Source organism: Sceloporus undulatus, chromosome 1, assembly GCF_019175285.1.
Source record: "Sceloporus undulatus isolate JIND9_A2432 ecotype Alabama chromosome 1, SceUnd_v1.1, whole genome shotgun sequence".
NCBI classification, from domain to species: domain Eukaryota; kingdom Metazoa; phylum Chordata; class Lepidosauria; order Squamata; family Phrynosomatidae; genus Sceloporus; species Sceloporus undulatus.
In genome coordinates, this window is record NC_056522.1 from 87958300 (window position 1) to 88030388 (window position 72089).

Genomic DNA, 72089 nt, shown 5'->3' on the forward strand with positions numbered 1-72089 from the left:
GTCTCCAGTTATTTCTGGCTCATGCGGACCTATCAAGGGGTTTTCTTGGCAAGATTTGTTCAGAGGGGCTTTACCTTGGCCTCCCTCTGAGGCTGAGAGAATTCAAAGACTGGGAAATGTAGGGGATCAAGAGTGTAAAGCCGTGGCCGCCAAGCTGTGCTCTTTAAAAGGCTTTTGGAATTCACCTGAGGCTTCTGGGAGCTGGAGTCCAAAATCTCTTACAGGGCACAGTTTGGGACCACTGGTGTAAAGGGATCTGTAGTACCATTCAGGCAGACTGAAAGAGAAAAGTTGGTAGCATGAGCCTTGGTAAACGAAAGATCCAAAACACACTGCAGAAACAATCCAGTTTGAGACCGCTTTAACTGACCTGGCTCAATGCTAGGGAATTCTGGGAACTGTAGTGTTTGTGAGACATTTAGGCCTTCTTTGTCAGACAGAGCTCTGGTGCCATAATAAACTACAGTTCCCAGGATTCCTTAGCGCTGAGCCAGGGCAGTTAAAGCGGTCTCAAACTGGATCATTTCTTCAGTGAGTTTTTGGACCCTGAATCTACTTTCTCAGAAGCATGTGGAAGTGGGCTCAGGTCTACCAAAGCCAGAGTGATCAGAGGTCATAGCCATGAAGGAGGACGAGGCAATGCAAAATGTAGGACCTTCAAGAAAAATGGAGGACATGACCAACTCAGAACCAAAAACACTCATAGAAATGTAAATTTGTGCTTCTTAAGCCATACTCAAAATAGAGGACATTTTGGAATTCCTTCTGGACAGAAGGCTAAAATGTAGGACAGACCCTGGAGAAAGGAGGACCTCTAGTCATGCTACTGACTTCACAGACTCTTTAGCGAGTGCTTAAGTGCACTCATAAGCGGTATAGAAATGTACTTGCTATTGCTATAACTCTTCTCTTTTGGTTAGTCTGAGGCTGAGAGAGTATGGCTTGCCCTGGGCCACCAAGTGTATTAGGATTTGAACCCTGGTCTCCAGAGTCGTAGTCCAATGCTTTTCTTATTAGCGCTTCTGGTCTGGAACAGAACTGGAGCACCACTGTATTTATTTTATAATGTATTTATTGTACTTGTGTCCCGCCTTTTTCTCAGTGTGGCTCCTTCGTTTGTTTCCTTGGAAGTTTTGTACCATTAACATTTACAGTGCTCCCTTATTATTCACTGGCATTGGGTCCCAAGACCCTCCGTAGACAACAGAATTCGTGGATGCTCAAGTCCCATTAACTACAATAGCACAGCAAAAAAATATCCCGTATATAAAATGGGAAATCAAGGTTTGCTATTTTGAATTTATACTTTTTGGGGAATATTTTCAAGACATGGATGCTTGAATCCATGGATAAATAATCCGTGGATAAGGAGGGCTGGCTGTACAGTTACAATAGCATCCCAAATCCACAAAACAGTTGTTACAATATCATCCAATATCCACCTTTATTGGACCAACCCAATGCACAACATTCGTGCTGCAAGCTTTGGAGGCTTCAAGCTACAGCTCCAATGAGCAGAAAGGTGGGCAGGGAGGCAGAAAGTTCAAATCCCATGGCTCCATTCACTTGAACGTGGTGAGGGTCTGAGAGGTGACACAGAGGATGCTTCTATACAGTAAAAATAATGCAGTTTGACACCACTTTTAGTGCTTGTATTCCCTATTACCATCTATAGATGTGAGAACTGACTGGACAGTTAAGAAAGAAGATAGGAAGAAAATCAATTCATTTGAGATGTGGTGCTTACTGAGGATCCCATGGGCAGCCAAAAAGACAAACAGATGGATCATAGAGAAGATCAACCCAGAAATTTCCCTGGAAGCCAAGGTGACAAAACTGAGGCTGTCTTACTTTGGACACACCATGTGAAGGCATGAATCACTGGAAAAGACAATAATGCTAGGAAAGGTGGAGGGAAGTAGAAAGAGAGGAAGGCCCCATGCTAGATGGATGCACTCTATTAAGGAGTTCATGGGTCCAAAGCTGCAGGACTTGAGCAGAGTAGTGGAGGATGGGATCTTGGAAATGCATCACCCACAGGGCTGCCATGGGTTGAGATTGACTCGAGGGCAGTTAACAAGCTCCATACTATGGAATCCTGGGATTTGTAGTTTCACAAGGCCTTAGGCTTCTCTGCTAAAGAGTGCTTGTGTCTCACTAAACTACAAACCCCAGGATTGTGTAGGATGACAGTTAAAATGGCGTCCAACTGCATTATTTACAGTGTAGATGCACCCCGTAGACTTGCCTGTATTATCTTGGCATGAGATTTGATTTTAATTTTTACCTTTTTGTTCTGCGTGATTTTTTAAAATGTGTCCCAACTGCAAAGGAAGACAAGGCACTGCAAAATGTGGGGCATTCAAGAAAAATGTAGGCCATTACAAAAAAAAGCTAAAAACATTCATGTAAATATAACTTCATGCTTCTTTGCTATGCTAAAAATGGAGGGCATATTGGAATTCCTCCTGTACAGAAATGTAGGACATGTCCTTGAAAAGGAGGATGTCTGTTCACCCTGGATGGATGGATGGATGGAAGGATGGATGGATGGATTGATCCACAGGCATTCAAATAAGGCAGTAGCAGGATTGATGGTTTCACTCACAACTGCCCACATTCCTGGTGAGGGAAAGAACAAGAAACCTCCTGCTAAAATAAATATGCTAGTCTGAAAGTGCCACAGAACTCTTTTCTACACACGCACAGCAACAGACTTACCTGGCTACCAATCTAAAAGATATAGTGACAGTTGTCAACTTGAACAGCATTAAAAGGGGATTAGATAAATTCATGGAAAGTAAAACCATTGCTGGCAAGATAGCAGCGTATCACCTATGGTAGCAGAGGTAGCATGCTTACATTTATCTGCTTTAAGATATGTGAAATAAAAGTATAGCTGCACTCATGCCTTACACGTGCGCTTCCTATAAGTATCTTATTGGTTGCTCTGCAAACAGAATATTGTTGTCATCGTATCTGTGTGCCTTCAAGTCATTTCCAACTTATGGCAACCCTAAGGCAACCCTATCATGGGGTGTTCTTGCCAATAATCCCATTGGGGGAGAAAGATGGGATATAATTCCTACAAATAAATAAATAAATAAATAAAGACAAACTTGTTCAGAGGAGGCTTGCCATTGCCTTCCCCTGAGGCTGAGCATGTGACTTGCCCAAAGTCACCCAGTGGATTTTATGGCCAAGCACGGAATCAAATCCTAGTCTCTAGAGTCATAGTCCAACACTCAAACCATTACACCACCATGGATCCCCATACATGCATATAATTTTCAAGACAATACTCTTGCCTTGAGATTCCTTTCCCGCATCCTGGGAGCCAGAGATGAGGGTCTGGGTGATGATGTTTAACTACAAGCCTTTGGTCTGGTCCAGCCTGACTCTTCAGCTCTTATGAACTTCCACATGCTACGACCTTATTCTGATACATTCACAGACCAGCCCTAAATGGACACAATAAGAAATTGTAGCAAGTTCCAGTTTTGAAGGGTGATCAGGCATCCAGTGAGATACTACTCACTGTGAAAGATGTAATTTTCCTGGATTGTGAATCACTCGTTTTATTTGGTGTGCCTTTCTTTTAAATTTTTCTAGTTAATGGCTACAGTTCTGGTAGGGAGGGAGGGCAAAGAAAAAAGAAACATGTATTGGCTCACCTTCTGAGGCTTGTCCCCTGATAACTCATGAGGTTAAGTTGAAGCAGATATGGAACGTTTAGGAAATAGAGCAACTCCTAAGAAATGTCTCTCATCTTAACAATAGTATTTCAACAACAACAAAAGTAACAAATTTAGTTGGAGACCCTGGACAAATACATACAGTGGGCCCTTTGTATCCATGGGGGTTTGTATTCCCCATGGATACCAAAATCCATGGATGGTCAAGTGCCATTAAATGTAATGGTGTAATAAAAATGGTCTCCCTTATATAAAATGGCAAAATCAAGGTTTGGAATATAGCTATATCTATCTATCTACATATATAAAATATCAGTGGATAAAAAAAAAACCATGGATACGGAGGACCAACTGTATTTTACACAGTGTGCTTTTTAATAATAAACACATTTTCATTTGTTTAATTACACATGATGGTTTAATATCTTATACAGTAAAAAATCTAGACTGATAAACAAATATATACCTAACTAGTTGTAGTCAATTGACATAGGATAACCAGCACTTTGTGGTGGGAGAGCACTACATTTTTGTGTTGTCTGAAAGCAAATGTATGAAAGTAAATTTTAGAAATGAAGGGTCTCTATAAGAGCAGAAGTGAATTTGAACTCTTGTTGTTACTGTGTGCCTTCAATTCATTTCCAAATTATGGTGGGTCTAAGGTGAACAGGGTTTTCTTTGCAAGATGTATTCAGAGTGGGTTTGCCTGTGCCTTCCTCTGAGGCTGAGAAAGTGTGATAAGGTCATTCAGTGGACTTCCTGCAGTTACCCACCTCTTATGCAGACAAAGGTGGGTTCACTGGTAGGAGTCATCATGCCTTCTGTACATGCCTTCTGTAGCCAAGATTACAATGTCTCAAGTCACTCTCGGCAAACCAAGTTAGTGATTCAAAAATTAAAGTTAAGAAATATGGAAAGAGGATGCAGTCAACATTGCTTGAACTCACCTTTTCCCAGCAGTCACAAAAAACGGTAAAAAGCTGTACAGAAATCGTATGCTACCTATGGCTCTGTTGTTTGAAGTTCAGTTGTTGGGTACAGAATTTAAGTTCAACTGCAAGTATAAGGAATTGTTTTTAAAATGAAAATTTATCTTAAGCTGAATGCTGCCACTAATATTGTATTTCAACACATACAGGCAGATCCAGGTATCAACTCTGGTCAGTATAAATTGAAATACATCATCATGTGATGTTCCTTTGAATGTCATCTCTTAGAAGATTCCATAAATAGAAAAAGGTTTTGACCAAACAACATATCCCTAAAGTTGGGGACCATGGGGCTCTACAGACTGCCCCTAAGGAGCGACATGAGGCCGCCCCTTTCCTGGCAGGATCGGGCCCTCGGCAACCTCACACCACAGTCCCAATCTGGCCTTTGGAGGGTGCAAAAAAGGAACCACAAAAAGTGGCTCCTTTTTGCACCCTCCAATGGGTGCCATAGCTGCCGTAACACGAATATATGGCACCCCTTTGGCGCTGCATCATCTGGATGCAGTGCCAGAGGCACGCCATGATGCTGCACGCTGTCTGGAATAGTGTGCGGCATCATGATGCCCTGGGGCGGAGTCAGGGCATCCATAGTCAGGACGCTGCGCGCTGACTCCGCCCACAGGCCAGCCTTTTGGTCTGGTCTTTATATGGCTCAAGTCATCCTTTACTATTTTCATCACTCCAGTCATCATGATACTGAACTTCTGAATGTTAAAGTATTTTAAAATGTTTAAGCTAATCAGGTCTTCAGTTTACTAATTTCACTGTCATCAGAAAACACATCTTAAAGTGGGCAAACTGTGATCCAGCCTCCCCAGTTTAAATTTCTATGGAAATGTGACTACTGAATATACTCATACTGTATATAAATCGAGAAATTTTAGTTAAAAAATTGACACAAAAATCCTGGCTCGACTTATCCACAGGTCAATGTAAGTACTGTACTTTAACTCTTATTTAAAGAAAAGAACAATCCCCTTTTCTGAGTAGAGTGGCAAAAGGTAAGAACATGTCCTGAGAGCATCAAAGGAAGAACCACCCTTTAGGGTGAGCACAGAGATGGCAGCCCGAATTTTCTAAGTTCTTTGGCATCATTTTTCTTTGTTTCATCCTTTACATCCTTTGTTAAATGCCTCTAAGTTTTAGCCTTTATCCATGGGTCATATCAAAATCCATAATATTGGCCTGAAAACCTGCTCTCGACTTATACATGAAGTCAACTTATGGTTGAGTATATATGATAATAATTATTCATAATTAGAGAAGTAAGAGATGTCCTGATTAAGGAGCTGTGCAGACCGGCCATTAAGACCGGCCTGGGGGTGGAGGTGAGGCATGGCATCCACAGGATGCGCACCACACCACATGGTGTGTGGCATCACGGCACTCCTCTGGCACTGTTTAAATGATGCAGTGCCAAAGGAGTGCCATAAAGCCGTAGCACTCGTGGCTATAGATCCCTTTCCAGGGTGCAAAAAGGAGTTGCTTCTTGCACCATGGAAAGGCCAGATAGGGGGCGTGATATGCGGTTGCCACGGCCCCGATCTGGTGAAGATGTAGGTGGCTCCAGGCTGCCCCTTCAGGGGTGGTCTGCACAGCCCCTAAGTAAATATAGTTCCATAGTTTCTCATCATGGACCAGAAGTATGCAAAATCTAGTTTCTCTTACAATTTATTACAGCATCAGCTCGACAGTATCAATATAATGCATCTGTCATAATCACCAGTACATGAAGCCGTTATGCTTGTACAAATACAGATCTCCACTGCCATGAAAACTGCTGTGTTAAAATCTCTTTATATACTAGTGAAGATCTCTCCATATATTGTACCTTCAAATATTAAAGTTACGTTTAACTGGGCATGCTTTTTTCCCAAGTAAGTAAGGGTACACACATTTTCTAGCTTTCATAGTGTATGTATTTATTTTCTTTTATAAAGCATACAGTTTGATTTTTAAAACAAACAAACACCATGAGTTACTTGTGTTCAATGCAGAGTATGCACTCAATGTGTTCCAGTAGCATTTTCTTTATTTTAAATAAAAAAGTAAACAGGAATGGCAGAACTGTTAGGCAAATCACAATTAAAAGATGCTGGACCTTAGGGGGCTTTCAGCAAAGGTAATGAAGGCCTAGAACAAAAGACTAGCAAGAATGAGATGTGGTCTTTGGAATTTTTTTTAAGTGACAAAGTGCCAAAATGTATCATATAAAATCTCTAGATCTTTATTTTTAAAACAAACAAACAAATCCCACTTATATGGCATTACATCTACCATCAGGCACATAAAAATGTATGGTCCAGTTTAAACCTGTAGAAAGTTTGGACTAACATATTTCAGGATATGTAGCAGTTGGTAGGCTATGGCAGACTAGAATAATGTGCAGATTTAAAACCTTACTAAAGCAGGTTTAACAGAAGCATGCAATTAATGAATGTATTTCTCAGAAGACTTTCCTACACACTTCCACAGGTACCATCAGAAATAGTTAACCCCCCTGCCCAAAATAGATACATTAAATCATTTTCATATTTTTACAACCTTAAGGCTGGTAACAATAGTTATAAACCAAGAATACATTACACATTTAGATGTTGTTCTGGTGAATAAAAGATATGACACCATTATCTACTTTGAATCCTTGTGTCAAAAAAATAAGTGGCGAGATACATGTATTCCAAAAGCACCATGACTGAGAAAAGGTCTTTACCAACACCACAACCAATAAAATAAGGAAAAGCCACCAATATTCTGTTTAACAGTCTGGTTTCATAAAACAACGCGACCATTTAATCAAGGACATTAGTTAGTTCTGGCCCAAGAATTTAAGAATTTCTGAAAGATTATTGTGCTTGTGCAAGAAAATTTAACTTGTCTTTAAGATTTAACTGGGTATAATATTACTTACCATGTACAAAAGTACTAAAGTTTGCATTATTTCCATTATCTGAATGTGAGAAACAGAAATTATTTGTTACTCATATGTCAGATGGATATTACTAATATTCTTACACCAGCTTAATCTTTGTGTTCTTACTTTCCAAGCAATCCATTCTTACATATTTTAAAAGGCACTTTAGACAAGAATGGCTTCCATCACTTAATAGTAGTCCTGTGTTATTCAAAAATAAAGAGTTTGGGGGTTGCCAGGTGTCTCACAAAAAGTTTGTGCTGGCATCCTGTTACTGAATGGAGATTTGAATGAGGCAGAAGAAAGGCAAATGGAAATTGGGTATATTATAAGGGAAACAAGCAACAAGGAAAAATAGTGCTTATCAAAATGAACACTTCAATTCAGAATGACAATTTCCGTACTGAAATTGCACTGTGAATGACAAAAGCTGGGGCAAAGTCATACTGACTTTTGCCCTCAACTGCTTCCTGGCAGATAATTACCTTTTTGTTGTTGTAGTTGGACACAAGCTTTGAGACTGTGCTACATAGTTCACAAACACAGACCTGATGTATAAGGCAATATTGAAGTCCTGCTTGATAAGAAAAAAAAGTGTAAACACCCTGGAGTGTCACCAACTCAAAAGCAACAATACCTCACTAGGATTGTCACATGGGAGCACCACAGTAGCTGTCCAACATGAAGAGCAACCACCCTTGCTGCTCTTTCATGGTATGTCAATGCAAGATAAAACTGTAATTAACAGCACTGAAATTTACTCTCTGCTTTCAGGGGATCTGAGTCCAGTTTTAGTTTTCCCACATCATTCTCTTCATTAGGAAAGGTTTTGAGATTTGCAAGAATGTTTTCAACCAAGAACCGAGCAGCTTCATCTATATGGATATTATCCTGGAAAAACAAGACAATACATTAATGCTTTCCTGAACAGAAGAGTCCAAAATGTGACCGCTTCAACATACAGGTATTCTACACATGTTGCTATGTTTATTATAGGCACTTCTGTAAAACCCAAGAGCCATGAATAAAACTTTGGTGCCAGTGACTTTAGTATTTAGTGATGAGTGACTCATCAACAGCTAGAAAGCTCCTAGAGGCCATATTAGTACAGATGTGAATGAATATAGCCAGAAAACAGAAGTCATCAAAACAAATCAGCTCATTGGACTCACGGCACTGACTGAGTTTCAGCAAGAGGAGTACCTTAAAAGGCAAGGGACTTGGTAATTAAAGATCATAAGCCTGCACAGGTTCTAGTGAACATAATCTTCATATTAAGAGCCAGCGTGGTGTAATGGTTTAATGTTGAACTAGTAATCTAGGAGATTATAGTTTAAATCTCCACTCAGCCACTGGGGAACCTACACCCTCTCTCACTCTTAGAAGAAGGTAATGGCAAGCCTCCTCTAAATAATTCTTGCCAAGAAAAAAACCTATCATAGGGTTGCCAGAAGCCTGAGTCAACTTGAAGGCACATCATAGGAATCATATCAATCATCATATACTGTTGAAATTTTTTTTTTATAATTACAGTGGACCCTCGGTATATGCGGGGGATACATTCCGGATCCTCCCATGGATGCCAAAATCTGTGTATGCTCAAGTCCCATTGCCCTCAATGGGCCACATGGCTGAGCGATTATTGGAGACAATGGCACTTTGCCTTCCCAGCCACCCAAAGCCTACCTTGCCTTCCTCTCCTCTTCCTCCAACTCTTCGTCCTTTTGTCACTCTGTAGCATGGCAAGGCCTGGAAGGCAGGAAGCAGAGTGGTGGAGCCTCAGTGTGATGGAGGCAAAACAGACCATGAGATCATCCAGCCAGGCCCCAGAGCCCCTCCAGGAATGGGCACTCTGAAGCGCCACCCTGAGACCTTCCCTCAGTCCAGGTCTTCCTTCCAGCCAAGGGATACCCAAGGCCCACAGGTCCTGCCACCCTCGTCAGACCTGGATGAGCGCATGACCACTGGGGCAGTCAGAGACAGCAGAAACTGTGAGCTTTGGGTGTCCCATGGCTGGAAGGAAGACCTGGATTGAAGGAAGGTCCGAGGGTGGCGTTCCAGAGTGCATTCCTGGTGGAGGCGGGGTTCTGGGGCCTGGCTAGATAACCTTATGGTCTGTTTCAGCTCCATCCCTGTTGAGGCTTCACTGTTCTGCTTCTTGCTCTCCAGGCCTCACCATGCCACAGAGCGACAGAAGGAGAAAGAGTTGGAGGAGGAGAGGAAGGCAAGATAGGCTTTGGGTGGCTGGGGAGAAGCCCCTTGTCTGGTCTATGGCCCCCCGGGCAGCCTCGTCCTCCTCCTCCCACCACCATCTCTACCTCCTCCTCCTCCTCCTTCCTGCCACCTCTTCTTCGCCCCTCCTCCTCCTCTTCCTTTTTCCACCACCACCTCTACCTCCGCCTCTTCCTCCTCCTCCTCTCTTCTGCCATGCTGTACCGCACGTGGTGCCTCTTCCAAGTCCAAAGATAAGGAGGGCCCACTGTATTTCAAAATAGTTCTCATTTAGCACCCTTTGGTTGTATGCTACAGTCAGCCCTCCTTATCCACAGACTTTTTATCCACAGATTCAAGCATCCACAGCTTGAAAATATTCAAAAAAAAGTATAAATTCCAAATAGCAAACCTTGATCTTGCCATTTTATATAAGGGACACCATTTTGCTATGTCATGTATTTAATGGGACTTGAACATCCACAGATTTTGTTATACATGGAGGGACTAGGAACCACTGTATTTTATAGTAGAGGGATGTTTGGTGGCTGTTTAACAAATTACCAAAACAGTAATGTGTGGGTATGTATCCATCCCCCAAGAAAATCCTGTTGTAGGGGGACTGATAAGTGGAAAATTACTTGAAGGCATACATCATCATCAACAAAAACAACATTATTCTCAAAAAGCCTTTAAAATATATATAAAAGGTAAAAGATAGTCCCTTGACATGAATGTTTAGTTGTAACCGACTGTAGGGGGTAGTGTTGATTTCCATTACTAAGCCAAAGAGCCAGTGATGTCTGAGGACTGCTCTGGTGGTCATGTGGCCAGCATGACTGCACCGTACATTGTTACCTCCCACTGAAGTGGCACCTATTTATCTACAGTAGGCCCTTGGTATCCACTGGCGTTTGGTCTGAGGAACCCCGTGGATAAAAAAATCCGTGGATATTCAAATCCCATTAAATACAATGGCACAGTAAGATGGTGTCCCTTGTATAAAATGGACTTTATCGGACTCTTAATGAGCATTAAATGCTTTTAGCTGTGTTCATTTGACCATTTCTACATTTTAAAACCAAACAGTGAAGCTTTTGCCTAACAACTATGCTAAGAAATTTGAAACCAAGATGATGTCTATCTGGCACAGGTTAGAGTTAGTCATTTCCTGCTCATTGTACATATTTCACAACTTAATCCTGTACTCATTCAAAGCTGCTACAATTGTAGCCAAGCAGTTACAAAAAAACATAGAACACTGCAAAATTCCATAAAAGCCTTGTCAGATCAATATCAGTTAAGATTAGCACACTGAATCAAGGAACTGACATGAAAAACCAAAAATGATCTTTACTTTTTATGGACAGAAATGTCTGGGACATTTGGCTTTTTACAAAATGAATAATATGTTGTCCTTATTGATAAATATTCTATGTAATTGTATTTGGCTTCAAGTGAACTTCAACGTATGGCAACAGTTAATGATAAGGACTCTTGTAGGTCTCTCATTCATAGGGATAACATAAGTTGAAGTAGACTTGAAGGCAAATAGCAACAACAAAAATGTTGATCTAATGCAGTACTTCTCAAATAGTGGGGCGGGCCCCCCGGGGGGGCGCGAGGCTCCGTAAAGGGGGGCGCGAGGTTCTGTTATGCAGAGGTGTACTTATAACAATTTTATAGACAAATGATACTATTTGCAGTCGCGCGGGGGGCGCAAAATGTTTTCTTCTTCCTAGGGGGGCATGACAGAAAATAATTGAGAAGCACTGATCTAATGAGAGAGTCAGGCCTAATGTGTTCTAAGACCTATTCATTTGTCTTTTTTTATCTGTAGAACTCTCTGCCTGCACCACATTTCAAATAAGATAAAAATTTGCAGTGGATGATAAATGTTTCTCAAAAAAAGTGATATAGGAAGACCTCAAGAATTTAAGTGGGAGCACTTTATTACCATTCTGTAAGAACAGAGATAAAAAAAGATAAAAGCCTTGTTTTTAATGGAGCAGAAGGTGATGTTCACAGTATTTATCACTACATTAAAAAGGCAATACACGATACTACATTATGAAAGAAAAAAACAGTAAAGAGGAATCTTATGTCCATATTAGAATAAGCTTGTTTTAAATTCCTCCCCTAAAGTTCAGTAGTGAGATAGTCTAGCACAGGCCTGCACAACATACGGCCCAGGGGCCTCATGTGGACTGCCAAAAGATTTCAGGTGGCTCATGAGGATGTGGAACAACTTCAAGGCTCCTTCACTGCTTTGTCTCCTCCTGAGGAGAGTGCCATGTAGAAGAGGAGGAGGAAGCGGAGGAGGAGTGAATGCTCACCCTGCAAGGCTCCTCTGCCTTCTGGCTTTTTCCTGAGGATAGGTGGAGGAGCAGGAGGAAGAAGATGGGTGAACACTCACCCTGCAAGGCTCCTCCACTGCTTGGCTTTCTCCTGAAAAGATGGAGGAGGAGAGACAAGCGCTTGCCCTGCAAGGCTCCTCCTTTGCCTGGCTTTCTTCTGAGAAGGCTGGCAGAAGAGGAAGAAGGGCAAATGTTCACCCCTCAAGGCTCCTCCATTGCTCAGCCTTCTCCTGAAGAGAAGTCCAGGTGGAGGAGGAGAAGGACAGGCAAAACTGCTCACCTTACCCCTGAGGAGAGGACTGGACAAAGGAGGATGGGGATAGGATTAATATTTTTATTTATTTATTTAGTACTTAATTAAAACCTATCTGTGGCCCAAAGAAGTTTAACCTATTTTAATTTTGGCCCCTACCTACTGCCAAGTTGTGCAGGTCTGGCTTAGCAGTTCTCTGCTTAAGATTAACACAAAAAGGTGAGAAATTAAATATTTACCATAGTTATAGCTTAGTAAATTATACAGACTAATGATCAAGTCTATAAGGTAGTTTTATTTACTATAGAAACACACTATAATAGTAAGAATATTTAGAATTATTCTTACCTTAGCAGAAGTTTCAAACCACCCAGCAAAACCTCCATCTTTGCAGAACTGTTCCATCTGAGAAGGATTTGGGCCACTGTCTTTCTTCTGGTCACATTTGTTGGCAAGGAGAACTGCAGGGATTGGGCTGCCATTTGGCAGAAGCACTTTACTGTCCAAGTCATGTTTCCATTTGGAAACTGCCTCAAATGTTGATCCTCTTGTAACATCAAATACTACAAAAGCACCTACAGCTTCTTTATAGTACACTCTGGTCATATTGCCGAATCGTTCTTGACCTGAAAAACAAACGGGCAAGTACTATAGATCATATTCTAAGCACTGATTTCCTTAAGACAGCAAAAGTAAAATGTTTATGAAAATGGTTGTCCTTTAAAAAAAATACTGATGATTAAAGTATGTAGGCAAAGCAATCCTGTAACAACATTTGAGGATAACTAGATGAAATAGGTGGTAGCATAAACTTTCATAAACTTGGTCTACTTTCTCACATACAAATCTCAGACCAAGTCTATGAGAGCTTGTACTACAACTTCTTCCATATAGTTAGTTTAAAAGGTGCTACAAGATCCCTTTGCATACTGATATTCTGGACTAATAAGGTACAGTTTATGCAACTAAAGACTCTCAACTGCAAATCCGCAGAATATGCATGGCAACTTGGTACTTTTCAATCATTGACATTTATTTATTTCTAAACAATTTTTGATGTTTTTTGTGGGTTTGTCGGGCTATGTGGCCATGTTCTAGAAGGGTATATTCTTGACATTTCACCAGCACCTGTGGTTGGTATCTTCAACATCAGGAATAAACTCTTCTAGAACATGGCCACGTAACCCAAAAAACCCACAAAAAACCATCAATGCTGGCCATGAAAGTCTTTGACTTCACATATTTTTGAAGTACAAGTCTTCATCAGCCAAAAGTATTAAAAATAATACAGGAGAGGAAAAGTCATAGTGTCAAGTTACAAGCCTGCCTGGGCTTTTACTACCTTTGCTCTCAGTCCCCACATGGCCAAGCTGGGTTGGAGTCTTTACCTGATCATTCCTCCCCCAACACCATCTTAATCCCATTTTAAGATAACATCTCAAATAGGATGCAGGCCTATATGACTCTACTTCTTCTTCTATGTGATTTTAAACCACTTTGCCAGAAAAATCAACCAGTGAGTTTTGAAAGCTTGAGCAATGTATTTTGCACCTTTTGGTTGGCCGAATAATGGCTATCACCATTATGTGTCTTTTCGGTTTTGGTATTTTCCTGCTCTGTGCTAACTATCCCTCTCCTACCACCACCACCCTTGACATTTGATCAGATCATAAAACATAAGAGAGGATCTAGTTTATCTATACCTGAAAAAACCAACAGAACCCTAAATCAAATACACCTTGTGTTTACACCTTTATTAACTCAAACAAAGTCCAGAGTTCATAATGCTAGATTTCAAAACCCATTGGCGTCTTTGTCAGACCAGTATGTTTTTTAATATATATATATGCACAGGGGAAAAGGAGGGGATGATATTTGAATCATAGGTCTGCATGAGGTTTCTATGGGAACCAGAGGAGGACGAGAAGGACTCATTTCTCATGATAACGGGTGACTTGCCCTCCTCTCTACACCAACATACAACAGTTTAAAGAGCTACAAAACACTGGTCATCATAATGTCATTACTGCCTAAATCTCTGCATAATTTTGGCTGGTTGGAAAACGGGTCTAGATATGCTGGCATTCACGTGCAGCCCTAAAGAACTCTCCTAATGGGATTATCTGGTGGTGGCCCTTTGAAATCCAGTCAAAATGATCCAACAGCATCCCTAAAGGTCTTTACACAGATTGTGTCTGAATCAGCATGTTGGGGAACTGACTTTAGAATCAGGTGGAATGTGACAACCCCCTACACTGTTCCAAGTCTGATTCCAAGAGAGATACACCCAATATTTGCTATCAAGCCCATCTCTGCAACAACTGAAGCATCCAAACAAAAATATTATTTCACAGCAGAGAGAATTCATAGATTTTTTATTATTCTACTACAATGTTCAAGCACCTTATTACAAGAGATGAGTACAACTAGCATTTGTATAACAATTGACCCATAGCTACTTAAAGAATTCTGACTGAAAAATAGGCAGGCATACTGCAAGCACTGCTTTTGCTGGAACCTCTCAGTCAACAAGCAAACTGATAGAGGTGTCAAAGTAACAAAGGTCAATTTGTTTCCAGATTGCATATTGGTTTAAAGTAAACAATGGCCAAACGTATAATTAAGGGATAAATCCTTGAAGATCCCTCTAGATAATGTGCCAAGGCAGTAAGCAGCTAAACTGCTTACCATATGTCTTGAGATTGCAACTGCCAGCATTGTTCACCACTTTCTCTGTTGGCTAAGACTGCTGGGGGCTGCAGTCTTACATAATGATTTTCTGCTTTAAGATCCCCTTTTCAAAACCATTCACTACTTACCTCTCCCAAACAATTATTTTTTTAAGTTACTGAAGGTCCTTTGGTTATTTATTAATTTATCCCAAGCAGGATTTAAGGTGGCTTACAATGAACAGTTTTAAAATCATAATATTTTAAGAGCAATTAAAAACAGCTTGCAAAACTTAGTACTGACACCAGACTGTAACCAGACTATAACCAATTTGCCAGGTAAGTAACTAATCTGCACCAGATACTGGCAGGTTGAGCAAGGTGTACATCCTGTTTTAAGGCATAACAACAGTACAGTATATGTGTAACAGGCATCTGCACTGGTTAAAAATTACGTATACCACTAAGAGTTCAGCCTCCTTCCAAAGCTGAAACATGAAGGTTTGTCATTTGCAAACCATGCCCTTTTACTGTCTACATCATATACAGATGCAGTTTCTCTTATTCAGAATTCCAAAATCTGATATACTCCAAAATTCAAAATAGTCCACCTAGGTGGCTGAGATAGTGACATCCTTACTTTCTGATGGTTCAATATACACAAGCTTTCTTTCATGCACAATATTATTTAAAAAGTTGTGCAGAAAATTAGCTTCAGGCTCTGTGTATAAGGTATATATAAAACAAATTAATTTCCTGTTTAGACTGTTTAGACTTTATTTCCACCTCCAAGATATCTCATTATGCACTCCCCCTCCCCATTCATGGATTCTGCATCTACAGATTCAACCAACCATGACTTGAAAATATTCCAGTATATAAATAAATATTCCAAAAAGCAAACCTTTATTTTGCCATTTTATATAAGGGACACCATTTTACTACACCATTGTATATAGTGAGACTTGAGCATCCACACATTTTGGTATCCATGGTGGTGTCCTGAAACCAAACCCCATCCCCAGTGGATACCAAGCGCCCCCCCCCCCCCCGAAATCCAAAACACTTCTTGTCCTAAGCATTTCAGATTAGAGAAATTGTATATAGATTAGTCTCTATACAAAGCTGACATTAAAAAAAACCCTAAAAACAGTGAGAGGGCATTTTGCTCTCCCAGAACATACTGATGTTAAGCTCCCATCTTTAAAGTGAGAACCCAAAATGAAACTGATCAGTTTTTTTCTACAAGTTTAGTTGTGTTGATACCAGAGGCTGAGTTCCCATTATAGACACACATAAATATCATTATCACTAGCCACCCGTTTTAGTGGTTAATATTTTTTTTTCTTGTATACACTCAAAACTTTTGTGAGAACATCACAGATCCACTTTCCTTATTTTTTCATTCATTCATTCATTCTTGCATTTCACTGTCCATTATCCTGTACCTATTTATCATTTGACAGGGCAATATTTCACACAAATAACAAAATGGACTCTAGTCAATGGAAACTTGAAGCACCATGAGAATATATGTATTTTGGGTGCTACTTTGAAGTTCTTGCTAATATAGCTATCCTTTTGAAATCTGTCCCCCTAAAAGCTCTGTTTTTTTAAACACAAATGTTTAAAACCCAATATTATTTCCAAATAAACCCACTGAATCAATGAGAATTTGGTAAATCAACAATTATGTATATTCCATTGATGTAAAAGGCCTACTTTAGTTTGGACTAACAATGAGATTTAAACCGTAGCAAATTTATTATAGCATGAATTTTCATGGCTTATATCTCATTTCATCAGATAAAACAAGTGTTATTCAGAGTACACATGCTTAGAAGTTGGATTTTAGACAGTGAGTTTAGAGGGAAATTAAATATATGGAAATATTTTCTGACTATTTGTAAAATTCCTTCTGTTAACAAATATGATGGCAGATTGTAAGCAAAGCCGGTGAACAATCCCCTGGAGGTATGAGGGCAAAAGGCAGAGGTATATTTAAGGATTAAGTATTTAAGGTTGTAAATACGTAAGTCATGAGTCTTTGTTCAACAAGTCTGAACTGTTATGGTTCTCTGGTAGGGCTTGGATGTAAACAGTTTTGTGATGTCAGCTGGATGGTAGGTGTAAGCATGTAAATGTGACTTCACAATCTGTTTATATCAAGCCATGGAAACCCACAGGATGACCACAAGGAGAAGTTACACTCTCTCAGCCTCAGAGAAAGGCAAGGACAAACTTCCTCTGAACAAATCCTGCAATAAAACTCCATGATAACATCATCTTAGGGTTATAATTAAGTCAGAAACCAAACCAATCAATAGATGGTTATTATGCCACATGTGTTAAATTAGCTCACCTAGAGCCAGAATGTTTGTATGGTCAGCTATAGGCCTGTTACAGACTGCCAAAATAAAGCTGCTTCGGGTCTCTTTGCCGGTATGCTATTTAAATGATGCATGCATCCTAAGAATCCGGAAGCTGCACCAAAAGCTGCACTCTGGTGCTTAGGAATTTAGTGTGGCTTTGGTGCAACCTCCGGACTCTTAGGACCCATGCATCATTTAAATAGCATACCGGCAAAGAGACCCAAAGCAGCTTTATTTTGGCAGTCTGTAACAGGCCATAGTCTTCTGAACAGTGTTGAAAATGAAATTGTCATTATATCATGTCTAGGCCCAGAAGCTGATGAAAAAACCTCTCTCCATCCCAACTGCCACTGCTGTGGCAGGATGGGGAAGCACTGGCAGGCACAGCTTCATCATGTCTTGGCCCCAACTCGGATAGAAGGCCCTCCTTCTATCCCAATTACCACTCTTCTCCTCCTGTGTTATGCCTATTAGATTGTGAGCCTGAAGGCAGGGAACTGACAAATTAACATTTTATTTTTCAGTCAGAATTCTTTAAGTAGCTATTGGTCAATTGTTATACTCCTGTAATCTTTGAGTTAGCATTATGCATGAAGACAAAAGGATGTGAATCTTACATTAACTTTTGGATGGCACATTTAATTTTAACCATTTTATAAAAGGTTCAGTGTGAGAAGGAAGCTGAACCATAGGTCTTTCAAAATAATTTCAAGACATCTGATAGGAACTTGCACAAAGCTGAGAAGACAAAAGTATGCTGAAATTGAGCAATTGTTCAGGATAAGGGCAAACAGTTACTAACAGCCTTCACACAAACATCATAGGAGCTTAATTGGAAAAAGCAGAATTGTAGATGTAAACATCAAGTTGAGCGAACAAGTTGTCACTGCCAATTTATTGCTGTTTGAGTGTACACTGGCATGTCCCATTTGCTTGGTCAATACACATTAGACTGTGTTCGCTACATTAGATTTGGCTGGCCAATACACATTAGACTGGAACATGGCAACATTAGGAGGAACTTCCTGACAGTAAGGGCTGTTCGATGGTGGAATAAACTCCCTTGGAGTGTAGTGGAGTCTCCTTCCTTAGAGGTCTTGAAACAGAGGCTGGATGGCCATCTGTCAGGGATGCTTTGATTTAGATTTCTTGCATGGCAGGGGGTTGGACTGGATGGCCCTTGCGGTCTCTTCCAATTCTATAATTCTACAAAGTTGAAGTTTTGCTGTCAGTTTAACTTGCATGTACTGCATCCTCTGCAAGGCTACAGCTCTCCTGGGTTTTGAGAAAACAAAATGAGAGATGCAACCATGTTTCAGAGACCATATAGTTAATTTACTAATTGTTTTTCAATGGGGAATGGCCTGAAAACATACAGCTGGGTTACATAGTAACTTCCTCAGGTGCTAAAAGCACAATCAGCTTTCATAAAGGCATTTGCCAGACAAACAAAACACACCATAACTATACAACACCTAAAGGTTTTTCCAGATTCAACAGTAGAGGCTTTTTGAGAAATTCAATTTTCTCTGAGTAAAAGGGGGGCAGGCAGCCTCACCCAGGACAGAAACAGCTTGGACCTCAAGGTAAGTTACTTTTTCTGTTGGATTTTACAACTCTTCTTCTCCCAGAGCCTACTTGGCCAAAGAGAAAAGTGGCTCCTGCTTGCACTAATATCCCTCCAGACCACAACAGACAACAATGAAAACAACAATTTTGAAAAAATGTGTATCTGTGACTCTAATATCATTTCTTCTTCTTCTCCTGTATGATTTTTAACACTTCTACCTGATGAAGCCGCCTTTGGAACTTTGAAAGATTGCATGCTGTATTTTTATGCATTTTTGGTGGGTACAATAAAGGTATCACTGTTTTGTGGATTTTGGATGTTATTGTAAAACACACTTGAAGTCTGAATACCAGCTAGGACTCGATTAGCCATTTTTATACAGGCCGTACTTTGTAAAATAGAATCTACAAGGGAATGGTTTTAGATATTAAAGAAAAACTGCACTGTGTAAGTACTTTATTACTAGCAAATTCTAATAAATCTGCAAACATCGCCTTTGGCATAGATCAGAATACCCAGGGCATAGCTAAACCTATCTTCTCCCATACCCAAATCATCATTGTCCATACCATCCGTGATTGCAATCCACATGCAGAGATGCACTCTTAAGTTCCAGCAGCTGTCAGATGATAGACAGCCTGTCATAGCAAGCAAGGTCTTCCCTCTGGTAGTGCTAGGACTGCTTATACTTGCTTTGCAGCAAGCATTATTAACAGTAATATCATGTTTTGGAATACTGCATACCAGCATGACAACATTTTGAGAACATAATTTTTTATTAAGATATTTTGACTTGGCTTCTGGCAAGGTGTTTAATGTCACTGACTAAAGCCCAGTTGTGTGTGATCCTTCTACTGCTGGGGATTGTTTTGACAGCACATTTCAGGTAGCCAACAGTCCAGTGATCTCAAGAGTTAAAAGTGTCACAATATTTTCTACCTTTTGGGAATAAATAAGATTGCATAATTTTAACAATTTAAATATTATTTGATGTTTGCAAGGTTGTTAGAAACAGTGCACCCAGCAAAACCTCTTCTGTTAATACATTCCATGTTGTAGTTTTGTTGTTAGCTTCCTTGAGTCAGCCTCAACTCATGATGACCCTGTGAATGAGATGTCTCCAAGCCCGAAGCCCCTACCTTTTTGTTCAGGTCCTGTAGGCTCTCTGATTAAGTCTATCCATCTGACATGTGGGTCTTCCTCTCTTTCTACTGCCCTCTACCTTCTCCAACATTGTTGTCTTTTCTAATGAGTTGTGTCTCCGAAGTATGACAGCCTCAATTTAGTCATATTTGCTTCCAGAAAGAATTCAGGCTTGATTTGTTCTAGTACCCAATTGTTTGTCTTTTTGATCATCAACCGTATTCTCAGCACTCTTCTCTACATCTTAAATGAATTAATTTTCTTTTTATCTGCATTTTTCACTGTCCAACTCTCACATCCATACATGGTAATGGGTAATACAATGGCTTGAATGATTCTAACTGTAGCGTTCAGCTGTATATCTTCACACTTTAGGATTTTGTCTTATTCTTTCATAGCTGCCCTTCCCATTCCAAATCTTCTTCTGATTTCTTCACTGCACTCGCTTATAACCTTTGTAATTATGAACAATGAAAGTAATCCCTTATCACAACCACATGCATATGAATGCAAAGACTTTTCTTTTGTACAAATAAAGCTAAATAAGTCAAATAGATACTACAGTCACTGGAGCTCCAAGGAGCATGGAACAGTTTGTGAGTGAAAGAAATGAGCCAGAAGACAGTTTTCCATGTAGTAACCCACTGGGTGACCTTGGGCAAGTCAGCCCCAAAGTAAGCCCCTATGAATAAAACTTGCCAAGAAAACCCCTTAATAGGTTCACATTAGAATACCGTAAGTCAGAAGCATATTGAAGACACACAACCAATGTCTCTGAAAGTCTGACAGAAACGAAAATATAGCAGTGTAGCATGGCTAGAATCTGACAATATCTGGTGAGTCTTTGGATGAGAAGTGAAGCAAAAGACTTTGTAAAAATGGTCTCCATTTTCTGGAATGATATGGAAAACAGTATCAGTATGTAGAGAGATCTTGTAGCGCCTTTAAGACTAACTGAAAAAAATATGTCGGCAGCATAAGGTTTCATAAAACACACAGAAGCACTGGGAGCAAAGAAGTGCCCTAATGGAGGCTAGTGTGGTTTTTTTGTCTGGAGCAGCTTGCAAGGCTCCTGTAAGGCCTTAGCAATATCAAGAAGGGAAGGTTTTTATGCAGAAGATGGATGAATGGTGTGCATGCAAAAACAAGTAAATACAGATAGAGGCAGTGTTCGGGACTGAAAAGGGCTGGCTAGTATTCATGTGAAAGAGAAAAACTTGAGGGGACATTTTCTTCTTCTCTTCAGGCAGCAAAATTACTTGGGCTGACCCTGGGCAACACTAATTCCAAGCTATTTTCCATTTCATGTGAAATTACAGGCATACATGGCTAAAGTTCAGCATTTCATAGTCACTGGAAACCAGGTCCATCAACTGAAAATAAAGTAGATATTGCTTCCAGCATGTGCCCTAGTCCATTTCCAGATAAAACCAAAGTTCAGCACGAAACACGCTTCACTATTTGGATCCTGTTATATCCTCTACAATGCACAACGCTAAAAGAATCAGCAAGTCCATGCAGCACTATTTAAAGATGCACACAGCAACTCTGAGAGTAAATTTGCATATGCACATTCGCTAACTTGTTAACTTTAGGTTCATGATTGCTTGTTTATATGAAACAGCCTGCATAGTTCAAAAGGTGCAAAAATAATTCATGTCTCATTTACAGGTCACACAGTACTTTCAGCAGAGACAGTTCAAATGTTACTCTCAAAGGAAAACAAAGTGACCCTTTGTTATCAGTTTAATCTCTGGAGTTTTGTGTGTTTTTTATTTTTGTTTTTTAAAGCCTAAATAAAGCAGGGACAGATTCTGACCTGTTATACTTGTTCTGCTGGTGAGTCTATTCTGAAGCTCATGTTAACAACAACCACAGTCAATATTTAAAGCAGAAGTGAGGATAATGTTCGACTGCAGTTTTAACCAGCTCAGCAAACTCTCAGGAATGATAGGTGGTGCAGTCCAATCATATCTGAAGTGCCACAAGTTGCACACCTCTTGCTTAAAGTATTGCTTCTAAGTATCTATATATTTATGACAGCTGTCACTATGAAAGCATGGATGATTCTCCAAGTGCTTATTTCCCTCCACTTTCAATCCCATCTCACTTGCCTACATAACAGTAGGAGTACCACATAAACAGCCAATTGCTTGTCAGCATATAAAACCAGACGGCTCTATTTTAAACCAGACACTGTTATTATGAATGTTCACACATCATACCTATTCATTTGTTTGCTTTTTACCCTTAAAACAGTGTTATTTCCCAAAAATATGCATGGCCTTCTGGACATCAATGTTGGAGTGTGTATCCAAAAGACAAGGGTACTGTTACATATGATACTGTGAATGGGAGCAGGAGTATGGATCCATTACCTGGTTCCCCACATATAGATAGTACACGTAAACAACCATAAGGAGCGGCAGCAACATATATATATCTGTTAAAAACACCATTGTCTACAGGACAAGTCTGTATAACATTCTGCTGCATTTTAGGCACACTCTGGCTGAAAGAGACAGCTAGCTACAAGGAGCAGCAGTTACAATAGCACAGTAACAAGCAGTGCTCCAAACACTGCCTCTTTCTCATTACATTCCCCTTCTCCATCTGCTCTCCACAAATTCCTTGGGAAGCATCCAAGTCCGCACATTGAACCTATCAGCTCTTCACATGGCTATGTGGCATTTCACAGCCTGTACTGAAACAGCACTTTCATTTTTCTGGTCCACCAACTGTTGTGTGTCACACTTAAAAAAAAACACAAGACGAAATGTTAACCTAACCCCTCAACTAGTTGACATGCCAGAGCACAATTTCATTCTTTTTCTGCCTGATGAAATTTTAAAAGCCCATTAAAATTCTGAAGCAAGACAGAAATACTGGCTAGAACGGTTAGAGGAATGACCCAATTTACACCAAAGAGTGTTGTAACCTCTAATATGCACTTCCTCTCAGTTTCTCTAATGAGACTGAACAAGCTGCTATTTGGCATATTTTTGGCCAGTATAACTGCAGGGCAAGAATTAACATGGGTCTTTTCTGCCATAAAGTCTATCACTTCTCCCCCCCCTGCCAAAATCCACATGAATTCAGGGTTTTCCATGTGAAAAGTGTAGGACTATAACTCTGAAGACAAGGGTTTAATTCCTCATTTGGTCATGATACCCTCTGGGTGACCTTGGGCAAGTCACAGGGTCTCAGCCTCAGGGAAAGACAATGGTAAACCTGCTCTGAATAAATCTTCCCAAAAAGGCACACAACAACTGCCCAAACAAGACGTTGCACAAAACCATTCAAGTCCCTATTCCAAGAACTCAGAATAAATAAAAAATACTTTCTCACTGATATAGGTATACTATCTTCTACACCTTCCAAAGGTGAGGAAATAACAGGGTGCCAGAATCTGCAACCCTATGGGGCTGGTTGATATAGTTTTTGGGAAGGAAGGTAAGGATATTCTGCATTTTTAGACCTTAACCATATTTGCATGGAAGGAAGAGTCAAGATTTCAGATTCCTAGCTTAGTGTCTAGGACAGTGATGGTGAACCTTTTAAAGACCAATAATAATAATAATAATAATAATAATAAAAAAATTATTTATGTTTCCCCGCCTCTCCCGGTGGATCGAAGCGGGGTTACAGATTAAATAAAAGCACATGTGTTTACATAAAATTCAATTAAAAGCAGCTAAAAACAATAAAATATCCAACATCAGACAATAACAATAGCATCAACAAACAAGGCAGGGATCATACACAGACAGGGCATGTCATTGATATCCGAGGGGTATTCATATCAGGTGGGGTATGCTCGGCTATAAAGCTCAGTTTTAACCGCTTTTCTAAATGTCTCTAGCGAGGTCACCGAGCGAATCTCCTCAGGAAGACTGTTCCAGAGTCTCGGAGCCGTTGTTGAAAATGCTCTTTGTGAAGTAGCAACACACTTAGAAGTTGCTGTCTCCAATAGGTTCTTACCCCGATGTTCTAAGAGTGCGGGACGGATTATATAGGGAGATGTGGTCCCATAAGTAACTCGGGCCCAAGCCATGTAGGGCTTTATAGGTAATAACCAACACCTTGTACTGTGCTCGGAAGCAAATAGGGAGCCAATGAAGATCTTTTAAGATAGGTGTAATATGGTCGAACCTTGATGAACTGGTGACCAATCTGGCTGCCATATTTTGCACTAACTGAAGCTTCCGAGCTTGGTACAAGGGTAGCCCCATGTAAAGCGCATTACAGAAATCTAGACGAGTGCCCAAACTCAGTGGTGTTCCCGCACCAGGTGTCACTCAATGCAGGGGAGGGGACTTCTGGGTGCAGGACTTCTGGGGGGTGGGACTTCTCCCATCTTTCCATGGTGGGAGGGGTGGAGAAACAGAGTGCTCCTTCTCCCTTGCTCCTCCTGGCCTCTGCCATGACAGGGGCAATGACGCACGTGCCTTCAAAGTTGGTGCTGCGTGCCCTCTCTGGCACATGGGCCACAGGTTCACCACCACAGGTCTAGGACCCCCATATTCATGTCTGCCATCTGACCTGACTCACCATCTGTAGTGGCTGAAGGAATTAGAAACTAAACAAGAAAGGGGGGAGGGGGAGAGGGGGGGAAAGGGATGGTTATTTTATGTTAAGAGATGTTATAAATTACATGTCATATGTAAGTGTCTATATGTTTGTAAAAAAAAAGAAACTAAACAAGAAAGAAAAACTTAGGTTTAGGCTTAGTGGTATGTATGTGTGTGCCTTCCAATCATCTGTCAACATATGGCAACTCTATGAATTTCATATGGTGAAAAGCCCCCCCCCCTTTTTTTTGAGTCACTCCTTGAAAATACAATCTCTAGATCCCTCAGCACCTGGAGCCCTTTCACGTTAACCTGGTGTTTACAGCACCTCCATTTTCTGGAACTGACAGCCATCTTATGTTAGAAAAACAGGAAAACTGTACTACTGTAAATTGCCAAAACCTAGTACAGTGTAATACACCAAGCAAGCTGTATGTAGTTGGGACAGGGCAAGTGAAACCAGGAAAGGGAGGGCATTTTTATATTACAAAATTACAGGGTTATGATCCTAGGATTTGCAGTTGGGGAAGTATCTAGAATTCTCATCTAGAGAGCCAAAGTGCCTCACCAAACGATATAATCCAGGATTCCACTGTTAAAGTATAGAGTGTATGAAAATGTTCAGATGTTACATAATGGACATGGTCATTCACTTTGCAGAAGCCTGGAATTGGCTGCAGCTGGGACTCAAACCAGCAGGTGATGTCCAAGGTCACAGTGTGTGCCAGAAGCACGTAGCAATGTGTAAATATACTGTGTCATCTTTGCAAGGGGGAAGATATTCCAAGATGCACAGGAACTTGTACATGAAGAGGCTAAACAAGGTGTCCATATAGCAAATGTGTATTTAAGCTCAGATGTCCGTTTGTACAGTTTGTGGGGTTTGTAGTTGGTGGATGGTGTTGGTAATTGTTCTCCCATGTGTCTTTGCAACAAATAAACAAAGTGCCTCTTCGGAGATAAGCCAGGTGTCGGTGTGCCTTTTATCTGGCAGCTGTTTTCCTGGCATGCTCCAGCAGCTTGCCAGTTGATTATCTTCACACAAGGTTTCCAAGTTTACTCTGCGAGCTCACATTTGCATCAGCATCCACGGTATAATGCCATGGCAGTTAAAATCGAATCACAGAGCTATAATTGTGTTGTGTGAAACGGCCCAGGGTCTCCAGCAGAAAAATTCAAAAAAGGCAATTCAGACCCCTCACTTGAACTTTAAGACTGTAGAGAACTACTTCAAGCCATATACCTAGCACAACATAAGGGAGATCTTTTGTGAGGTTTTATTTTTCTTTACACATATAAATTGCTTCCTAAAATTGTCCTTCTCCTCATATAGCTTAGAAAAGGAACAATTACTTTATCTCAATAAAGTTACTTCTTTGAAATTAAGGTGTAAATTAAGGACATTATGTTTTGCTTACTGAAAAGAAGTTTGAAAAATGTACTAAATTAAGACAAGAGGACTTCCATTCACAAGATTTTCTCACATGACAGAAGAAGAGTACATGCTTCCCCATTATCCTGTGTTCTGCTGTAAACATGAAACTAATGCTACAAGCCACAGGAATTCCTTGTTACTGGAGGTGCCTGATATACAGTGGATCCTTGTTATACGCTGGGGTTTGGTTCCAAGATCCCCCGTGTATAACAAAATCCGTGTATGCTCAAGTCCCATTAAGTATAATGACATAGCAAAATGGTGTCCCTAATAAAAAATGGAACATCAAGGTAAATTTATACTTTTTTGGAACATTTTCAAACCGTGTATGCTTAAATCCGTGTATAAGAAGGGCCGACTGTAACTTAGTTTTAGTTAATACAGATTCCTCCCTGTTAAGTGACTTTGTTGTGGTAGCAGTTGTCCATGTTCAAGTACAAGCTGCATTTGCAGAATCTATCATCACATGTTAAAATGGCAGATTTGGGCAAGAAATAGCATAGTCAAGAGCTTGCATGCACTCATATATAGTTTTGCTTGGCTTCTATGTCACATGAAAACCAGGTACTTCTAAGATTTCTATGACTTCTATGATTTGAACTGTGAAGACTCTGTTGACAGGCAATCACCAGAACTACTTTACATATACAGTCTTCTTTTTTTGGATAAAGTGCAGTGGGAAATTATATGCATTTATAAAATGAAATCAATTATAAGAGTTGGAAAGTCATGTCACTAATCCATGTCCATTCTAGAAAAGTTTTTCATCATTTACATGAGGAGGAAGAAAAAACAGGCAGCAGTTTACAGCCCTCCTGAACTACTGGGGAAGTAAATGACTGAATTATCATTTAACTTTCTACTTGCCTCTACCTTGCTGGTGACTGCCCTTGAGTCGATTCTAACCCATGGTGATCCTGTGAATAAGACATTTCTAGGACTCCCTGCCTTCCACTGTTCTGCTCAGTTCCTGCAAACCCATACCCATGACCTCTTTAATAGAGCCTATCCTTCTAGCATGAGGCCTTGCTCTCTTTCTGCTTCCCTCTACCTTTCCTAGCATTATTTTTTCCCCAATGAGTCATGGCTTATCATGATGTGTCCAAAGTACAACAGCCTCAGTTTTGTCATCTTGGCTTCCAGGGAGATTTCTGGCTCAATCTGTTCTAGGACCCATTTGTTGTCTTTTTGGCTTTCCATGGGATCCTCAGTACTCTTCTCCAACCACATCTGAAATGAACTGATTTTCTTCCTATCTTCTTTCTTAACTCACCAGCTCTCACATCCATACATGGTAATAGGGAAAACAATGGCTTTGTGTTAGTTGGATATCTTTGCATTTTAGAATCTTTTCTAGTTCTTTCATAGCCACCCTCCCCTTCTTAATTTTCTTCTGATTTCCTGACTGCAAACCCCATTTCTATCATTGTTTGATCCCAGGTATGAGGATTCTTTTACAACTTCTGTTTCTTCATTACTGAATTTGTCTAGATTATCTGTCATCATTATTTTTGCTTTAGTCCTGCCTTTGTACGTTCTTCCTTGATCTTCTTTAGCAGTTGTTCCAGGTCTTACGCTAGCATTATGGTCTGTGTATCCTAGACTGTTGATATTTCTTCTACCTATTTTCACCCCTCCTTCTTCTGTGTTCAAGCCTGCTTTCCTTAAAATATGTTTTGCATATAAGTTAAACAGGTAGGATGCAGCCTTGTCTGATCCCTTTGCCAACTGGGAACCATTCTGTTTCCCCCTGTTCTGTTCTGACAGTGGTCTCTTATCCTAAGTACAGATTTCTGATCAGGACTATCAGATGTGTTGGCACTTCCATGTCTTTAAGGGTGTTCCATAGCCTTTCATGATCTATGCAGTCAAAGGCTTTGCTGGTGGCACCCTGGTGGCGCAGTGGTTAAATGCCATTACTGCAGCCACTCACTCAAAACCATAAGGTTGTGAGTTTAATACCAGCGAAGGGCTCAAGCTTGACTCAGGCTTGCATCCTTCTGAAGTCGCTAAAATGAGTTCCCTGATTGCTGAGGACAATTAGCTTACAGTTGTAAACCACTTAGACACTGTTAATTCAGTATGAAGCAATATATAAATGAAGCTGTTTGTTTTGTTTTGTTTGTAGCGCACACTGAATGACCAAAAAGACCCCACACATGAATTCCCACCCCAATCTTTGAAGCCAAGAAATTGCCCATTTATTTTCTTCTACCATAATGTAAGATTAGGCAAAATTTCATGTCTTTCAAAACAGCATCCCTTAAGAACTTAATTAACAGGTTGCATGAATATAACAAACAACTGCAATGCACATAAAACTGCTGCAATGCAGTGAGATCACTAAGAACAATTACCACAGACAGGATCTGAAAATGATGGCAGGCTCACTCAGAAAACATCAATATATAATACACCAACACTGACACTGTCTATATACTGTGTGAGTAAATAAATGAATTAAACAAGGTGATTCTGAAGGAAAGGCTAGTGTGGACTGGACTGTGGATTGCTTGAATGCTTGCTTGAATGCTTTCTTAAATCCTTCACTGTTGATTTCATGAATTTGTACTGTTGGGCAAACCAGTGAGAGGAAGGTGTAACTTTACAGTCACCATCCCCATTGCATATTATAGAGCTTATTACTCATAAAGTGACACAAAGGTGAGGCATGCAGTACCAGCAACAGAGAGTTCAGTCTCTTCTGAGAATAGTTTTCCTCTTCCTTTGGTTCCCTGATTAGTGTGTAAACATTTGAAGGAAGGGCAGCATATAACTTACTGTACAAATAAATTAAACAAATAAAATTTTAAAGTAGTAAATTATTTAAAACACCCAGTTCGGTGAACTAGTGTTGAATTCTGTGACTCAGTGAAGGTGAGTAGGCCAGTAATGCTTATGACCTGAGAAATTGCAACACAGATCTGTATCAAGACCTATTTTATATACCAGAGGTGACTGTCATAGGAATAATGACATTTATCTCATTCTTGACTCTTATAATAGAAGTCTTTTCTCTAGCAAATAGCTTGGTCATTCATTTCCCTTAGTTCTAGAAGACTTTAGTTGTTTTTTTTTAAAAAAATCTTTGCTTCAGAGGCTAACACTTCCTTTCATAAACCAAGACTAAACCTTTTTTGGCCCCTACATATCTCAATATTTCTAAAGACAGCATGTCAAAAGTTGAGCAGAATGACTATCACATGCTCAAGCCCTTTTATATCCTTTTAGAAAACATGCTTTATTGAGAGTTTGCAGATTTGGTACAGTGAAGGCATCTGGTTCTGAAATTAATTTGTAGGAATATTTTGAACCTTACATTAGCAGTCTAAAAAAACCCCAACTAAATATCAGCGCTTAGGATTTTAAAGCTAGTAGCCAGTACATCTGCTGTCAGAATACTTAAAAGGAGATTTTCAAAGTGAGACATTTTAACATGCTTCTGGAGCTTTAAAGTCTCATGGGAAAGGATTTTTATTTTATTTCTTTTTATTTTTAGACTACTGTAGCCTCATGAGGAAACTTTTCAGAATATATTAATTTTGCTGCTAAACTCACTGGGTGACCTTGGCCCAGTCACACATTCTCAGCCCAGAAAACACTGTGATAGATTTGCCTTAAGGTCACCATAAGATAAACAGGTAAAGCCCTCTCGACCCTTGCCCATCTTGGCTGACTGTTCAGGGAGGAGATGCTGTAAAATCACTGCTTCAGACTATAATAAATGCATCCCTTAGAGAGGGGAAATTTCCATCAGTACTTAAACATGCAGTGGTTAAGCCACTCTTAAAGAAACCCTCTCTAGATCCCCTGATAAGGAACAACTATAGGCCAGTCTCTTTACTACCATTTTTGGGCAAGGTGATCGAGAGGGCAGTCACCTTCCAACTCCAGGCTGTCTTTGATGAAGCTGATTATCTGGACCCATTTCAAACTGGCTTTAGGGCAGGATATGGAGCAGAGACTGCCATGGTCGCCCTGGTCAATGATCTCTGTCTGTGCATTGACAGGGGAAGTGTGACCCTGTTGGTGCTCTTGGACATCTCAGCGGCATTTGATACCATGGACCATGATATCCTTCTGGAGCGCCTGAGGGGGTTAGGTACTGGGGGCACTGCGCTCCAATGGTTCCGTTTCTACCTCTCAGACAGATTCCAGATGGTGATGCTGGGGGACAATTTTTCTCGTAAAAGAGAACTGACATCTGACGTCCCTCAGGGCGCCATTCTGTCCTCCATGCTTTTTAACATTTACATGAAGCCGCTGGGAGAGATCATCCGGAGACATGGAGCGTAGTGTTATCAATATGCCGATGACACCCAAATTCACTTCTCTATGTCTCCGACTGCTGCAGTGACTAAGGATGGCATCTCTCCTCTGAATGCCTGCCTTGAGTCAGTAATGGGCTGGATGAGGGAAGACTAACTCAAGCAGAATCCAGAGAAAACAGAGGTGCTCGTGATAGGTGCCCCTAGTCCAGGGAAGGAGATTTCCCAACCCATTATTGACAGGGTCACACTTCCCCTGAAGAATGAAGTTCGCAGTTTGGGAGTGCTCCTGGGCTCATCTCTACAGTTGACATCTCAGGTGGAGGCGATAGCCAGGAGTGCATGGTGTCAGCTTCGGCTGATATGCCAACTGCGTCCCTACCTGGCTCAGGGGGATCTTGAAACAGTAGTACACTCACTGGTAACCTCTCGTTTAGATTTCTGTAATGCGCTCTACATGGGGCTACCTTTGTACCAAGTTCAAAAGCTCCAACTGATTCAGAATGCTGCGGCCAGACTGATCACCAGGACACCGAGATCAGAGCACATTACACCAGTGTTGAAATCTCTACATTGGCTGCCAATTAGCTTCCAGGCGCAATACAAAGTGCCCGTTATTACCTATAAAGCCTACATGGTCTGGGCCCGAGTTACTTATGGGAACGCCTCTCCCTACATAATCTGCCCCGCACTCTCAGAACATCTAGCACAAAAATATTAGAACACCCCAACACCAGGTTGAAAACTAGCTCTTGTAAAACATTTTCTGTGATGGCCCCTAGACTTTGGAACAACTTATCAGAAGAGATCTGTCTTATATCTTCTTTGGAAGCCTTCAAGAGGGCATTGGAGATGGATCTCTTCCGGCGGGCCTATCCAATGGATCTCCTCTAATCTGATTTTGAATATCTGAATACGATAACTCGATTCTCACGACTGTGAGCAATACTGTAACAACTCTTCCCTTTTTATTTCTGATTGATGTATTTTGTATTGTCTATGTATTTTATGATGTTTTTATTGTGTAATCCCACTTCGATCTGAAGGGAGAAGCAGGAGATATAAATAAAAAATTATTATTATTATTTATTATAAGTCAGAAACTACCTGAAGGCATGCAACAACAATTCTGCATTCCATCTATGAAGCCTTTGTCCGCTCTTTCCACATGACAACAAACTTGCTCCAGAAAGTCAGTTTTCGTAATTCAAACCCTGCATGTCAAGCTCTGCGATCAGATAAGCAGCAATCCCACTGTTTCCTGCCTGCCTTCTTTTCTTCTTTGCTGTTCACTGCCCAGACCACAGAATGGTTCCCTTGGTGCAGGGGCTCTCCTAGCTTTTCCAAAGGCATTATGGTGGTTGTACACATTGCTATGCACTTCCTTAGAACACGTACTGATGTAATATCCTGTTTGGATTACTATAACATGCTCTACATGGGGCTGTTCAGAAACTTCAGCAGTTCCAAAATGCTGCAGCTGGACTGCTGGCTCAGGCTGGTTCCTGGGAACACATAGCTCCCTTGTTGAAACAGCTTCATGGGGTACTGGTCTGTTCCCAGGAAGAAGTGCTGGTCAGGACTTTAAAACGCTATATTATATGGGAGAGCCATAATGGTATAGGTGTGAGCATTGAACTAGGACTCTGTAGACCAGGGCTTGAATCCCGGCTCAGCCATGTAAACCCACTGGGTGACTTTGGGCAAATCACACACTCTCAGCCTCTGATGATGGCAATGCCAAACCCCCTCTAAAGAAACTTGCCAAGAAAACCTCATGATAGGTTTGCTTTAGGATCACCATAAGGCAGAAATGACTTGAAGGCACACAATGACAATATGGCTTAGAAAGCTTGTATCTTTCGATATGAACCTGTCCAAGTATTAAAATATTTAGGAGAGGGTTTTCTGTCTGTCTCACCACCTTCCCAGGCTTGCTTGGTATGCACACAAAAGAACAGAAGTTATGGAACTCCCTCACAAGGCAGGCTCAGTTGATGCCCTTGGTTGGCCAGCAGGTAGAAACTTTCCTCTTTAATCAAGATTGCAGCCTTTTACTGTTTGGTAGAAGGTGTTATCGCAGTGTTGCGATAATATCTAGTAAGTGCTTATAATTCTTTTTAAAAGTTTTTGTATCTCATAATGTATGCTGCGTTGAGTCCCATTTTGGGAGGAAGGCATGGAATAAACCCGATAACTTAAAATAAATGCAGTATCAAGCATTTTTTTTAAAAAAATTGTACAGTACTATTTCAGTTCCATGTTATTTCAATAGCCAGCAAGCCAACATGGAGGAAGTCCTCATTCCTCTGCTTCTTATTGCATTTAAATGGCCAATTATATCGCTGAATACACTTTCTGACTTTGAGCAGTAGTGGCTAGAGAGGCTCTCTTTTTTGACACCATATTCATAATTGGCTTTGCTATAGTACCTGGGCAAATACTGACCAATAATGGAACAACACATTACAGTATATGGATATGACTTACCAGTATTTCTTCTAAGTACACTGGAGGCAATTTTAGGCTGAGCAGAAGATATTCGTTTAGCAGTATTGATGGCTACAGAAGCATCAATAAAGCTTCCTTTTGATTGGCCAGAAATAAGCAAACAAGCACTCACACTTCAATGGGTTTTATAAAGCAACACAGCACTTTTAGGGTCCCAAATACCCTGAAAGGACAAGATCCCATCTGAACTTGGAAGCTAAGATGGGTCAGACTTGACTGGGAACATCAGGGAATACCAGATCCTATATGCTATATTTCACAGCAAACCACCTCTGAGCATTCCTTACAAAAACCCAGTAAAATTATAGGGTGACCATAAATCAACAGGTGACTTTTAGACAAAAAGACACACACTTAGAGAAACTCAAATATAGTTTTGTCATGTGTGCGTTATCTGTTTGCCTTTTACGGACTAGTTCACCAGAACAATTCATATTTTCAGTGCCCCCCCCCCCTCGTGTTTGGAGATGTTTTGGAGATTCCCAAAATTTCTGGGGGATTTTGTTATTTAATTCTTATTCAGTAGCTGTTTGCATCCCATCAAAACATGTTAACCTGGACTGAAAGCTGAAATCTTATACAGTGGTACCCCGGGATACGAAAGCACCGCCTTACGAAATTTCCGGGATACGAAAAAATCCCATAGGAAAAAACTGTTCCGGGTTACGTTTTTTTCGGCTTACGAAAAATTTTTTTGGTGCTTTTCGGCGCTTTTTCGCACGAAACGCGGCTTTCCAGCGCTAGCGCCTATGGCTTTTTCGGGTTACGAAAAAAATCAGGTTACGAACGCCGCGGCGGAACGAATTAATTTCGTAACCCGAGGCACCACTGTATTTGCTTGCCTCAGTGTAAAACTCATTGAATGAAGTTTTCTGAAGGCTACACATGTCTAGGACTGTCTGAATCGCACATCATAGTGAGATTGTAAAGGAAACACGCTGTTACATGTTGCTCAATCACTCCTGTTTGACTACTTCTTCCACCAAAATACAGGTGCAAATGAACCTTTGATATTAGCAAACAAAAAAGAAATTTGGTATTAGCAAACAAAAAAGAATCTCTGAAAATGCCAGTCGCAGATGCTGGTGAAACGTCAGGAATAAACTCTTCTGGAACACATAGCCCGAAAAACCCACAAAAAACTATAAATAAGAAATTGCTTAAATACAGCAATGAACAGATATAAAACTCAACTCCCAGTTCTCAAAAGATGAATGTACATGTCTGCTAAAATTGTGTTTCTGACATGCATTGACATTTGGAACAATAGTAACCTAGCAAAACCCATGTAAAACTGTGATAGCACAAAATCCTTTTTTCCATTTTTGGGATATACGATCATAAAGCTTCATTAAATATAGAGTAATGGGAGCTAGAACCTGATTAAGGACCAGGCCTCAACATTCACCAAGGACTTTCTTGCAGCTTCTAACCTTTGTCACTCTCTTGAACAGCAAAGCAAGACAGAATTGCAGCCAAAGTGGGGCCACCAAGAAAAAAAGGGGACACAACAGCACTCCCAAGATTTACAAAAACACAAAAAATAGTTAAGAGGATTGATAAGGCCCACCTATCAGACCCAGTAAAGTTTGAGTAAGCATGAATAGAGGTATAGATTTTTTTTAAAAAAAAATGGAAATTGATAGACCAGAAAATCCTGTTGTGCTGACTGCCACACTGAAAAAGAACACTCCAAATTACAACATTTTAATGCAGAGCTCATTTGTTTTCAACAGCAATCAGATATCCAAAATTAGAATGCTTCAGGGCAGACACATTTCATAATTCCTCTGGATACTATCTGAGCAGTCTTTTCATCAACCTGATCTGGGCACTTGAAATCCTTAGATACTAAGGTGATAAATCTTCTAGTAACCTACATGAATTTACAGGTAATGTCACTATACAACAGGCTTTTATTATGGCACTGAGGAAGTGTGAATTGGTGGACATGGATAGAAAAAATGAGAATTCTTTTTGTGAGCAGACAAATGTATTGCTGCCACTGTCTTCTTATATGGTAGTTTATATCTTTGGACTTTGGAATAACTTTTCCTAGGGTATTTCAACATTTCTTATGTCGTCTACACTTCTGTCATGGAGGGTTCATTCTGTTCTATTCCATTGTTCACTTCTATCAGGCAGAATTAATATTTTCTGGAGAGAAAACCACACGAACATACATCTGGGCCTCAATTAATGAAGTAGGCACACTCCTAAGCATTGGTCCTTTTGAATAAAATTTGGGGGCACAGGCAGAAATCGCCAAAAAGCAACAGAGATAAGTTCCTAAATCAACACATTTCAATGAATTTTTTTAAAATCAAAACACTACAAAAGGCTTCTCCAACACAGTATCCTCAAAACATTTGGGACTATAGATCACATTATGAAACATATTCTGACTGAGATTGATCAGTGGTAGCTGGCACAACAGCTATGTCAGTGGGGAGGTGACTCCAATTTAGGTTTTGGTCTAAGTTTTAAAGGAACTAAGGTACTGAATCATACCCCCAAAATAGGTGTGGCACTTTGGATATAACTTCTTTAAATTCTTGAACAGATTCACACACATCCTGATGTGAGAGCCAACAGCTGCCACTGCTAAAGACTGCCTATAGTCCAAACACCTGGAGAATCACTAGACTGATTCTCTGATTCAGGTGTGTCTAAGACACAATACTCCGCCTCTATTACATTGCTGGCAGATTCAGCTTGCTTTCTGCTCACCTGTCAAGCAAAATGACATGCTCACAAGGTAGATTTCCCATTACTACAAAAGCTTAGTCACAGGGTTGTTTAAAAAAAAGGGGGCCATCAAGCTGGAAGAGCAGTATTCATCACCTGCAGGGCAGAACTATTCCAAAATCTCACCTTGACAAAACAGAGGATGCATCTACACTGTAAAAATAATGCCATTTGACACCACTTTAAACTGCCATAGCTCTGTCCTACAAAATCCTGGGACTTGTAGTTTTGTGAGGCACCAGCATGCTTTGGCAGACCTTGTAAAACTACAAATACCAGGATCCCATAAGATGCAGCTTCAGCTATTAAAGTAGTATCAAACTCCATTAATTCTGCAGTGTAGATGTACCCTGAGAAGCATAGTGTGCAGTGATTAACATGATGGACTGAAGCTTAGGAGACCCAGGTTCAAAGTCTCACTCATCCATGAAAACTCAGGGGCCCATTCACACTACGGAAATAACCTGGTGTGAAACCAGGTTATTTCTATGATGTTCCCACTGGCCCCGAATGCAAAAAAAACCTCCGTTTAAACAGGTGTATTCAACACTGGGTCCTCAAGTGCGATATTTTATGAGTGCCTCAATGATCAGGATTTTCGGTAGTGTGCATATGCTACCAAATCAATCCAGATCATACTGCATCATTCATAGAAATTGAGGTGCCTTCATTTTTAATCGATATAAGTAGCAACAGGGTTAAAATGGCACAGAGAGATCTGACAACAAGAAACGTAGTGGGAATGTCGATCTGGTACTGTATCACCGTAGAGATCTGGATCTCCTCGGGACAAAAAAGTAAGTGTGAATGCCTATTCAATGTGTGATCTTGGGCCAGTCCTGCACAGTTTGGCCTTCCTCACACAGCTGCTGTCACATAATGTGATAACATCCATGTATATTATCTTAAAGTAATTGGCAAGAAGACAATGTAGATGTCATATGTATAACCAAAAAGACAGCCATAGTGAGCAATACTGACATTCATTTTTACCCTTTCTAATGGGCCATGGGTTGGAAGTATATGATGGCTATACAGCTGTTGTTGAACTATAACTCCCATTGCCAGCACTGCCATTAGTAAAGAATGCTGTGAGCTGCCATCCAACATCTGGAGAGCCACATTAATCCCAGCCCTACATTAGACAGTAACACAGCAACTAGGGGTGGCACTTTGTTAAAAATTTGACTAACTTTATAAAGAGCAGAATCACAAATAGCATGTTTATGCTAATGGAAAGATAGGCAAAATAGTGGCAACATATCTACTCCTATAAATTCGCAGCTGTTTTGTTAACAAACAACAAATAAAAATTACTCATAGTATGTAGAATAGTCTTGTTGAAACAATTATCACAGTTCCATCATAAACTGAAAGTTGAACAACTTGCTTAATTGCACCCTGGTTAAAGTAAGCTTGTGTGTAAGAAGCTGAAATAATGCTGTCAGCTGTCAACAATCTTTCCTGCCCAAATATGTCACCCAAAAGCCTACAAAGTTTTGCAATTACTTTTTGTAATTACAGATCCCAGGACCCCCCAACAAAGATGGCCAGTGGCCACACTCTGCCTACACCAAAGTCACTTTGAAGTTGTACCTATTCCGCTAAGTGAGGAAAGCAATGCTTCTACTCTTAGTGCAAATAAAATAAATTCACATTTTTAGCTGTTACTCCTAATCCTCTTGTTCCCATTATAAGAAATAATGGCTGCACCTCAAAATAACAGTGTTGAGAAGAGAATGCTGATCCCACACTGGAAGACTGTCAACTTGGCAAAATAAGGGGGGGAAATCCTTCTTGCTTTTTTTCTGCTACATAAAATGGCTTATAATTCTAAAAGCAGGCCAAAATGGAAGCTGACAATTCTCTAAACTTGGGGAAAGAGGAACCAAAGAAAAAACTTAAAGGAAGTGTTAAAAGGCAGCCAGAAGAAGGCTTTTCTTCCCAAAAAACATCTTTGCACAGGATACTCATTGCAGAACAGTGATGTAACGAAAGAAATGGCACATCAAAAAACTCTTTGCAATTTACAGTTGCCAGAAGACAGAATTTAAAAAGAGAGAAAAAGAAAGCACTCCTAGTTCAACTAAAAGGGTACCGCAGATTCTAGATGGTGGCTCTAATTTTAGAAAATGCACCATTTTAAACAGATTACCAGAATCCCAAATTTGGAAACAGAACATATGGAAAGAAATTGCCAGCTACTGAGGTGTCATTAAAAATTTCTGTAAAACTTACTGCAAAAAGAAGTTACTTTGTGGATGACAACTATCAGAACTTACCAGCCAGCACTGTTTCCAGTTTCCTATCTCTAAATCAACACAAAAGATCTCCATCCCTTCCTTTCCTTCTCAGCAGTATGACATTCAGACTGAGAGAGAAAAAGAGAAAGTAATTCCCCCTATGGATTCACTGAGCTTCATGACTAAGGGTTCATCTACACTGTAGAAATAATGCCGTTTGCTGCCACTTCAAGTGCAGTAGGTCCATCCCACAGAATCCTGGGATTTGTAGTTTTACAACATCTTTATGGGAGTTGCAGTTCTACAAGGCCTTTAGCTTCTCCATCAAAGAGTGCTGGGGCACTGCAAAACTACAGCGTGGTACAAACCGCCCAAAAGGGGCAGCCTGCCGGCACCTGTTCTTCCACTGGAGGGAAGCCTTAGCCGCCAAACCACGAGGCTTCCCGCCGGCGGAAAAAGAACCGGCAAAAAGCGGGTTCTTTTGAAGCCATGGCAGCAGCGTAACAAGTGTGCCACTGGTGCACTTGTAAGTGCCGCATGGCACTTACTTAACAATGGCAGCACCCATGTATACAGGGCGCTGCCATTGTTACGCCTTCATCATGTGCGAGGGTTGTGAGGCATGTGGGTGCTCCACCATCAGCCAACCCCTAGCACGTGATGAGGGCGCCTAAAAGGCCTGTATGTACTGGGCCTAATATCCCAGGATTCCATGGGATGGAGCCCTGGCAGTTAAAGTGGTGTCAAACTGCATTATTTCCACAGTGTAGATCAAGGCTTCCCAAACTTTGGTCCTCCAGGTGTTTTGGACTTCAGCTCCCAGAAATCCCAGCCAGATTGCCCAAGAGTTAGGGATTCTGGGAGGTGAAGACCAAAGTTTGGAAATCACCCTAAGTTTTATGGCCACAGTCCTCCTAGCCCCATTCAGCATGCTGCGTTAACTACACCACACTGACTTTCCATGTGGAAATTGCTCAGAACCAAAAAAAAGCCCAGAAAGTTCCTGTCCAAACTCTAGTTCCACAACAAACTACAGTGGACCCTTGGAATCTGCTGGGGTTTGGTTCCAGGACCCCCATGGACACCAAAATCTGTGGATGCACAAGTCCCATGAAATACAGTGACACAGTAAAGTGGTGGCAAAATCAAGGTTTCTGAGGTCTGTATTTTTAAAAATATTTTCAAAGTGTGGATAGTTGAATTCATGGATAAAGAATCACTAGAAACAGAAGGCCGACTGTATGCTTCCCAGAACTCCATAGTGAGCCCTGGCAGTTAAAGTGGTGTCAATGTGGTTTATTTCTGTTATGCAGATGCAGCCCTGATCCCCCTATGGAGCACTCCCTTGCTCCTCACCCTCAATGTCCCACAGCTGCAACCTCACCAGGATCGAGCTTGGCATGGTGGTTTAAGTGTTGGACCAGGACACTGGGAGTTCAGGGTTTTAATCCTTGCTCGGCCGTGGAAACCAGGTGAACCTATGTGTCTAGGTGAACTGATCATAGGCTCAGCTACGGAAGCAGGTGAACTTAGGTGTCCAGGTGAACCTATCCAAGACGTTTATCACACAAAGGAGATTGGGAGTTTTCTGCATATCCTAGAAAAATTATGTAGTTATGCAAAATAATTTCACACAATGTCGCACATTAAAGTGGTCACAAAGAAGGATTAATGTGCATCTTTTTACTTTCGGGATTTCTGCGACAATGCATTTCCGATATCACTTTATTTGTGCAATTGCATGTGATAATCATTTGTGAAATGACTTGCTCTATTTGTGGGATGCTTTAAATGTGCTTTAATCTCTCCTTAATGCCGAAATTAGCCCCAGTGTGATAAACACCATCAGCTCAGCCATGGAAACCAGGTGAACGTATGTGTCCAGGTGAAAGTATCATAGGCTCATCCATGGTGAGCCTATGGAGTTTATCACACTGGGGCTGATTTTGGCATTAAAGAGAGATCAAAGTGCATGTAAAACATCCCACAAATGAAGTGAAAATGGGGAGTCATTGCACAAATGATTATTACACACAATTGCACAAATAAAGTGATACTGGCCATGCTTTATCGCTGAAGGTATCATAGGTGCAGCCATGGACACCGGGCAAACCTATGTGTCCAGGTGAAGCTATCATAGGCTCAGCCGTGGAAACCAGGGGAAGCTATCATAAAGTGTCCTTGTCAAGTTTCTTCAGAGGGCTGACCTTGGGTATGTCCCACTCTCTCAGCCTCAGAGGACGGCCATGAGGGCCAAGCTCCTCTGCAGAAACTTGCCAAGGAAACCCTACGACAGGCTCGCCCTAAGTCAGAAACGACTTGGAGGTCCCCAACAACAACGACAGCACAAAGAACCCTGCGGAAAGCAAAGAAGCATCTGGAGGCTGACCTGCGATGTCCCAGAGCTGGAGCCTGACCAGGGTGCGGGTGTCCCAGTGGAGGACCTTGAGGGCGAAGTCCACCCCGATGGTGGCCCGGTAGTGCTGGGAGAAGAGCTGGTGCACGTAGCGCTTGATGATGCTGGTCTTGCCCACGCCCAGCTCCCCGATCACCAGCACCTTGAAGAGGTGCTCCCGGCTCTCCGAGGCCCCGGAGCCGCTGCTACTGGTGGGAGCCGTGGTGGAGATGGTGGTGGTGGTGTTACTACTACTACTACCACCTCCTCCTCCTCTCTCCCCTCCAGCCATTGTCTCCCTCCTCAGCTCTCTCCAGCCTCTGGACGCAGAGGAGCTCCCTTTGTGTGCTCCAAGTCCTCTGGATGGAGGGCAAAAATGGAGAGGGTCCAACCCAAAGGAAGGGAGGGCAGCACCTGACTGGAGTCACAGGACGCGGAAACCCGGCAAGTTATAAAACTCCTCCAAGGGGAGGAGGCAGCCAAGCTCAGCCCAGGAGAGAGAGAGAGGCCAGGGAGGAGGAGGAGGGCCAAAGGGAGGCTGCCCTGACTGGGAAGGGAAGAGTAGCAGCTCTCTCGGGGGGAGCAGGCGTCCTCCATTTCCGCCTCCTCCTGCCCGGGAGGAATGCCCCAACGCCCTCCAGTTGGAGCAAGGATTTCTGTTTCTTTTGTTGCAACTTTTGTGACTCGCTGAAAGGAAGAAGTTGGCAGCCGGAGCTTCCCTAGACTTCAGTCTACTTCCTGAGATGCATCTGAGGAAGTAGGCTTGAGTCGACCAAAGCTCCTGGTGTCAACTCCTTATCTCAAAGGTGCTACAAGAGCTCTCCACACACCGATTCCGCAGACTAACTAACCCGACTCTATCTTGGTGTTTTTACCTCAGGGGTGACCAGGCGTCCTCCTTTTTCCAGGGCCTGCCCTCCATTTCAGCCTCCTGCCCAGAAGGAATGCTCAAACATCCTCCAACTTGAGCAAAAGTTTCTATTTCCTTTGGGAGTTTTACGTGGAGAGATGCTGCAGCACCTTTGAGATTCACTGAAAGAAAGAAGGTGGCAGCCAGAGCTTTCCTAGACTCCAGTCTACTTCCTCAGATGCAATGCACTGCATCTGAGGAAAAGTCAGTTGAAGTCTAGAAAGCTCCTGCTGCCAATTTCCTTCAGTTAGTTTCAAAGGTGCTGCAGGATCTCTCTACATACTGATTTCACAGACTGACACGGCTATATCTTGGTGTTTTTACCTCAGGGTGAGCAGACATCCTCCTTTTCCAGGACCGGGCCTCCATTTCAGCCTTATGTCCAGGAGAAATTCTCAAATATCCTCCATTCTGAGCAGGTTTAAAAAGAATGAATGTACATTTCTAGGAGTGACCCAATGTCCTCCTTTTTTCAGGACCTGCCCTCCATGTCAGCCTTCCAAGAGGAATGCCCAAATGCCCTCCATTCTGAGCATTGCTGAGAAGCATGCACTTACATTTCCAGGAGTGTTTTTGCCTCGGGGTGACTGGATGTCCTCCTTTTCCAGGACACTTCTAGGAATGTTTCCAGTTGTTATTTGGCTAGGTCCTACATTTTTCCAAGAATGTCCTGCATTTTGAAGAGCCTTGTCCTCCTTTGCGGTGAGGACATCCGGTCACCCTGAGCTTCTCTCTTTTCCAGGGGCATGTGGCGGTGTGAGATGTAGTGGGTGACATCTGAAAGGGTTGTGTGTGTGACCCCACTGTTCCCCAAACATCTGCCTTTGAGCAGAAACTGGCTGTGGTTTTTTGTCTCGGTTCCTTTAAAATGCTGAAGGGATGAGGCGGGATATAAATAAATATATTATTATTATTATTATTATTATTATTATTATTATTATGTGTGAGGAAAGGAGAGGCCCCAAGTTTTCATTTTTTAAAAATTTTCAGTTTTAAAATTTCAGTTTTAAACAATTAAAATTTAATTTTTTTATTTTTTAAAACAACAACATCACATCCTACTAAATTTTCATTTTAGCCACAGGAAAGGATGAACATGCAAATACATTTAGGCTGCATATATGATATTGTAATTTAAAGGTACAGTCAGACCTCCATATTTGCAGCGGTTCCATTCTGGAACATGAGACCTCAAGTCCCATTATTGTTAATGAATGCATGACATACATGTGACCCCACTGATGTGGCTGCATGCATGCACCGCCATTGACAGTAATGGGGCTGAGCCATCCACAGATGCTCCAATCCACAAATGGCTAGCCCACTGATAACTTTGGGCCGGCTGTATAATTTTACCACAACTATTTCCATTACATTCAGTGATGTGGGAATTAACAATTTGTAAGTAACATTAGTACAAAAACATTACTAAGGAGTCTGCATGGTGTGAGGAGATCAATGCAGGAGTAACACCATGTATACTGGATGATGCCAAGCCTAGTGATGCAATTGCTCTTTTCTCCTGACTTGTGTTGCCAGCAAGTATTTAAAACAGCAAGAAGGAACAGGTAGCTTTTATGGCACAGAATTAACAACCAGGAAGTAGTTATGAACAACATGCAAAGGCTCATTGGAGCACCTAACTGCAAAAGAAGTTGTAACAGAAGCTTTCATGGGACTGCATCAGCACTGAAGAAGTTTGACACAGCTTTAACTGCCATGTTAAGGGCTATGGAGTTTTGGAGTTTGAAGTTTTGAGAAAGAGCTCTGGTGCCACAACAAACTACGATTCCCAGAATTCCATTGCACTGAGCCATAGCAGTTAAAGTTGTGTCAGTCTGGATTATTTATGCAATGAAGATACAGACTTGTACTTCCTCACATGCATGGAGTGAAGTACTGTATTTAAGGAAGTAGATCAAGTTTGGGAAAGCCTCTATTACAACATCATTTGCACAGTCTCAAAGGTGCTACAAGATCCCTTTGCATATTGATATTCCAAACCAACACAGCTGTGTCTGGGAATTCTGTCAATTAACAACTTTGTGCTCTGCTTGAATATCCAATGAAAGTATTGCTTTTAGTTAATTTAGCTATGGAGTTTATCACATGGGCACAATTGGAAGTGTAAACGGTGCACTGGCGATTAAGATTTACACACGATGTCATGATTAAAGTACCATTATCCTGGGAATATCCCATGAAAGTCATGTAATTGTGCACATTCACAATAAAGATTTTCACACCATATAGCAATCAAAAGTGACTAAAGCGCCATTAACCTGTGAATAACCAGGCAATAAACATCCCGTGAATAAACATCCTGTGAAAATGCTGTGAATTATTTGTTGCTGTTTATTGCCTGGTTATTCCTGGGATAATGACTGCTGTGTGTGAAAATCTTAATTGTGCTTTAATAGTAATTGCATGATTTTTATGGGATAAACCCCATTTAAACTTTCAACTTTCCCCAATGTAATAAACTCCTATAAGTTTCTCTGTAAAAATAACACATTGTTCACATTAAGATGTGCAAATTACATGATATGCACAGTCCTGTCTTCATGAAGGACCCACATTTCAAAATACATGTCTTTTGTCATCTTGTCCAAACTATATTTAAAACAAGATTTAAAGCTTTTGAATCCTCAAAACCTTTGAACCCTCAAATAAGGAGCATTGCTTATAACCGACACCGGCACTCTAACTGCTCTCCCTCAGGAAAAGGCTGAAAGAACAGATAGGAAGAGGGACAGATGGAGAGAAACAAGGCTCCCCTTCCACTTCTTTCCTTGAGCATTGCTACTTCTGTGGCAGAGAAATCCTCTTTGTGCATCACAACATTTCCCATTTAACCATACCTTTCTTATTTATTAATGCTGTTAATCTGTCTAGTTCTTTCAGTGACCGTATTTCATTTCACCAAGTCTCTATTTGTGGAGTTTTAGGTAATTTCCAGTTCTTTGCTATTATCCTTCTGGCAGCTGATATTAAATATAATAATATTTTCCAAAATTTCCTTTCTTCCTCTGGGTCTAGTAATGAGGTCATATTTAACAGATATATTTCTGGCCCCAAATCATAATCAATTTTTAGTATTAACTTTATTTCCAGATGGATTTTCCCCCAAAAAAGGCCTTATATATGTGCAGTGCCACCACATATGCAAATATGTACCCATTTCTTTTTGACATCGCCAACACCAGTTATCCTTTAATTTATATATTCTAGCTATTGAACATGGTGTTACATACCATCTGTTTACAACTAATAATTTTCTTTTATAGCTTGTGCTACCATTTTTAATCTAGCCGTTTCCCATTTTTCTAAGTCTAAATTGTATCCCAACTCTTGTGCCCATTTTACCATGGAATCTTTAATTTCCACTTCTTCTAGGGATCTTTTCAATAAGATGTTATAGATTTTACCTAATATCTTTCATTATTATCATATCCAGTTCATTACCTTCTTTCTCAAAACCAAATAAACTCTCATCCTTCGTAAATTTTCTTTAAGTTGAATATTATTCACCTAATTCATATGACCTTTTCTAGTTATAATTTCTTCCTTTGATCTTAATATAACATTTCCTTCGTTATCATGGGTTAATATATCTCTATACATTAACCATTTCTGATCTTTTCCCCATTGGTCTAAAAAAAGCCTCCTGTGGGGAAAGCCAAAGTGGAAGCCCAATGTAAAGGTATGGCGGTAGGAAGGCGGACTTGCGTTACAGAGGAAGGCGAGATCGATGCTTAATATCTATCTCTCCTTCCGGTCCCCCTTCTAACCAAAGGGACCTGAGGGTCATTCCAACCGTGCCACAAACCCTGTCGCTGCTCCTGTGCAATGCCAGGTCGATTAACAACAAGTCCCACATCCTCCATGATCTGTTGGAGGACAGAAATTGCGACCTGGCTTGCATTACCGAAACCTGGCTTGGGCCTGAGGGAGATGCCGTGTGGGCACAGACCCTCCCTGCTGGGTTTTCGGTGAAGGACCAGCCCAGGTTAGGTGGGCGGGGGGGTGTTGCCTTGGTCCACAAGAACACCTTGTCTCTCACCAGGAACCACATCCGACAAACTTCTTTTATCGAGTGTATTTACCTGACCCTGAAGGCTAGGGACAGTCTAGGGATTCTGTTGGTGTATCGGCCACCCCGTGCGCTAACGGACTCCCTTAACGAGCTGACACAGCTGGTTGCGGAGCTGATGTTGGAGATGCCCAGGCTGTTAGTCCTGGGCGACTTCAACATCCCCTTCGCGGCCAATTATGTTCCATCCGGTGCGGCTCGGGAATTCATGGATACCATGGCGGCCATGGGCCTGTCCCAGCTGATTACGGGTCCAACGCATTTTGCGGCTAATACACTGGATTTGGTTTTTTGTACGGATGCGGAAAATCCGTGGGCGGAAATAACTAATATTTCCCCCCTGCCATGGACGGATCATTTCCTCGTGGAGGCAAAAATCAAGGCTTCTACCCAGATCCCCCTCGGGGGTGGATGACCTATTAGGATGGTCCACCCTCGAAGGCTGATGGAACCTGAGAGGTTCCAGGAAGCCTTAGAGGGGCTCATGGTTGGAAATGACGACGACTCTGTTGATGCCCTGACTGTTATCTGGAATACCAGTCTCTCCAGGGCTATACACAGTATCGCTCCCAAGCGCCCTCTCAGGCCTGCTTCCAAACGTAAGCCCTGGTATACGGAAGACCTCCGGGCAAGGAAGCAGGTCCTGCGACGGCTAGAGCACCGCTGGCGGAAACACCTACGCTTAGCCGACAAGGCTCTCCTAGACCGCCTTTTGGAGGACTATGGAGAGGCGATATGAGCAGCTAAGAACTCGTTCTATGGTGCTCGTGTCGCGTCCGCGGAGTCGCATCCAGCAGAGTTGTTCAGGGTAGTCATGGAGCTAACTCAGCTCCCTCCTGCCCTAAACCAGATCCTTGAACCTTCAAAGGCCTGCTGTGACCAATTTAACAACTTCTTCACGGATAAAACCTCTCGGATAAGCGAAGGTCTTAACGCCGGCATTATCGCAGAACCTTGGGTAGAGGCATCCAGAGCCTCCGTGGACTCCATTAAACTGGATCAGTTTGAGTTGGTTAGTACCGATGATGTAGACAAGATCCTTGGAAGCGTTCGGAAGACAACCTGCTCCCTTGATCCCTGTCCCTCATGGCTAGCGGCTCAGGGGGGACCGGTGGTAACCTCGTTGTTACACCGGATTATAAATACATCTCTGAGGGATGGGCAATTTCCATCCAGCTTGAAATTGGCCACTATAAAACCGCTGTTAAAAAAGCCCTCCCTCGACCCCCTGATGCATAGTAATTATCGGCCAGTCTCACTGCTGCCATTTTTGGGGAAGATGATCGAGAGGGCGGTTGCAATCCAGCTTCAATCGATCATGGATGAAACGGATTATCTGGATCCATTTCAAACTGGCTTTCGGGCGGGTTACGGGGTGGAGACGGCCATGGTCGCCTTGGTCGATGATCTCCGTCTGGGCATCGACAGGGGAAGCGTGTCCCTGTTGGTGCTCTTGGACATCTCAGCGGCTTTCGATACCATAGACCATGGTATCCTTCTGGAGCGCCTGGCAGAGGTGGGAATCGGGGGCACTGCACTCCAGTGGTTCCGATCCTACCTCTCTGGAAGGTTCCAGATGGTGCAGCTGGGAGACGTGTGCTCCGATAAGAGGGCCCTTACATCTGGGGTCCCTCAAGGAGCCATTTTGTCTCCCATGCTTTTCAACATTTACATGAAACCGCTGGGAGAGATCATCCGGAGACATGGGGCGCGGGGTTATCAGTACGCTGATGACACCCAAATAATCTTCTCTATGTCTCCGACTGATGCAGTGACCGGGGATGGCATCTCTCCTCTCGTGGCCTGTCTGGAGTCAGTAATGGGCTGGATGAGGGAAAACCGACTCAGTCTGAATCCAGAGAAAACGGAGGTGCTCGTGATAGGTTCTCCTGGCCCGGGGATGGCGGGGGTTCCACCTGTCCTGAACGGGATCACGCTTCCCGTAAACGACTCGGTACGCAGTCTGAGGGTGCTTCTTGACTCGTCGCTTCACCTTACATCTCAGGTGGATGCGACGGTCAGGAGCACCTGTTATCAGCTTCGGCTGATTCGCCAGCTGCGTCCCTACCTGGGCCAGAGGGACCTTGAAACGGTGGTACATGCTCTGGTAACCTCTCGTTTGGATTTCTGCAACGCGCTCTACATGGGGCAACCCTTGTACCATACCCGGAAGCTACAATTGGTACAGAATATGGCAGCCAGACTGGTCACTGGCACATCCAGGGCCAGTCATATAACACCTGTACTTAAAGATCTGCATTGGCTGCCCATTCGCTTCCGGGCGCAATACAAGGCGTTGGTTATAACCTATAAAGCCCTACATGGCTTGGGCCCAGGATACCTTGAGGACCACCTCTCCCCATACAATCCGCCCCGCACCCTCAGAACATCTGGGCAGCAGCTACTGAGGGTACCTGGGGCAAGACTAGCCTCCACTGCAAGGAGGACATTTACCATCTCGGCCCCAACCCTCTGGAATACGCTGCCCATAGAGCTCCGCTCGGCTACCTCCCTAGCCCAGTTCAGGAAGGATTTAAAAACCTTCCTGTTTAAGCGAGCGTTCCCCGATACGAGCTCTAGCTAGCCCCCGCCCCCCCGATAGCCAACGATGAGCTGGCTAGTATCTGATTTTAATGTACATTTTAATCTGTTTTATTGTCTTTGTATATTGTATATTGTATATGTTTTTATGCTGTGCACCGCCCTGATTGGAAGAAGGGCGGTATACAAATAAAGCATTTATTATTATTATTTATTAAGACATTTTTTTTACAGTTAGCCAAATATTAATTAAAATTTTCCTTAATAGATGTTCATTGAAGACGTTGTCCCGCTTGTGCCTATCATACCAGACGTATGCATCCCAACCGAACTGGATGTTAGATCATTCTAACAATAAAGAATTTGAGTTGCTTATTTTACACCAATCTTTCATCCAAACAATACAAGCAGCCCTATAGTATAGTAGGATATCTGGTACCGCCATGCCCCCCCCCTTTAATTGTATATTTCATAGTTGTCCACTTAATTCTTGGTCTTTTGCCATCCCAAATGAAATCCTTTAAATCTTTTTCCCACTGCGAAATTACTTTCTGGTTCTGTATTATTGGTAGATTTTAAAAAAGAAATAACACCTTCAGTAGAATAGACATTTTGATTGTCGCCCTCCTGCCTGATAGGGAAAGCTTTAAATCTTTCCATTTTTTCATATCCTTTTGAATTGTTTCCCATACTGACACATAATTTAACTCAAAAAGATCTGAAGTATTGTTTGTAAACCAAATACGCAAATATTTAACTTTTTCCTTAATTTTACAACCCAAATTTTTCTCTATTAAATTTCTCTCTTTTCCATTGATATTCTTCATTATTAACCAAGTTTTATTTTTATTAACTTTAAAACCTGCTTATTTTCCAAAAGATTCCAATTCTTGTTTCAGAATTTCCATACTTTTTTGAGGGATTATCTCGTATTAAAACTAAATCATCTGCATTATCCATGGATTTTTTTTTTACCCATGGATTCAAGCATCCATGGATTCAAGCTTGAAAATATTCAGAAAAAGTATAAATTCCAAATAGCAAACTTTGATTTTCCATTTTATATGAGACACCATTTTGTTATGCCATTGGATTGAAAAGGATTTGAGCCTCCACGGATTTTGTTATCCACAGAGGGTCCTGGAACCAAACCTCAGTGGATAACAAGGGCCTGCTGTATGTTGAAAAAGCTATACATAACTCAACAGTAGTAGCCTGGTCCTACAACATGGTCCTATGACTACTTTGCTACTGATTTGGCTTCAATATGTCATGTCTTTCCAAGGAACTTTCCAAGATTTTATTCATTCATTCATTCATTAAAATATTTATATCCCACCATCTATTGAGAGATCACGGGGAGCATACAATAAAACAGTGTGAATAATTAAGGTCGGGTATTTGCTGGAGTTTGTTTCCAGGACCTCCCATGGATACCAAAATTCATGAATGTTCAAGTCCGCAGTGGCAAAATCAAGGTTTACATTTTGGATTATTATTTTTTAAAAAATATTTTCAAGCCATGGATAGTTGAATCCATGGGGATATATAAAGGCTTTAGTGAATAGTAATGTTTTTACATGGCACCTAAAGAAAGCCAGCATTGGTGCTTGTTGTGGGGAGGGCATCCCATAGTTGTGTTGCCACAGTGAAATGTAGTTGCTTCTATCTGGCCTCTCATGCTCTGTGTACTGCAGCAAGGTGGATGATACTGTGTTTGCACATGTGCTCTCAAGTTGCCTGTTGACTTATGGTGACCCCCTGAATTTTCAGGGGTGTTTTTGCCCGTTCCTTCCTCTGAAATATAGCCTACAGCACCTGGTATTCGTTGGCAGCCTCCCATCCAAATACTAATCAGGGCTAGCCTGCTTAGCTGTCAAAATCAGGATCAGGTGGATGATACTACCTAGTGAGAAAGTGAAGTCAGCCCCATCTGTCCACTTGTGTACTTTTTCTGTCTGTGGAGTCATCACAACTTACAGGATTGGTTTTGGAAGGAACAAGCAGCTGACTCATTCTTGCACATGTGAATTTTTCATCGGGGTAGTGTTTCAGTGGGAATTCATTTTTGTCCAGTGAGGCAATTCCTGCCTGCTGTGCCATCCAAGATAGAGGAGATGGCTTTGTCTTTTTTCCCCTCTAAGTAGCAAAAACTGTGCAAGTTGTAATTGCTACTCTCTCCAATGGCTCATGTGACTTTCTGTCACTTTTTCTGTTTACTCATCCTCTGTTGGCTATGCTGCCAAAGCACATGCCAAGTCCTCCCTTCTGCATATTGTTTTTGGTTTTGGAAGTAGAAAATATATTTGTAGCATCCACAATGTTTTAGAGGACTAGTTGTTCATCCATGTGTTCAAAATATCTGTCACCTAGGGCAAATTATTCATAACTATTACTCTGATTTACTGTAATTAAATCATAATGTGACCCATACTGAAAGGGATTGTGTTTCCATCAACCATGTAAGCAAACAAGTCATTTTATTTTATTCATTTGATAAATGATTCATATATTTACTTTGCCAATCAGTGTTGAACAGCTTGGCAAAACAGGAACACAAACACTCAGCCAATTCATCCCGTTCGATACACACATTGTTTCTGGATCACTTTTTTGCTGTTTCATTGTAACAACTGTTATGCATATGAGTCTGGGTGTGTTTGTGTGTTAATGTACAGCCAATGCAAAAGGTATGGGAGGGATTTTTTAAAATTATTTTTCAAGCAATTTACTAGTGGCATAATTACTTTCAGTGCAATGTGGCTGTACTGTACCTGTTTAGTCAAGTGTTTCATATATGTGCTGCGGTAAAGGACATACTGAGTTCTCTAGTGGGTTATAAACATTGCTGTTCACATTGGAACATGCTGATAAGGTTTTCCCTACATCACTTAAAGTGATTCAGAAGTGTGTGGCTCTTTAAAAACAGAAAAAGAACAAATGTAAGAAATAGTTTAATACAGTACTATCTTAATTCTAAAATGTTTGGTTAAAAATGTTTGAATGGATCAAAAGCTAATCGAGATTGTTTAGTGGTAAGCCATGCAGTATCTAGTTCCCTAGTTTTCTGACTCAGTCATTTCTACCTGGTTGTGCAAAACCCTGTCTAGCTCCATCTACAAATGCTCCTCCTGCTATTGAAAATATCTAAAAACCATCAGATTTGGTCTTGCTGGAAACTATTAATTTCAGATAAGATGACATTCCCCCTACCCCCAAGTCCTAGTCTCTCATTTCCTCAGGGAATCCAGATACCCTTTTTTGACTAGACTGTTCACATAGCTCATCTATTTGGTGTGGTCTATGGCAAAGGGTTTTTAATGCTATATTTTATTATTTAAATATTTGTAATGTTGCAAGCAAGTTTTAGCACATTTTAACCATGAAGAAACTTATATAAATAAACTGAAGAAGAATTTCTGAAAGAGAAAAGGCATTCTGGTATTACAATGCAATTCTCATTGCATTGTAGTTCCCATATATACTTGATTATAAGTCAACCTCATATATAAGTTGAGGACACGTTTTGTGGCCAATTAGAGATTTTCATATAACCCATAAGTTGAGGATAAAATTTAGGAGCAAGCAACAAAGGGTGTAAAGGATGAAGCAAAAGAAAATGATGCAAAGACTTTAAAAAAATCCAGCAAACATAACTATTTCTGCTTACCTTAAAGGCTGGATGGATGAGAAGGGAACTATGGCAAATTGTGACTGTGCAATGTGTGAAGAAGGCAACAAGTACAGGTGGGGCTGAGAAAACACACATGTCAAAAAGGATGAAAAGGCAAAGCAAAGAAAATGGTGACTACTTTAGCAGTTATTATAGACTTTAATGTGATACCTTTGCCTGATTTTAACCCAGACAAGCTGACAAACATACACAAATACCTTATTCAGATCCTTTAAAGCCCTATTCCTCTTGGCACAACTTTGACAATGCACCAAAGAGCTGCCACCAACAACATTTTTCCAGCCTAGCATTCAAAAAAGTCAAGAGAGAGTAGAGGGTGTCAGTGTTTTTGTGGGTTCTCCTGGGGCATACTAAGTTCTTGCCTTTGGCTGCTCCACTCAGGGCCAAAACAGACAGCCATGAAGGGGTGGCTTGAAGCTGTCCCTGCGAACACACTGCAGGACCATGGCAACCACATGCCGCAGTCTTGAAGACGCCTCCACCACCGGCCCAAATAGGAGTGGAAAAGATCCGCTTCTTTTTGGGGTGGATTTGGGTGCCTCAGAAGCAGCTTCAGCATGGCTTCCGTGCATCTTGGGGGCATGCGTCATCTAATGGTAACGCCCCCAAGCTGCGTGGAAGCTGGGGTTTTTTGGCCCGTCTGCTCAGGCCCTCAGAGAAGGGGATAGTTCCTTATTTGATAAGAGTTAAAGTAACTTACATTAGCTCATGGATATGTTGACTCAAGTTATCGGGGTCAACTATTTGACTAAAATTTCTAGATTTGTACATGAGTATACAGTAATCCTTTGACATTCATGGCTTTCAGATTCATTGTTTTGATTATATGTGACTTTCTAGCAGCTGTTTATCAAGATCAACCTCTTCACCCCATCCTCCTTATCATCCCTCTCAGCCAGGGAAAAGAAACTCCCTACCTTCCCTACTTTGCCAGACTTTGCACGCCCCTCATTTCCAAACCCTTCCAGTTTCAGTCCAATGTTAGCAGCCTGATTGGCACGAAAGAACCACCTTCTCCCCCTCCCCTTCCTCCTCCTCCTCCTCCCTTCACTCCTGGAAGGGTTTGGAGATGAGGGGGGTGCAAAGTCTGTTCGTTTAATATGTCTTTAAACAACAGAAAAATATTTTGATTGACAGTTGACTGCTGGAATGAATGTTCAGTTGGTTGAGAGTTATGGCTGAAGCAGCAGTGTGTGTTTGATTGCTGTGTCTGTGTGGATTAAGTCTGGAGCTGTGAAGCAAACTTTGAAGTTGATTATAAGACAGAGGGGTGTGTGTGTGTGCGCGTGTATATATATGCTGTAATATATATATATATATATATATGTATATGTATATGTATATGTATATGTATATGTATATAGTGTGTGTGTGTGTGTGTGTGTGTGTGTGTACACTAAAGATAAAAGCCTCCAGGAAGTTTGAACAAATCAACTGTCTGTGATTGTTTTCTTTTCACTGTGAAAGATAATCAGTGACCTGCCAATACCAATACGTGGGTGAGAGGGGGATTGCTTCTATACTCTGCTGTGTATATGATTTTTGGCTGCAGCTGGGTGATTTTTACCCAGTCTGTGCTGAGGGTTGGCCATGACCAAATATTGTTATTAGCTGACAAAATCTGACAAAGTGGGTAAAATATGGCATTTCTTTTTCCTGGCTGGGGGGAGTTGGGGGGAGAGGAGGTGGTTCTTTCTCGCCAATCAGGCTGCTAGCATTGGATTGAAAGTGGAAGGGTTTGGGGGAGGGATAGGGTTTTTTTTAGAATTTTTAACTGTATCTTGTTTTATTGTTGTAATCCGCTTGGATTCTGAGTGATTAAGCAGAATATACATTATTATTATTATTATTATTATTATTATTATTATTAAATGTAAGTGAAATGTGTAGGCAAGGTTATAAAGAGAGTTATAATGGTGGTGCTCTTGCTGGGAGAGGACTCTGTATTGTTCATGTCTGGGCGGGGGCTATGTTGTTTGCAATTTTTTTCACATTTGTGAGGGTCCTCCTCCCCTAACATAACTGTATACATCATCATCATCATCATCATCATCATCATCATCATCATCTCACCTTTTTGCCAATGAGCTCAAGGTGGCATATGTGGTTCTTCTTCCTTTCACTGCAGTCATCAGCAAAAGTTGTTACAATCAGCCCACCCTAACCAAGGGCTTGCCATCTGTAGATTGGAGCATCCATGGATGGCCCTGTCCCATTCTCCCAAACTGTGCACATGTGGTCAAACAATGGGACTTGAGGTCCTGTGGTTTTTTGGGGTGGGGAATGGAACTCCCACAGATATGAAGGGACAGTTGTACTTGTCATCATTGACCTTTTCAATATATGTGTGCTGACATATATTGTGAGTTGTGAAGCTGTGGCACACACTTCTGTGCAAGCAATGAAAAAAATTAACTGATCTTATCAAATGCTTTTTTGCTTTCCTTAAAGTTCCATAAATGTTTTATCTAAGCAAATGAGTAAATGCACATTAAATACAACTTGAAGTGAAATCAAATGGCAGCTTATGAGTATACACATATGTTTCCCTATTTTATTTCAACTGCTTTAGCTTGTCCCAAAATTTCTTAGACATTTGGCCCAAACAAAATGGAGAAGCCTCTTAATAAGTACTACATAAAACATCTGGAACTGTACAGATCTGTGGACAGCAATTCATCACCACCAGCCAGGATGTGGTCCAGCACATCTGGGGGTGGCCAGTGGGGTGGGAAAACTCTTTTAATAATGATGATGATGATGATAATAATAATAATAATAATAATAATTTGTTTTATTTATATACCGCTATTCCAAAGATCATAGCGGTGAACAGCAAGTAAGCTAATTAGCAAGTAAGCTAATTTGCCCCCAACAGTCTGGGTATTCATTTTAGCGACCTCGGAAGGATGCAAGCCTGAGTCGAGCTTGGGCCCTTTTGCTGGTCTTGAACTCGCAACCTTGTGGTTTCGATTGAATGGCTGCAGTACAGGCATTTACCCACTGCGCCACCAGGGCTTTAAATTCAGGTTCGTAGATGATACATTTAACATGTTTTTAGTACAGGTATTCCTTCAAATGATGAAAGACATTTGTTTCCCATAGCATGTGAGTGTCCATTTATGTACGGTGGGACCTCAGTATCTGCAGACTTGCCACTCATGGATTTGAGCATCTGTGAATGGCAAGCCTGTGCTGTCCCAAAGGGTAGCATGTGCATGAAGCCGTGCCACCACTGGGGACATGGGGAGCAATCCCTCCCTCCCTCCCTGGCTTCTGCCCAGGGCTTGGCTTTGGGGGCGGAGGCTGGAGCCCTGTCGGCCGGAGGGAGCCAGAGCTGGTGCCAGGTCTTGGAGCCTGGAGGGTCCATCCTAAGTGTTGGGCCTGGGGGACAGGAGGCTCAAAGACCCAAGTCCCAGCACCAGCTCCCTTCAGCCAAGTGGCCTCAAACCTTCACTTCCAAACCACCCCTGAAGCCAAGCCTTTGGCAGAAGCCTCAGGGAGGGAGGGAGGAAGGGAGCCACTGTTGGGGTCAATGGGACTTGAGCTCCATGGATTTTGGTGTCTGTACTTTATTTTGTTACTGGTCATTAGACATTTAATTGATTTAATTTGCAAGTTTGATTGTTGGTACAAGCATTTATTACCCAGGATCTAGCCCTCAGTCATCCCTTTTCGACCTTTGATATCAAATTAATATCAAAAAGGGATGTTTTAGGCAGGTAGCCGAAAGGGGGCTCTCCAGTGCACACAACTAGCAATACTATATTAGGAAATCTGGATAACTCATCATGGGAGAAGCCAAAGGCACTTAGCCAAGATAAGATTGCACAAGACTGAAATCAGCATAATCCCTTCACTAAGGAATGTGATGGAGAGAGCCAGACTTGGAAATTGCTTGCATAATACAGGCAAAAGGAATTTCTTTCTTTTTGTCTGAGGACATTCAAGCCCATTATTCTTGCATATCTCATTTCATTCTTCTTCCCTGGGAAAGTGATTTAACTCTTGGAAAAGACATTAAACTCCTGAAACACTGCCCCAAGACCCATTTCTAAATACATGCACCTGAATAACATCAGTTTGGTCCAGGTTTGCAGATTCACAACCCTACAGTACTGCTGCAAGTATACTGGGTCACATTCAGCTCCCAGCCTTCGCCCACATTGGAGACTGGCTTTTGGAATTGGTAAGCACTGCCCATTGCAATCCTCTAATTTGATATCCAATGCCACCTTTCCATATATCTTATTTGTGTGTGTATGTGTGTGTGGGTGAGAGAGAGAGAGAGAGAGAGAGGGAGGGAGAGGGAGTGGAGGAAGGGAGGGAGGCAGAGTGCTTGGTGTGTATGTTGATTCCCTCCTTTATAAATAAACTAAACTAATTTGGAACATGCTTCTAGAGTTCTCTGGGTTCAGAACTGGTATACAAAGGCTTAAGATTTCAGCTTTCCATTACTGAAGCCCTCTCACTGCTTCCTATTGAGCCAAATCAATTCCCCCAATTGAATACAATTTGTGATGCCCTCTTGGAACCCCTTGCAATTTAGGTAAAAAAATCTTTCAGGAACTCCTGTTGGGAGAGAGAGAGAAAATGGATTGGTTTAATTGCAGTGCATACATATTCTTCTTAACCACATCTCTACTGAGTTACAGCATATTCTCCCAATTTCTTTTGTAATATGAGGACTGCTGTTCTAACGTCAGGCAGGAACCCTTGTTCTGTGAAGGTTTACCCCAGCCAAAAAAAGCTGACTGCAGTCATACAGTATCACATGTGCTGAAAATATCACATTGTACATTCTTGAGCCTTTGGGTAAGATCTCATCTCTAGCAGTTTCCTGAAAAAATGCTATGGTTATGTGTGCTGTTCTCTAACAGCATAACCTCCATAATCAGATTTGTCAAGCTCCTGCTGATTTTACAAAGTTCTTTTGGTACACTTATTGAACTGGGATGAGAAGTGGCTGGGAAGACAACTGAAACTTTGAACTTTATTGCACATACCCTGGAACAGGCCTGTTGTGTTCGAAAAAGGAATGTGATGGGGACAGGTGGTGGCATAGAACACATCTTATCACACAGGGACAATGCTGCTGCCACCGCCGGACATTCCCATCACATTCCAGATGTGTCCCAGAGGGGGTGATTTTCAGGAACGCTTGAGAAGCGTTCCTGAAAATCGCCCCCTAGGGAACACATCAGGGACGTGATGGGAATGTCCCGTGGTGGCTGCAGTAAGATGCATTTATGCCACCTCCCGTCCCCATCATGTTCCCTTTTAGAATGCAACAGGCCCATTCCAGGGCCTGTGCCATAAAGTTCTTTCTCTTCCCTCACACACTCACCCAAGGTGTCCCTTAGGAGAGCAACTTGTAATATTAATCTGTGAACAAGAGAATAGTTACAAAGTGCTTTGTAAAAAGTGGAGACATATAATACATAGGATTAACATATGCAGCAATTGTACAATTTCAAGAGGGGGATGGGAGGAATGTTGCATTTCTTACTCCATTAAAAAAAACAACACAAACTAGAATTCATGTTCCCAGTGAACATGAAGTGTTCCATGGGAGTGGGATCTCCAGCCTGTCGATCTAATTCAGCCCACAAGCAGTTCTTATCCTGTATGTGGAAGGACTGCTTTCCAAAACCCTCTTCCTGGGGATCCCCTCCTCACTTCATCACCCTCCCAACTAGAAATAGGGCAGGATCTGTGAATTCTGTAGTTAACTCAGAGTTCAGTGGGAGCTCTATTTCCCCCATATTCTTCGTGATGAGGGAAAGCACAGAGCAGATGACATTTTTCAGAACCAAGCACTATTGGCAGGAGTATTATAGGTTCCTGCACAGCAATGGTTTGGATGGGATGGCCTTTGTGGTATCTTCCAACTCAATCATTCTGTTAATATTCTTGCAGCCACTGCTAGAGCCTGAGAGTTGTCAGCCCTGCATTCTCCCTGGTGCAGAAAAGTGTAGGGAGAGCAAAACTTCACGGAGTCATGTCAGCTACAAGAACATTCCTGCAGCCAGCACTTGGGGCAACATGCACAGCTTTGCATATTTGAAGCTTTGCTCCCATCCTATGCACATTCCTAAAGAATCAGAGCAAGAGCCTTGGCTGCAGTACTAGTTGGATGCAAACTGAAACTTGTGACATTGTGTGTGTGTGGTCATGCCTGTGATGTCAGGAGTGTGGCTGCTCATCCATATATGATCCAGCCTGTGTAGGGTTAGACGGCTGAGGATGTAGCTGAGCACTCAACCTGTTTCTTATCTCTGGGGTCTTGCCTGATTGTCAGTGCAGTTTCCACTCATCTGACTCCACCCATCAATCTATTGCTGTGTAAAGTAACACAGGGGAGAGAACCTGTGTGTGACCTACCAGTCTCATGCTAGGTATGGTAACAGTATAAATGTAGTTGACCTTCATGGTATTTATAATTTTGTTTAGGATTTTTCAATTTTAAATAAAATACAGGGTTTTTAAAAGAAACCTGCAGTTCATAGATTTCCAATAACCAAACTAAAACTGCCAAGAAGTATTTAGAATGTGGTTGTGGTGGTGGTGGTGGTGGGGGGGGGCAGTACACATTTGTCTGGGATGGAATCACACAGCAGAAAGGGTGCAAATCTTCCATGGTATATGCGGAAGGCAGAGGTCAGTTTAAAACAGTGACTCACATGTAGATCCAGATATGTGTATTCCAGCATCACAGGATATTCCTATGAGGGACATTTCTGTATGATTAGGTCCCCATCATCACATCCCATACCTTGCTCATGGTCCACGAATTTCCCCTCAAAGGAAACATATTGTCATAGGGATGTCACATCACATTTGATAAGCATTCAGTGCTTTCACCTTGAGAAAATGCCGTTACAAAAATTCAGGTATAGATTTGTTGCTGTAACATTTTTGCAGCTGCTTTTTCAAGTGACTGCACATGGAGATATATGCAAAACTGAGTGAAATTCCCCTATGTTCTTGGAATTTTGTGAATATTTTGCTTTGTTTCATTCCCTTATTCCCCCTACTCCCATAATAATTCTTTGAAGATTGTGTGCCTGTGTACTTTACATGCTATATGCAGGAGCAGACACCAGGGCAGGTTTGGTTTACATAGTATCTTAGAGGAACAAGTCTTTTCCTGCACAAATATCTACTTGCATGTCAATATGTCTCAGTATTAGGACAAAGATGGTCCACTACTCATGTAAGACAACCTACCAGAAGCCAAACTAAAACTCCTGGTTTTGTTGCCTGTTTGGGGCTGCAAAATTAGGGACTGAAAATTCAAGTGTCTGTGGCTATTGAAGCAATGCTAGTTAAAGGAAGGGCCCTGGGCAGAATCAAAGTTTGTGATAGTTATTTTTTTAAAGAACTTCCAGAATCACCCAGCCACTTGGTCAAGTTGATTTGAATTGGCTTCTTCCTGATCTCTACTGTGTTTCTATTTCTACTCCCATTTACTTCCTGTCTTCTGTCTCTGGATGCAATCTGTCCAACTGCTTAGATGGAAAATGTAAGTCTGGATTCTGCTTCACCCCTCACTCTTATCATTGTTCAGAGGGGGCAAAAAACAATCAGAGGGGCTTGATTTACCACTAAGCATAGGGTTGCCATAAGTCAGGACCTCCAAACCGGGACAAATGTAGGACAAATGTAGGACAACATTTTCAAATGTAGAGCACATTTTTAAAAAATGGAGGACACACAAAAATTGATGATTTTTAAAAAAAAAATTCATATAAATGCATGTTTCTTAGGCATGATCAAAATGGAGGACATTTGGCATTATTCCTAGACAGATGGCAGAAATGTGCTTTCCTTTCTGGCCAAAAACCAGAAGAGGAGGAAGAGTGGAAGAAGCAGAGGAGGAAGAAGAGGAGGAGGAAGAAGAGGAAGTAGAGAGGAAGAAAAAGGGGAGGAAGAGGGGAAGGATGAGGTGGAGAAGAAGAGGAGGAGGAAGAAGAAGAAGGGGAGGAAGAGGAGGAGGAGGAGGAGGAGAGGATGAAGAAGAAGAAGAGGAGGAGGAGGAGAGTAAGAAGAAGAGGAGGAGGAAGAAGAGGAGACAGAAGAGGAGGAGGAGAAAGAAGAGGAAAGGCTCTTTTCCCTGCCTTGCAGCCTCCCTGGCCGGCGGAGGAAGCGGCAAGGGAGGAGAAAAGGGCCTCGCCGAGGCGGGACCCTTTCTCCCTGCCTTGCAGCTTCCCTGGCCGGCAGAGGAAGCGGCAAGGGAGGGGAAAAGGGCCTCGCCGAGGCGAGACCCTTTCCCCTGGCCCTGCCAGGCTGCCTTCCTGGCCGGCGGAGGAGGCCAAGCAGGGAACGGGCCTCACTGAGGCGAGGCTCCTTTCCCTGCCTGGCATCCGTTGGGGGGGATCCCGAGGGCAGGGCCAAACCGGGGTGGGACCGTGTGGCCACGCCCCAAACTGGGAAAGTCCCGCCCCCAGGTGGGATATGGCAACCCTAACTAAGCAGAGAGGGATGTCTGCCCCAGGCAGATTTGGTATGCCAGTAAAGTGTAATAAATGGTCAATTATCAATGGTCTGTTGACTATAATAAAGGCTTGTATTGTTGTTAATTATTAACTTTGTTATCATTTTAGTTCCCCTGCCAACTGGAGGCAGATATGCTGGTAAGATTTTCCGCCACAGTTTTTATTAGGCTGGATTTGGGTAGGATGCACATTGACTTCCATGAACGTGGAGAAATATTTACTGTTTTGCCTCCAACACCAAAATGATTTTGATTGCTCTCAATGAGCAGAAGTTGTTTACTGGGGATGGCTACAGGGAGCAAACTCACTTGTTGCAACAGCACCCCTGGTTGGCCAGTCCATTTCTGTACACAAGTCAAAGTACTAGTTAGGACTAAAGCCTATACAGCTCAGGTCTAGGCTCATTTGAAGGACTATATTCTCCCATATGAACCTGCCAGTCTTTTGAGATCTTCTGGGGAGGCCCTTCTTTCTGTCCAATCATTCTCACACATACATTTAGTGGAATACACGAGAAAGCTTTTTGTTCTTGGTGGCTCTTCCCCAGCTCTTGAATTCCCTTTAAAGAGAGGTTAGAGAGTGCCCTCTCTGCTCTATTTCCACAGGCAGGTAAATACTTTTTTGTTTGAATAGGCCTTGGAAGACTGATTGCTCAAAGGGAGAGAGCCTTGTATTAATGTACTGGATTTTCTCTTTGCAGTTTTCTTTTTAATTATATATGTTTGTGAAAGGTTTTAATTTTTTTTGATAGTTTAATTATATTTTTAACTTTTTATATGCTGCAGTTCTTTCCATCCTTTTTAAATGGTTGTAAGCTGCCTTAAAAGACAAGATATAAGTTACTCTTATTGTTATATTGATGATATGTCCCCCCCCCCCCCCCCATATTTTTAATGCTTGTCCTGGCTAGAAGGGAGCTATCTTTGATGTTACAAACTGCACAATCTCAATTAACTGTCAGCTGTTTCAAAAGCATGATGTGCCTATTAGGGTTAATAGTGAGCCATGTTTTTGCCCAGGTTTTTCCAGATTTAATACACAAATTCCAAGGATCTTTGGCTTAAAATAGTTTTTTTAATTTCTCCTCATTAATAACTTTTGCCCTCTTGTGCCTGATCTAACTGATTAGAAGGCCACACTCTGATATTCAGCCACATGAGTCCTGGGCTACATATATACTGCAGACCTGATACAGTTTGACATCGCTTTAACTGCCATGGCTCAATAATATGGAATTCTGGGATTTGTAGTTTTGTGAGCTATTTAACTTTCTCTGTCAGAGCATTCTGGAGCCACAACAAACTACAAATTCCAGGATGTTATAGGATGGATCCATGACAGTTAAAGCAGTGTAAAACTACATTGAACTACAGTGTGGCAGTAGCTCTGTTTTTCATTTTTTGGACTATGCTAACCCAATCGGCCTCTTCTAGGCTATGAAATGACCTCCTGGAGGAGGTCCATCAAATTACTACTCTTGAGGCCTTTAAAAAGGCTGTCAAGATGGATCTCTTCTGGCAGGCCTTTCCAGTTTAACCTCCCCTTCCACTGATATCGAGGGCTCCTGTTTGCCCCAAAAGACGTCTCACCTCAAATATGTCTATCTTAACTAATTTAATTAGTATTTTATATTGCTGTTGTTTCATTTATATTTTGTTTTTAAGCTAGGGAGGGGGGGTTGGGGATTATGTATAATTGGTTTTATATGTATAATGTATTTTGTTATTATTGTAACCTGCCTTGATCCGCAGGGAGAGGCAGAATAATAATAATAATAATAATAATAATGGAAAATGCCTTTTTCCATTACAGCTTAAACCTACCTGATCAGTATTGGAGATGGGGGCAAAAAGAAGGACTGTTACAACATAATTGCAACAGAATTATGAGAAAGCACTCAGAACATTGTTTTGGCCTAAAAGGGCATTCTGTTATCTGTTTGCTTTTTTGCCCTAAGTTTGTAATGGTAACTATTTTATTTTATTTTGCACAGATCACTTAACAACTGATCAGGACCAACTCTACTATGTTTGATTTGCTATCCCATCACCAATGCTTGGTGTAACTGGCTCTTTATAGTTATGCTGCCTGGAATCTAGAATCTGGCCTTCTAATCAGTTTCAAAAAACAAAACAAAACCTATTTTCCTCTTTTCAGGGAAAGGAAACAGTGGTGGAAGAAAGATGTATCTGGGGTTGGGGCTCTGGAGAAGATTGGTGTGTGGAGCAGTAGTGTTACAGTAAATTCTGAGGTGTAGGTGTTCATCATGATAGTCCAGCTATTCCATTAGCTGTGTTAGGTCACATCAACAAAGGAGCTTCAGCAGTTTTCATCTCTGTACAAAATGGGGGAATGGCCTTAGCTGACTGTTCAAGACCAAGCCACCCCTAAATAGTGTTAATTGCAACAGGGATAGCTCACAAAATATTGTTCCTTGTTGCTATGAGGAATGCAGCTAAGTGAACAGAGAAAAAGTAAATTTTAGGCAGCTGGCAGATTACATCGTTCATACCCACCAACACTTCACATATGAAAACCGGGACACTCGGGGCAAGATCAGAGCATAGTCAAGATGGCAAAAGTTATTAATGAGGAAGATTTGACAAGCTCAGAGAAGCTGAAGCACTTTGCTTTTGGTTAGGCCGGCCAGGAATGGCAGGGTTCCACCCACTCCTGTCCTCTGTCCCCTGCTGAGTAAACTAATTTTACACTTCCACTCAGGGCCTGATTACCCCAGGGAAAAACAACAAACTCACTTAGAAGCCAGTTCTCATGATGTATGGATGCGTTCAAGGCGATACTGTGGTTTTTAGCCCTTAACCTGACTTTCCTCCAAACTAAGTAATTTGGGGGAAACTTCACTGCTTCCTGGAAAACCTGGAGTGTGACCTTGTGTTCTTTTGCCATGTGGACAGATGATCAGGTCCAATATAACCCGATCCATTGTCCATATGCCATGCCATCCCCCTTCCCTGTACTGAGCAGCATAGGGAAAAGGATAGTCTGTTTTCAGAGCCATCGCTGCCAGTACTTCCTTGTGGGCAGGAGCTTTGTGTAAAGCCTGCCTGCCATGCTATCACTCTTGCTGAGGTCAGAACAGGCCACCTGTGTGATCAACAAGAAGGGGGTAAAGCATGAGTGTGTGCATCTAGTTTTGACCTCAGCAGACATGACAGCAGGCAATCTTGCAGGCTCTCAGGTGCTGCTGCAGTGGTGGTGGTGATGACACCAAGGGGGCCAGGCCAGAGGTATGCTTGGCTGGTCATGTGCGCAATTGCAATGTGACACCAATTTCATCTGGTGCATGTGTCACACTTGTGGCTGGTCCGGGGCATAATGCTCCAGATTGCCCCCCTGATTTAGTGGCCTGGGTAGGCATGCCCTCAGTTTGCAGTGACTGAAGTAAACTGAAGACATGTGGGAAGTGGGAGAAGTAAAAACTGGGAAGTTTGAAAAGCAGTTGGAAAAGTGGCACAACAGAGGATTACTCAGGACTGTCCCTACCTAACTGGGACATTTAGAGGGTATCCATTATTGTCCTTGCTAATCAAATAATCCCAGCTCCACTTCAATTCTGGTGGGTAGCTTTGCTTGAGCTTCTTGTGTTCTCAGGAACAAGATGAAATCTAGTGCTTGAAATATGACCAAACTTAAAGTAATTCACATTGGTCCTGTTCTGAACTCGGCTACAAATTTCTCATTTTAATAATATGTAAACAGTAACAAGTACACAGTTTGAGACAAACATGTTTCTAAATTGAATCCAGGGAGCCTGTCCATCAGTGACGGTGTTCTTCTGTTTCTTATTCCAAGTGGAAGTTATATAAACGAAAAAAGGACCAGAACATATTTGAAGAAAACAACATTTCTAGCTGCTCCTCCGTTGTAATATGGCATATCATATAATAATTGAATCACTCTCTAATGACAACAAATTAAAGGATACAATTAAGAAGCGATTACCACATTTAATTATTTTCAGGGATGAGGCAGTGCTGAAGGGGGAGTGATAATTCTGCTGACTCCAGAAGTATTATCCTCATATGGGCCTAGTTAATGAATTATTTAATGGTTGTTGCATAAATTTTTTAAGAATGTTCACTTTCAGCAGTCTATCAAGAGAAATGTAAAATTCCTTTCTTTGCATGTAAACTCTGCAGCTCATATCCTCTTGTGTTCTATCACAGCTGTTTGGGACCCATCCCACTGATAGCATATGGAAACATTGATACAGTGCAGAAAGAAACATCTGTTGTTGTTGTTGTTATATTTATTTATGTCATGCTATCCCCCCCCAAAAATTAAGACAAAAAGCAGCTTACAAATGAAAACAGTACAATTACAAACATACAAAAGTGCATATTAAAATAGAATTAAAGTATTACAATATTAAAAGATCACTCATTGCAAGAATAAAATGCAATCAGAAGATAGAAGCACTTAAAAACAGTACGTATTAAAACAGTTAAAAATACTGAAACACATTAAAACAATAAAAATAAAATATACACATATCCATAAAACTTCAAAAACCAGCACCATGCAGCATTAAGAGTCCAGCCTCAACTGTTTGTGAAGGCCTGGTGCCATAAAAATGTTTTAACCTGCTGCCAGAAGGAGAGCAAGGATGGGGCCATCCTGGCCTCTCTGAGGTGGGAGTTCCAAAGTCTGGGAGCACCACTGAGAATGCCTCTCCCTTGTTCCCTCCAAACAAGACTGAGAAGGTGGTGGAATAAAGAGGAGGCCTCTCCAGATGATCTTAAAACTTGAATAGGCTCATACAGGGAAATATCAAATAAAAGGTGTTATCCCCCTTTCTCACTCATCCAGCAGCCACACTAGGTGTGCTGCAGCATTGCAACATAACAGCTGTCATTAGGGTCTGGCATTGCTGTTTGCCAAGCAGCTAAACCAGACCTCAAACTGACTGTCAGGACATCATCCATACGCCATCCACTGCTGGTGTCTTCTATTCAGAGTCTGACTTGGCTGTTGGGTGAGAAATAGGCCGTTACTGGGGGATGCTTTCTGTTTAGAGTCTGGCATGGTTGCTCCCCCAGCAGCCGTGCCAGACCTTAAATGGGCAATTTGAAGGCCATCCGCTGTAAGGAGGGTGGTGTCCCATGTGCAAGTTCTGCTAGGGCTGCTGGGTGAGCAGCCATACCAGCCCCTGAACAGGCCATCTGGAGGCTTCAGCACTTTCCTCCAGCTGTGGATTGGTTGGGTTGTGGACACCCAGCCAAAGAGCAAGCAAGTAAGGCAATAGGAAGGTGGAGGAATCTCCTTCCAAAATAAGGGGGGAGGGATGAACCCCCTTCCAAAATGAAATAAAAATTATCTCTGAGTATTCCTTGACTAAGAAAACTCTACGAAATTCATGGGGTCACTATAAGTCAACAGGTGTGCACACACATGCACACGCTGTGGCTGTCATATCATTTTAGTCATGGCTTTCTGTCTGTCCTTCAGGCCCAAGGTGCAGATCCCTCCTGATACCTGTCATTGAAAAATAAAACCTGTAAAAGCAAGACGCATCTGCTGTTTTCTTATTCATTGGTATTAAGTGCTGCAAGTCAGCCAAAACTATTTGAACAAACATATACTACAAAGATTTTAGGATTTGTCATCCAATTCGCAGTTACTTAGTTATGTTATCAGTCATCTCCATTTCCATTTAAAGTATTCTCATTTATTTCTCATTTTGTTGTTTAGAATGTAATTTTTAAAGCATTTGATGTTATGTGCTTTCAAGTTGTTCCGAACTTGTGGAAACCCTAAGATGAACCCATCTGGCAGCAAGACAAGACAAATAGTGCAAGGACCCAACAGTGGGAGGCAAAAAAACTGGCACAGGCAGCAAGTAAAGAGGACCCATGGTCTGTGATGTCTCCACACTAATGCACAGAGCATGGGAAATAAGCAAGATGAACTCGAACTCCTAGTACAACAAAGCAAATATGATATAATAGGCATCACTGAAACCTGGTGAGATGAGTCTCATAACATTTGAGATGTATATCCATTGGGATGTATAGTATTAAGGTTTAAAGTAATTATAAAGTTGTGTCTATGTGTATAAACTGGCATGCATATATAAAAATCTGTTACCAATTTTGCTTCTTCACATATGAATAAGCATACACACATTTGTGCATTTTAAAAATCTTTTTTTGGGGATACTGCATGTCCTCTTGTTTTGGTAATTTGTTAAGTGGCGACCCAGTGAATCCCTCTGCTATAATATAGAATACAGCCAATTGGTGCTAATTGACAACTGCTTTGAAATAATAAAATATTGCTGTACTGCATGATGATCGTTATAATTGTTGTTATGTGCCTTGAAATTGACTCAGACTTATGGCAACCCTGTGATAGAGTTTTCTTGGCAAGTTTTATTCAGAGGAGGCATGCCATTGGCATTCTCTAAGATTGAGAGAAAGTGTAGCTTGTCCTAGGTCACACCGTGGCTGAGCAGGATTTCAAACAGTGATTTCCTGGATTTCTAGTCCAAACACTTAAACCACTAGACCGAGCTCAGCCAGCTGATTTGCAAAGCTGGGAAGCTCCCAGCTTTGAAAAGAGGCCAGCTGAACTTAGATTCTAGCTGGATGTTACCTGGGATGCACCCACCTGGTAGCATCAGTGGCAGAAATCCATGTGAAAAAATCCAGATGTATCCCGAATTCCAATTGAATTTGGCAGTGGCAAGTTACCTTTTTTTAGCTATGCACTAATCTCCTGGTTGTAACTGGCATGCAGTTAGGCCTTAAACTTGCAATTAACACAAATATTTAGGAGTAAATGCCACTAGACATTACAAATTTGCACAAGATTGTGCTGTCCATTGGAACATCTATTCCAGTATTGTCTATTCTGGTTATTTTCTTTCTGAGCATTGACTGTACTTTTTAAAAAAAGGGAAATGTGGGACACTGTAGATCAAACCAGATACAGAGCCCCCCTTTTGCAGTTCTACCCTATCATGCAAATTACTTTAAGGAGGAGGAGGAAGAGGAGGACAACAGCAACAACAATAAAAACAGGAAATGTGAGGGACTGTAACTCAAGCCAAAAACATGTGAAACATCTGTGTCAAGGTCTCTCTTTTGCAGTACTATACTACCACAGAAATTATTCTACTGGAATGTACATGCTTTTGGTTTTTCCATTGATCAACAGAAACAGTTCACCAACACTAGACATGGTTCAATATTGTTCCCTGCCTTTTGCACCAGAAACTTCACCATTACTTGTTCAAGAAAGCTCTCAGAGGGGAAAGTAGAGTGGCTGCTGGGATGAAAAAGGGGAAGGAGAAGACATGGAGCCATTGAAAGTACATGTAATACCCTGACCTTTGTGCAGCAGCAGGAGGAGGCATGAATGAATATGCCCCTAAAGAAGAGATGGACCATGTTTTTGCTACTGAAGGCTGCATGTCCTTGGGGGTAGTACATGTCAGCAGCCTCATGCTGGTACAGAGCAGTGCTGCAGCCAGCAATGGATGGATAGATGGATGGATGGTGGGGATTGCTCAAAAAAATCCATCTCTTTTTACTCCCCACTTTCATTCCTTTCCCTCCCTTCTTCCCTGCCTAACAAACTGCTGGGGAAGGGATTGGTTAGGATTACAGGATTGGTGGGCCAGAACTAACAAAATGAATTTCAACAGGAAGAAATGTAAGTTACTACACTTAGGTACCAAAAAGTGAAATGCTCCTGGCTTCACAAAAGTACATGTAAAAGGGATCTAGGAGTCCTAGTAGTTCACAAGTTGTGATGCGGCAACTGAAAAAGCCAATGAAATTCTAGGCCGTATCAGTGGAAGTAGCAGCTGCTGCTATTAGAAGTATAATGTCTAGATCAAGGGAAGTAATAGTGCCACTCTATTCTGCTTTGGTCAAGCCTCACCTGAAATATTGTGTCCAGTTCTGGGCATCAAAGCTCAAAACAGATGTTGAGAGACTGGAGTGTGTCCAGGGGGGGGGGTGTGTGTGTGTGTGTGACCAAAATGGTTAAAGTTCTGGAAACCATGCCTTATGAGGAGCGACTTAGAGAGCTGGGTATGTTTAGCCTGGAGAAGGTTAAGAAGTGATATGATAGCCCTTTTTAAATATTTGAAGGGATAGAGCAAGCTTGTTTTCTGCTGCTCCAGAGAACAGATCAATGGATTCAAACTACAAGAAATGAGATTCCAGCTCAACATTAGGAAGAACTTCCTGACAGTAAGAGCTGTTCAACAATGAAACACTGTTGAACAGTGAAACATCTCAGTGAGTGGTGGACTCTCCTTTGGAGGTTTTTAAACATAGATTGGATGGCCATCTGTCAGGGGGGCTTTGATTGTGTCTTCCTACATGGCAAGAGATTGGACTTGATGGCTCTTGAACTCTCTTCCAACTCTGTGATTCTATAATTCATGACCTATAGTGGTCCTTTGCAGAAGCCTTTTGAAACTGACTTCATCTCAAATGAGTCTGAATCAAACAGGTGTAAAGGGAATGATAAAAAACACAATGATGGCTTACTGTGTTGAAACAGAAATGATTATTTCTCAGTGTTGTTCTGCTCCTTTTCATGTTGTCTATTTTAGCTATGTATTAACATTGGCTGTGATTTAAAATGGATACAGATACTTTTCACCTGCTACTCTCACTAATATGGAATTTACCAAGGCAAAACAGTTCGTGTTGAGGCTTGCTGTTAAAGGTTTACTCAACTAGGAGTCACTTGTAATTAAACTAATTAATTAAATCCACACCTCCATGGCATAACTATCTTCCCAAATATGTTTGTCTTGGTTACACAAGAGATAGGAGAGTATTTGAGCAGAAAAGGGAGTGCCAGGTTTTGTCATCCCTGGGAGTTGGGTGGCATAGTTTTTCCCAGCTGCCAAAAATATGAACAAGAATTGAGCTAGTCTTTTACATGTGTGAGTGTATGGACATAATTGAGTTGGTTTTTGTTGTTGCATGTCTTCTTTTTTATTATTTATTTAATTTTTATAGTGTAAAGTCAAAGGCTTTCATGGCCAGCAACCATAGTTTTTTGTGGGTTTTTGGGCTATGTGGCCATGTTCCAGAAAAGTTTCTTCCTGCCATTTCGCCAGCATCTGTGGCTGGCATCTTCAGAGAATGCTTTGCCTGGAAAAGGTTGGGTGTATATATACTGTGTGAGCATATTGTCCTGTGCTGATGGTTGGCCTCAGGCTGGGAGGCTAATGCAAAAGAGGATTAATGTCTGCTAATTGGAGATCATTATCTGCTGGGAAAGCCCCTGACTCTGAATGGTTTCCCATTTGCATTTGCTGAGTCCTTATTTTGCTATTCCTCAGGACTGGTAGCCAAATTTTGTTCACTTTAAGGGTTTGTTCTTTCTGGTTGAAATTGTCCAGGTGTTTGTGGATTTCAGTGGCTTCCCTGTGCATCCTGACATGGTAGTGGTTGGCATGGTTCAGAATTTCAGTGTTTTCAAATAGTATTTTATCCCCAGGATGGTTTGTGGCATGTTCTGCTACTGCTGACTTTTCTGGCTGGCTCAGTCTGCAGTGTCTCTCGTGTTCCTTGATTCTTGTTTGCACACTGCGTTTGGTGGTCCCTATGTAGACTTGTCCACAGCTGCATGGTATGCGGTAAACTCCTGCGGCTGTGAGAGGTTCTCTCTGGTCCTTGGCTGAGCGAAGCATTTGCTGGATTTTCTTCGTCGGTTTGTAAACCATTTGAAGGTTGTGCTTCCTCACCACTTTGCCTATTCTGTCTGTGACTCCTTTGATGTATGGTAAATATACCAGTCCGGGCTCTACAGGCCAATGATTATTCCAGCTCAGACATCAGAAGGGCTGCCAGGCCCAGGAAAACCCAGGGAAGTGAAGACAAGCAGCCACCCAAAGGGAAGGACCCTCTCACAGCTGCAGGAGTTTACCGCATACCGCATAGTATTTCCATAAACAAATATCTCCCTACATTCTATTACATTTTAACAAATTATTAACAAATTATTTCATATACCCCTTCCCCAGAGCCATTTCCATCCTTATATTCCATCCAAAATTTCAGTTCATCTTATGGAGGTGTTGTTGCGTGTCTTTTCCAACTTGTGGCGACTCTAAGGCCAAGGATTTTCTTCACAAGTTTCTTCAGAGGGGGGTTGCCATTGTCATCCTCTGGAGCTGAGAGAGTTTAGCTTGCCCAAAGTCACCCGGTGGGTTTCCATGGCAGAGCAGGGATTTGAACCCTGGTCTCTAGAGCCCTAATCCAGTGCTCAAACCACTACACCACACTGGCTCTAACAGACTAATGTTGTTATTTTTTTTAAGTAAGGGTGTACCTCATGGCAAAGTTATATCAGTTTCATACAACTATAATGACTACAGGCCCATCCTGAGATCTGCAGTTTAGTGGGGTTCATTCTCTGCCAAAGAGTTCTAGTCCCTTCCTTTGAGCTGCAACATTAGAATTTTCCAGCAGAGAATTATGTCACCAAAATACAAATCCCAAGATTACATAGAACAAAACCAATTAACCACTCTGAAATGATTCAGCCTTGAAACGTGCAACCCAAAGTTTTAATATTGACTATCAGTTCTATCCCAAGTGCTGTATATGCTAACTTCAGATTTGTGAGATTTACTTTGTTCAATTACTAGACTTCTAATACTCACCAGTCTTACCCTGGTAGGAAACAGTGAAAGGTGGAAGATGAAGCTAAATACAAAACAGTAGCAGTAATTTTTAGTTCTTGAACTCCATAAGTTGTACAGTGTTACAGTATGTCTATACAAATGTGTATATACATGTCAAAATGTATATGTACGTTATTACAGCTAAAGTAGTCTAACACCCTTATTTAAGGAAGTGGTGTAGCCTAGTTGTGACTGTTAAACAACTGGGCGTCAAAACAGTTGCTGATCTACTCTAAATCAACCATTGATTTACTAGTAGAGTAGATCTTAACTTACTTTCTTCCCACAAAGTTGTACATTACAATTCACAACAATGTACAACACACAGTGCAATTGTGTATGTGCCTTCAAGTCTCCTGTTAAGTTATGGGGCTTTCTAAGGCCAGGAATATTTAGAGGTGATTTTATCTTTTCCTTCCTCTGAGATGAAGACTAAAGATTTTGGTATTTGTTGGCAGTCTCCCATCCATGTGCTAATCAAGGCAGACTGTGCTTAGCTTCAAAGATGAGATGGCATCTTGAGACTTTACAGTTAATGAAAAACAGATATTGTTAATACAGTGGGTCCTTGGTATCTGCTGGGGTTTGGTTTGTTCCCCACAAAGGTGCAAGGCTACTACTAGTAGTCTATCTTTAATAAATTGAGGAAAGTTGGTTTGGCTTGTGAGTGAGGGATAATGTCAGGACTGGAAGCATCAACTATACCAGTACTCATTAATGGAAACTCCCGGTGTGGGTGAACTAAGAGAATTTTTATTTGGAAAGAATGCGAAGGAACATACATTTGAGAATATTCAGTCATCCCTCCATATTTGCAGATTTGATTATTCACGGATTTCATTAATATGTTCTCTCTAGGACTGTCTAGGTCCTCCAGTGCAACTCTGTGGTCAACTTTAACTAAAAGTTGCACTGAAAGACCATTTGTAGCTACTCCAGTGCCATTCCATGGTCAGTGTATGTTGGACATTGACCACAGAGTTGCACTGGAGGACCTAGAGATTCCTAGAGAGGTGTCCTCTCAGGTACAAACAGTGTTTTTGTTATTTGCGGTTTTTCCATATTCACGGGGGTCTTGTTCCCCAAACCCTAGCGATTATAGAGGGATGACTGTAATTCTCTCTAACATCCAGCATACAGAGCTAACTGAAATGGAAAAGTTAAAAAAGGATAAGGGAATACAAGGGTTGGATTGATATCTACCTGTCTTGAAGAATGCTCCATGGAAAGCTGGAACTGGGAGTCTGAAGGCGACAGCTGCTGGACATAACAGGGGTGTCAACTGTTGCATGGAAGCTAGGTTTCCTAGTCGTATTTAAAACTAGCCA

At 41.6% G+C, this 72089-nt stretch overlaps 1 protein-coding gene across 1 annotated transcript; it reads right to left on the reverse strand.

Annotated features, from left to right (window-relative positions):
- Nucleotides 1–6588: 6588 nt before the first annotated feature.
- RAB32 (RAB32, member RAS oncogene family) lies at nucleotides 6589–40779 on the reverse strand. The gene is made up of 3 exons (XM_042446886.1): nucleotides 40342–40779; nucleotides 12771–13048; nucleotides 6589–8492 (listed from the first exon to the last, which is right to left on the reverse strand). Exons 1-3 carry the CDS (start codon nucleotides 40637–40639, stop codon nucleotides 8343–8345), a joined length of 726 nt encoding a protein of 241 aa, XP_042302820.1. The 5' UTR covers nucleotides 40640–40779; the 3' UTR covers nucleotides 6589–8342.
- Nucleotides 40780–72089: the final 31310 nt, after the last annotated feature.

Excerpts from the sequence above, each read along its gene's own strand:
- RAB32 (XM_042446886.1), bottom strand. The coding sequence starts at position 40,639 with ATGGCTGGAGGGGAGAGAGGAGGAGGAGGTGGTAGTAGTAGTAGTAAC. Across the intron at positions 13,049-40,341 it reads CCAGCTCTGGGACATCGCAG|GTCAAGAACGATTCGGCAAT; the intron begins GTCAGCCTCCAG and ends TTTGTTTTTCAG. Across the intron at positions 8,493-12,770 it reads GGTTTGAAACTTCTGCTAAG|GATAATATCCATATAGATGA; the intron begins GTAAGAATAATT and ends TTGTTTTTCCAG.